The sequence below is a fragment of the Chlorocebus sabaeus genome, chromosome 15, assembly GCF_047675955.1.
Source record: "Chlorocebus sabaeus isolate Y175 chromosome 15, mChlSab1.0.hap1, whole genome shotgun sequence".
Lineage (NCBI taxonomy): Eukaryota > Metazoa > Chordata > Mammalia > Primates > Cercopithecidae > Chlorocebus > Chlorocebus sabaeus.
The window spans coordinates 221341-293429 of NC_132918.1; the positions used below are offsets into that span (position 1 = coordinate 221341).

General features: G+C 45.0%; 1 protein-coding gene and 1 pseudogene across 1 annotated transcript; both read left to right on the top strand.

Moving 5' to 3' along the window:
• Positions 1-24506: 24506 nt before the first annotated feature.
• CX3CR1 (C-X3-C motif chemokine receptor 1) lies at positions 24507-41487 on the top strand. The gene is made up of 2 exons (XM_007971712.3): positions 24507-25033; positions 38489-41487. The coding sequence occupies exon 2, from the start codon at positions 38498-38500 to the stop codon at positions 39563-39565; it is 1068 nt and encodes a 355-aa protein (XP_007969903.3). The 5' UTR covers positions 24507-25033; positions 38489-38497; the 3' UTR covers positions 39566-41487.
• Positions 41488-69979: 28492 nt separating this feature from the next.
• On the top strand, positions 69980-71282 carry LOC103221043 (heterogeneous nuclear ribonucleoprotein A3 pseudogene; annotated as a pseudogene).
• The last annotated feature ends 807 nt before the right edge of the window (positions 71283-72089 follow it).

Here is a 72089-nt window from a genome sequence, read left to right on the forward strand (position 1 = left end):
GGTTCTTTTTTATGACATCTATCTTTTTGTCAAATTTCTCATTCATATTCTGAATTGTTTTCCTGATTTCTTTGTATTATTTATCTGTGTTCTCTTGCATCTCCCTGAGTTTCTTTGATATTATCATTTTGAATTGTTTTCTGTGATTTCATAAATTTCTTTTTCATTGGAATGTGTTGCCAAAGTATTGTGTTCCTTTGGAGGTGTCTTCTTTCCTTGCTTTTTCATGTTCCTTGTGTCCTTACATTGTTATCGATGCATGTGATGTAGGAGTCACTTTCCCTAATTTTTTGAATTTCCTTTCATAGGGGAGAAATTTTTCCTGAAAATGTACCTATTGTGTTGGTTGGGTAAGGCACTTTGACTTTGATTCTGAGTATGTGCAGTAGTGTAGTCACCTATGATTTCTTCAGCTGTAAACATCATCCGTGATGTCTGTAATTTCCTCAGTGGCTTAGGGTGCAGTTATTAGTGGAGGCTGTGGTGAAGTTTTGTTGGAGTTGGGGACACCAGGTGGGCCCTCAGGCCCTGGTGGGGGCAGTAGCAGGCTGAGTGTGCCTATCCTTCGGCCCCAGGGTGACATACACCAGTACTGTTTTTAGTGGGTCCAGGCGGGCTGATTCTTGGACTCCAGGTGGCTTGCTTAGGAGCCAGTAGCTGCAGTGGCAGGCTGGGCAGGTTGGGAGGTCTTCAGGCTCCTTGACAGCAAGCATACTATAGGCCATTACAGTAGCAGTGGTAGGACAACCCTCAGGCTCCCAAGCAATTTGCACTGGTGTTGGTGGTGGCCGAGATGGGTTGTCAGGAAAGTGCTCAGGCCAACAGGTGGTACGTGGGGTCGTATCAGCTGTGGTGACGATAGCAAGTTGGGATGGCCTGCCTTCCGCCTCCCAGGAGGCATGCTCAGGTGCCAGTGATGGTGGATGGTGCTGGATGATACCCAGACCCCCAGACAGCATGTTTGGGCACTGCAGGCATATGGAGCTGGGCCAGGCCAGTGGGTTCTCAGGCCCCTGATGGTGTTTGCAGGCGCTGGCTGTGGTAGGCAGGGATGGGGTGATTCCAGATCCCTGGAGAAATGCTCAGATTGGGGCAGCAGTGGCTGAACTGTGACCCTGCTAGTAGGATGGACAGGGTTGCTTTCAGTGGCAGCAGCCATAGTTAGGTGGCTGGAGACTGCATGTTTCACCTCCAAGTGACAGCTGCAGTCAGGGTAGCCTGTCCTCCAGGTACCTGTAAACACATAGCAGCTCCACTGCTGGGGGCAGTAGGGTCACTGCCAGTGGCTTATACTTGGGTCCTGGCAGCAGCACCCAGCAGTGCCCTTTTGTCCTTTTAAGTCTAAAGGTGGCAACAGACTGTTCTGCTACTACCAGTGTCACAGTAGTAACACAGTTACTACTGTGAGGTTTAGGTTACTGCACTAGTCCTTGTGGTTCCTCGACTTGCCCATATCTTTATAAATAGCCCTTTATAAATAAACCATCCCTGAATTTTCCTAAGTGTGTTATCTATTTTTGCTGACATCCATACTAGACATAGCTATTGTGCTTCCCCAGGACTGCTCAACCCTGCTCGCCTTCAGAACCTTGTTTGCTTGTTTCCAGACACAGAATTCCCAGGTGGCTTCTGAAATCTCCAGGATTATCAAGTCTAGGGCTCCATCTTCTTTGACTCATTTCCCCAGGGATGATGGCTGGGCTTTTGCACAGCCTCCATCATGCCCACAGCACTGGGAGACACAACAGCTCTGGTTTGTAGGCCTGATCTGCCTGGACCCATGGAGGCTCTGATTTCCCCAGTGGCTAACTAGAGAGCCTAGGTGACACAACCTGAAAGTTCAAGGAAGTTAATGCTCCATACAGAAAATGTTGACCTGGCCTGGAGCAGTGGCTCACAACTGTAATCCCAGCACTTTGGGAGGCTGAGGCAGGTGGATCACCTGAGGTCAGGAGTTGGAGACCAGTCTGGCCAACATGGTGAAACCCCATCTCTACTAAAAACACAAAAATTAGCCTGGTGTGGTGGCAGATGCCTGTAATCCCAGACAGGAGAATCACTTGAACCTGGGAGGCAGAGGTTGCAGTGAGCCGAGATCGTGCCATTGCACTCCAGCCTGGGGGACAAGGGTGAGATTTTGTCTAAAAAAAAAAAAAAGAAGAAGAAGAAAATGTTGACCAAAGAGACTTAACAGAAGAGAAAGGGGTGAGGAATAAATTGTTGTCCTTTGTTTCCAGAGCCAACAGTTCCAAGAAGCAGTGGTTCCATGGGCTTTTTAAGCTTATTAGAAACAGGGTCTCACTCTGTCACCCAGGCTGGAGTACAGTGGCACAATAATTGCTAACTGCAGCCTCGAACTCTTGGGCTCAAGTGATCCTCCCACCTCAGCCTTCTGAGTAGCTGGGGCTCCAGGTATGTGCCACCACATCCGGCTAATTTTTAAAATTTTTTGTAGAGATAGGGTCTCACTATGTTGTCTAGGCTGGTCTCAAACTCTTGATGTCAATGGATCCTCCCACCTCAGCCTCCCAAAGCACTGGGATTACAAGTGTGAGTTACTGCACTGGGCCATTCCATTCCTTTTGCAGAGAGCCTGCATAACCAGCTACGTTTCCTGCCGTAGCTATGGCCAGCTCAGGAATGCACCACTCTGTGTTTGCTTTCCCTCTTTCCCTGCCTCACTTCACTTCTTCCTTCACTTTGTTCCCATTGAATTGCACATTCCAATATGGCATCACCATGCAGGCTTTGCCTGAGCCTCTGTTGCCTAGGGAAGGAGCCAAGCAATCCCTGATGGAAATGGTGCTACTCCTTGAGGCCCATTTCTCCAGAGGGGACTTGACTTTACTTCATCCAGTGTTCTGGGGTACTTCCAACCTGGGACCTCTGTGTTTGATTGGCTTTTTGGCCACGCAGGAAGTGTGAAATTCAGCCCCAATACGCATGAACACAGGTTTGTGGCTGAGAGTTCTGGAGATGACTTTTCTTTTTTTCTACTCACTGGAGCCAAAACCAATACAGGTATCGTCATATAATTTCCCCTCTGTGTGGGAGTGAGACTGGGGTGAGGCTCTTACTTCACTTACAAAGGGAGCTCCCCTTTGGGGATGCGGTTTTGTGTGGGCTTCAGATAGAATCTCACCCTTCCTAGCCCAGAACTTGTCTTTGTCTTCCACGTTGCAGGCACATGGCCCATGAAGACCAGGCTCCCGGCCTTAAGGGGCCACAGAGGGCCCAGGGCGAATGTGAGCTCCAGCCTTTCCTTCTCCCACCAGATTTGCATTCTGGCGTCTGAGGATTTTCTTTAGCTTTTTTCCAGATCAACCATTTATTTAAAAAGGTATTTTTGAGTAATTATCCAGCATCCTAGGTATTCTATACCAGGAGGGGGACCTCTAGACATTCTTGCACCTCTATTATCTGGAAATTACTTATTTTCTCCTTTTTATCCCCTCTCTCCCTCTTTCTTTTCCACAGGCCTCAGTCTTCCATCCCTCCCAGGATATGACATTGGTGTGTCTCAGAGGCTTCCAGACTGACTCTCTGAATTCAAAGTTCTGCATCCCACCCTCAGCCTAGCTCTATACTTCATGCAGTGTATCTATAAGAGAATGCCCTAAGTCTCCTAGAACTGGGTGATCTGGCAAACAGAGGGCATGCACACCAGCGGTGTTGAGCTGGAGAGGTTCTAAGGGAGAACATGGTCACTTCCTCTTATTGTACACAGCAGGAAACTGAGGCACGGCATGTTAGGGCTCAGCACTGCAGTCAGCCAGAACCTGCTTCTCACATACAGCTGTGAGAAGGGTTAAAACAATGATGAAAAAGCAGTTTTAAAAATAACCATCAATTTCTACTCCCAGTCAATCCATGCACAGCTCTTATTCACCATGAAGAGAAAACATATACAATGTACTATTCACTCAAAGTGAAACTCCAAATGAAGTCATCATACATTCAACCCCAGTATTGCCCATTGTTAGGAATCAATGACCCTGGGCAAATGGAGTTTCATGAAGCCTCTGTGTGCCAGCTGTCCATGGGAGGGGCTTTCTGAAGGCCTTTCTGGCCGGTCCTGAAGCCTAGGTGTCACCTGAGTGGGTATGCCTTTGTGGCCTGGTCACTCACAGTGCAGGATCTCCAAAGCCTACCAGCGGGACAGGAGTTTTATGTGCAAAGCTGAATTCAAGGAACCCTCAAGATGGTTCACGCAGTTTTTCCCTCTGGGCGTCCAGTGATAACTCCAGACAGCACAGGGTCAGGCGTTGCCCCCTGTGTCTGGCTGCCTTACCCCTTGCCCAGAACATGAGTAAGGCCCACAGACATTTCCCAGGACACTGGGGAGCCTGTCATGTGGACCTCCTGGCTTCATCCTTCCCCTGGCCAGGGCCTCTGACCTCTCCACTCCTGTGTCCTCCAGGAGAATCTCTGCCCCCCTCAGTATCCGGCAGATCCCTTGTTATTCTTGTGCTTTTAGAACTTGCACTGTTTTTGGACAACTTGAATCAACATTACTGTCTCCTCGAGCGTTTCTGTGCCAGGCAGGGGACTAGGAAAGCAGGACTGCAGGGCCTGCTCATTGGGTTCTAAGATGTGCGTGAATTCGGAGTGGGGCTGTGTAGGTCTCCCACTGAGAGGAGGGCAGGGGCCTCCTCTGAAGCCTAACCTCTGTGAAGTGGTTAGCTCTTCTTGTCAGTAGGTCCTCAGAGCATCCCTTTCAGTCTCTTCTCAAAGAAGCCTTTTCAAGCCAGGTCCTTGCTCTTCTGCGATTGAGGCGCTTGACTTTTTCTACTGTTGCTCACATCTGGCCTGTCAAGGTTGTTTTCTGCCAGCCTGGTCATCCAAGCCCCCCATACTCTTCTCATGGACTCATTCCCGTGAGGAATTGGAAGGTAAGGGCAAGCGCCTCAGCACACTGTGTGGGGCCCCTAGGGTTGCACCTGGGAGGAGCAAGGCCACACGGACCTGCTGTCAGCTCCTACACTCCCATCTGGCTGGAACCAACCGTTAACTTGGGGTTCAGTGCCCCGGCCCATGCACTCAGCGTCTACACCCATCACCCACCTGGCCTCCTGGCCTTCTGACCCTGGGATCTCCCAAAAAACAGAGCAGAGCCAAGGCTGGCCAGGATGAGCGCAGTCTCTCTGAGATGGGACCTGAAAATGGGGGCACCCTTGGCAAGGAGGGAGGCACACAGAGTGGGAAGCAGCCAGGCCTGGCTTCGAGTCCTGCCTGGGCACTCCCCCACAAGGAGACTGTGGGCAAGTGGCTTCCCTTCCAAAGCCGCTGGGATGCTCCACAGCAGGAATGTGGCAGTGGCGTGCCCCTGAAGGTTGCTGTGGGGAGTGAGGATAAGGCATGCAGAGTGCCCGGCTCAGACTGGACGACGATGACAGCCAGTGGCAACTTCTCTCCTAATTGTGCAAGCAAGCGGTCATGGACAAATCCTTGTGAGACTGACTGTGTGAACACCAGGACACAGCTGCACAGACACCATCCCTACCCTCATGATGCTCCAGTTTAGAGGGGGAGACAGACATTAAACACATCCACACTCAAGAGAGTGGTGATGAAGTGTCATCAGTTTCACAAAGAAGAAATAATAGACTGAGAGAACTGACAGAGTGGGTGACCTAATATGGCTTAGGGGGTCACAGGAGGTCTCTATAGAACAGACTTGCTGCCTAAGGAGCTACGTAAGTAGTGAGGATGGAGGGGAAGGGATCAAGGCTGGAGGAAGCTTAGGGCGTTTGAGAACTGAAATGAGTTCATAGTGGTTACACGTGCCCAGCCCATGTAGGTAATTTAAAATTTCCTAGTAGGGATTGAAAAAGCAAAGGGGGGGGGGGCGGAGCAAGATGGCCGAATAGGAACAGCTCCAGTCTCCAACTCCCAGCGCGAGCGACACAGAAGACCAGCGATTTCTGCATTTTCAACTGAGCCTCTGCTGCTGATACCCAGGCAAACAGTGTCTGGAGTGTACCTCAAGCAATCTCCTACAGCTACAACCTACAGCTGAGGATCCTGACTGTTAGAAGGAAAGCTATCAAACAGGAAGGACACCTACACCAAAACCCCATCAGTACATCACCATCATCAAAGACCAGAGGCAGATAAAACCACAAAGATGGGGAAAAAGCAGGGCAGAAAAGCTGGAAATTCAAAAAATAAGAGCGCATCTCCCCCGGCAAAGGAGCGCAGCTCATCGCCAGCAACGGATCAAAGCTGGACGGAGAATGACTTCGACGAGATGAGAGAAGAAGGCTTCAGTCCATCAAATTTCTCAGAGCTAAAGGAGGAATTACGTACCCAGCGCAAAGAAACTAAAAATCTTGAAAAAAAAGTGGAAGAATTGATGGCTAGAGTAATTAATGCAGAGAAGCTCACAAACGAAATGAAAGAGACGAAAACCATGGCACGAGAAATACGTGACAAATGCACAAGCTTCAGTAACCGTCTCGATCAACTGGAAGAAAGAATGTCAGCGATGGAGGATCAAATGAATGAAATGAAGCGAGAAGAGAAACCAAAAGAAAAAAGAAGAAAAAGAAATGAACAAAGCCTGCAAGAAGTATGGGATTATGTAAAAAGACCAAATCTACGTCTGATTGGGGTGCCTGAAAGTGAGGGGGAAAATGGAACCAAGTTGGAAAACACTCTTCAGGATATCATCCAGGAGAACTTCCCCAACCTAGTAGAGCAGGCCAACATTCAAATCCAGGAAATACAGAGAACGCCACAAAGATATTCCTCGAGAAGAGCAACTCCAAGACACATAATTGCCAGATTCACCAAAGTTGAAATGAAGGAAAAAATCTTAAGGGCAGCCAGAGAGAAAGGTCGGGTTACCCACAAAGGGAAGCCCATCAGACTAACAGCAGATCTCTCGGCAGAAACTCTTCAAGCCAGAAGAGAGTGGGGGCCAATATTCAACATTCTTAAAGAAAAGAATTTTAAACCCAGAATTTTATATCCAGCCAAACTAAGTTTCATAAGTGAAGGAGAAATAAAATCCTTTACAGATAAGCAAATGCTTAGAGATTTTGTCACCACTAGGCCTGCCTTACAAGAGACCCTGAAGGAAGCACTAAACATGGAAAGGAACAACCGGTACCAGCCATTGCAAAAACATGCCAAAATGTAAAGACCATCAAGGCTAGGAAGAAACTGCATCAACTAACGAGCAAAATAACCAGTTAATATCATAATGGCAGGATCAAGTTCACACATAACAATCTTAACCTTAAATGTAAATGGACTAAATGCTCCAATTAAAAGACACAGACTGGCAAACTGGATAAAGAGTCAAGATCCATCAGTCTGCTGTATTCAGGAGACCCATCTCACACGCAGAGACATACATAGGCTCAAAATAAAGGGATGGAGGAAGATTTACCAAGCAAATGGAGAACAAAAAAAAGCGGGGGTTGCAATACTAGTCTCTGATAAAACAGACTTTAAACCATCAAAGATCAAAAGAGACAAAGAAGGCCATTACATAATGGTAAAGGGATCAATTCAACAGGAAGAGCTAACTATCCTAAATATATATGCACCCAATACAGGAGCACCCAGATTCATAAAGCAAGTCCTTAGAGACTTACAAAGAGACTTAGACTCCCATACAATAATAATGGGAGACTTCAACACTCCACTGTCAACATTAGACAGATCAACGAGACAGAAAGTTAACAAGGATATCCAGGAATTGAACTCATCTCTGCAGCAAGCAGACCTAATAGACATCTATAGAACTCTCCACCCCAAATCAACAGAATATACATTCTTCTCAGCACCACATCGTACTTACTCCAAAATTGACCACGTAATTGGAAGTAAAGCACTCCTCAGCAAATGTACAAGAACAGAAATTATAACAAACTGTCTCTCAGACCACAGTGCAATCAAATTAGAACTCAGGACTAAGAAACCCAATCAAAACCGCTCAACTACATGGAAACTGAACAACCTGCTCCTGAATGACTACTGGGTACATAACGAAATGAAGGCAGAAATAAAGATGTTCTTTGAAACCAATGAGAACAAAGATACAACATACCAGAATCTCTGGGACACATTTAAAGCAGTGTGTAGAGGGAAATTTATAGCACTAAATGCCCACAAGAGAAAGCAGGAAAGATCTAAAATTGACACTCTAACATCGCAATTAAAAGAACTAGAGAAGCAAGAGCAAACACATTCGAAAGCTAGCAGAAGGCAAGAAATAACTAAGATCAGAGCAGAACTGAAGGAGATAGAGACACAAAAAACCCTCCAAAAAATCAATGAATCCAGGAGTTGGTTTTTTGAAAAGATCAACAAAATTGACAGACCACTAGCAAGACTAATAAAGAAGAAAAGAGACAAGAATCAAATCGACGCAATTAAAAATGATAAAGGGGATATCACCACCGACCCCACAGAAATACAAACTACCATCAGAGAATACTATAAACACCTCTACGCAAATAAACTGGAAAATCTAGAAGAAATGGATAATTTCCTGGACACTTACACTCTTCCAAGACTAAACCAGGAAGAAGTTGAATCCCTGAATAGACCAATAGTAGGCTCTGAAATTGAGGCAATAATTAATAGCCTACCAACCAAAAAAAGTCCAGGACCAGATGGATTCACAGCTGAATTCTACCAGAGGTACAAGGAGGAGCTGGTACCATTCCTTCTGAAACTATTCCAATCAATAGAAAAAGAGGGAATCCTCCCTAACTCATTTTATGAGGCCAACATCATCCTGATACCAAAGCCTGGCAGAGACACAACAAAAAAAGAGAATTTTAGACCAATATCCCTGATGAACATCGATGCAAAAATCCTCAATAAAATACTGGCAAACCGGATTCAGCAGCACATCAAAAAGCTTATCCACCATGATCAAGTGGGCTTCATCCCTGGGATGCAAGGCTGGTTCAACATTCGCAAATCAATAAACATAATCCAGCATATAAACAGAACCAAAGACAAGAACCACATCATTATCTCAATAGATGCAGAAAAGGCTTTTGACAAAATTCAACAGCCCTTCATGCTAAAAACGCTCAATAAATTCGGTATTGATGGAACGTACCTCAAAATAATAAGAGCTATTTATGACAAACCCACAGCCAATATCATACTGAATGGGCAAAAACTGGAAAAATTCCCTTTGAAAACTGGCACAAGACAGGGATGCCCTCTCTCACCACTCCTATTCAACATAGTGTTGGAAGTTCTGGCTAGGGCAATCAGGCAAGAGAAAGAAATCAAGGGGATTCAGTTAGGAAAAGAAGAAGTCAAATTGTCCCTGTTCGCAGACGACATGATTTTATATTTAGAAAACCCCATTGTCTCAGCCCAAAATCTCCTTAAGCTGATCAGCAACTTCAGCAAAGTCTCAGGATACAAAATTAATGTGCAAAAATCACAAGCATTCTTATACACCAGTGACAGTCAAACAGAGAGCCAAATCAGGAATGAACTTCCATTCACAATTGCTTCAAAGAGAATAAAATACCTAGGAATCCAACTTACAAGGGATGTAAAGGACCTCTTCAAGGAGAACTACAAACCACTGCTCAGTGAAATCAAAGAGGACACAAACAAATGGAAGAACATACCATGCTCATGGATAGGAAGAATCAATATCGTGAAAATGGCCATACTGCCCAAGGTAATTTATAGATTCAATGCCATCCCCATCAAGCTACCAATGAGCTTCTTCACAGAATTGGAAAAAACTGCTTTAAAGTTCATATGGAACCAAAAAAGAGCCCGCATCTCCAAGACAATCCTAAGTCAAAAGAACAAAGCTGGAGGCATCACGCTACCTGACTTCAAACTATACTACAAGGCTACAGTAACCAAAACAGCATGGTACTGGTACCAAAACAGAGATATAGACCAATGGAACAGAACAGAGTCCTCAGAAATAATACCACATATCTACAGCCATCTGATCTTTGACAAACCTGAGAGAAACAAGAAATGGGGAAAGGATTCCCTATTTAATAAATGGTGCTGGGAAAACTGGCTAGCCATAAGTAGAAAGCTGAAACTGGATCCTTTCCTTACTCCTTATACGAAAATTAATTCAAGATGGATTAGAGACTTAAATGTTAGACCTAATACCATAAAAATCCTAGAGGAAAACCTAGGTAGTACCATTCAGGACATAGGCATGGGCAAAGACTTCATGTCTAAAACACCAAAAGCAACGGCAACAAAAGCCAAAATTGACAAATGGGATCTCATCAAACTAAAGAGCTTCTGCACAGCAAAAGAAACTACCATCAGAGTGAGCAGGCAACCTACAGAATGGGAGAAAATTTTTGCAATCTACTCATCTGACAAAGGGCTAATATCCAGAACCTACAAAGAACTCAAACAAATTTACAAGAAAAAAACAAACAACCCCATCCAAAAGTGGGCAAAGGATATGAACAGACATTTCTCAAAAGAAGACATTCATACAGCCAACAGACACATGAAAAAATGCTCATCATCACTGGCCATCAGAGAAATGCAAATCAAAACCACAATGAGATACCATCTCACACCAGTTAGAATGGCGATCATTCAAAAGTCAGGAAACAACAGGTGCTGGAGAGGATGTGGAGAAATAGGAACACTTTTACACTGTTGGTGGGAGTGTAAACTAGTTCAACCATTATGGAAAACAGTATGGCGATTCCTCAAGGATCTAGAACTAGATGTACCATATGACCCAGCCATCCCATTACTGGGTATATACCCAAAGGATTATAAATTATGCTGCTATAAGGACACATGCACACGTATGTTTATTGCAGCACTATTCACAATAGCAAAGACTTGGAATCAACCCAAATGTCCATCAGTGACAGATTGGATTAAGAAAATGTGGCACATATACACCATGGAATACTATGCAGCCATAAAAAAGGATGAGTTTGTGTCCTTTGTAGGGACATGGATGCAGCTGGAAACCATCATTCTTAGCAAACTATCACAAGAACAGAAAACCAAACACCGCATGTTCTCACTCGTAGGTGGGAACTGAACAATAAGATCACTTGGACTCGGGAAGGGGAACATCACACACCGGGGCCTATCATGGGGAGGGGGGAGGGGGGAGGGATTGCTTTGGGAGTTATACCTGATGTAAATGACGAGTTGATGGGTGCAGCACACCAACATGGCACAAGTATACATATGTAGCAAACCTGCACATTGTGCACATGTACCCTACAACTTGAAGTTTAATAATAATAAATAAATTAAAAAAAAAAAAAAAAAAAAAGAAAAAGCAAAGGGAAATAGGTAAAGTTAATTTTAATAAGGTATTTTATTAAATGTAAGGCATATTATATAGTTTCATCATGTCATTAACATAAAAATTATTAATGAGATATTTTACATTTATTTTTAAATACTGAGTCTTTAAGAATCTGGCAAATATTTTACATTTATATCACATTTCAACTGAGACTAGCCATATCTCAAGGGCTTAATAGCCACATGTGGCCAGTGACTATCATATTGGACAGCACAGCTCCGGACATCATAATATTGCAACCACTACTCCCAGGAAAGATTGGTTCACTGGCACAGGCTTCAGACACCTGCCAGAGGTGCTTAGAACAATATTCCAAGAAGCACTGGCATACACAGCAGCTTCATGTGAATTACAGCCAGGTTAGGTCATAGGCTTGGCCTAGAGCTTGACCTAGACCTTACTTCACTCTCATAGTACAGCAAGTGCACACCCCCTCTTGGGGGCCCTGAGTCTGCCCTCATTAGTCTTTCCAACATTTTTACCCCAAAGAGCTGACTGTAACTGGTCTTTTGTTTTGTTTTGTTTCTAGCTATATCATTACCTCCAGATATTGAAGGAGGACACCTGAATCTGTGTGATGTGGTAGGAAGAAGATTGTCTAGGGTGTCAAAGCAGACAGATGCCAGTTTGTGCCCATCCTTTACCAGCCTGATGCCTAGAGTGAGTCACACTTGTAAGTACGGTGTGGTAAGAGTTCAGATTCCAGAGTCAGACTGCAGCGCCAGTTCCTGAACTGTGTAATCTGGGAAAGACACTCAGCTTTTCTGAGCCTCCAGTACTAGCATTGTTGGAGGATTAAACAAGATAATAAATAGAAGGCACTTAGCACAGAGCCTGGCACATGGTAAACATTTAATAAACAGTGTCTATTACTATGTTTCACCTGTTATGATCGCTGTGCCTCTGTTTTCTTGGTTTTCAAGTGGAAATAATCATCCTTAAAAAAACCCTGCTTTACAGGATTCTGTGTGGCTTATGAGAGATGAGGAGTATGAAAACACCTTGTAGAACCGGGAGGCCCTTTTACAAAGTCAGAAGCAGCTCCTCATGCTACAGTCTAGTTGCGGGTCTGACTTTAGGAAGTCACAAGGAACTTAGAAATGGGAAGGGGCTTCCGCCTGACAACAGCAGCTCTGCCACTGGACCGGGTCTTCTAGCCTAGCTCCACCACTCTTTTCATGGGTAAACTCTGCCTTCATCTCTATTTTCTCATCTCTCACACAGGCTGAGAACACCCAGCTCTCAGGCTGGCAGGCTGAGGGTCAAATGAGTCCCTGACCATCACGTGCACAGGGCCTGACCCAAGGCAGGTGCTCAATCCCTGGCACTGGCTCTTGTTGCCTTAGAGGGAACCTTGCTGCCCACACCTGTCTCAGCCCCGACCTGGAGCAGCAGTTCATGTGATTACCACAAGGGAACGCCCCCAGGCTTTCCATTCATTGGAACCATTTCACTGGACCAGTCATTCAGTCCTCCCTTCCACACCCCTGTTGCTATCCTAGGGCCAGGAGAAAGCCCTTTGGAAAGGAGCTCTGCAGACCCTGAAGGCATCTGCTCTAGGTTCAGTGACTCTTAGAGAAACATCCCTGGTTTGAACACTGCACGTAGGTAAATTTGTGACCTGCGGTGGCCCTCCCACCAAGCTATCAGCTGAGTGTCTTCAAGTTACTTCTCTAACTTTCTTGGGCCTCAGTTTCCTCACCTGAAAGGAAGAGTTGGAAATAATCACTCCTGGTGCCTGTGGGAGTGCTTTGTAAACCACGGCGTGAGCTGCACATGTGTTTCATACCTGTCCTTTTCATTGTTCCTGTAAACCAAAGAGTATCTGAGACAGGTCTCAATAAATTTAGAGATTTATTTTGCCAAGGTTAAGGACGTGTCTCCCATAAAAGGAACACAAAATCCCAAGAACAACCTGTGATCTGTGCTTTTTTTCCAAAGAGGATTTTGAGGGCTTCAATATTTGAAGAGAACAAGTAGGTGGGAGGGGAAAGAGGAAGCGTATGGTCACATGTATGGTCGCACAACCGAATCCACATGTTGCATGTGAAAAAGGGGGAAATATCAAAATTGTCAATTATGGGCTGAGCACAGTGGCTTACAGCTGTAATCCCAGCACTTTGGGAGGCGGAGGCTGGTGGATCACTTGAGGTCAGGAGTTTGAGACCAGCCCAGCCAACATGATGAAACCCTATCTCTACTAAAAATACAAAAACTAGCCGGACGTGGTGGTGGGCCCCTGTAATCCCAGCTACTTGGGAGGCTGAGGCAGGGGAATCACTTGAACCTGGGAGGCGGAGGTTCCAGTGAGCTGAAATTGCCCCATTGCACTCCAGCCTGGGCAACAACAGTGAAACTCTGTCTCAAAAAAAAGAAAAGTCAATTATTTATTTGTCTGGCACTCAGCAAATGTTTACATAAGATAAAGTAAGCATGGGGCAGCTACCTGTGGAGACACCTGGCCTTCTATCTGACCGTTTATTTGTTTGTTTATTCGTTTGTTTGAGTCAGAGTCTCGCAGTGTCCTCCCAGGCTGGAGTGCAATGGTGCGATCTCAGCTCACTGCAACCTCCGCCTCCCAGGTTCAAGCAATTCTCCTGCCTCAGCCTCCTGAGTAGCTGGGATTACAGGTGCCCGCCACCACGCCTGGCTAATTTTTTGTATTTTTACTAGAGACGAGGTTTCACTATGTTGACCAGGCTGGCCTCAAACTCCTGACCTCGTGATCTGCCCACCTCAGCCTCCCAAAGTGCTGGGATTACAGGCATGAGCCATGGCGCCCGGCCCTATCTGACCTTTTATCTGTAGCTATCTGCTTAGGAACAAAAGAAAGGCAGTTTCTTGTGTGACTCAGCTTCCAGCTTAATCTCTCCCTTTAGCATAGTGAATGAAGGTCCCGAAATTTTATTTTCCTTTTACATTCACATTTAGCAGATTGTACCACGTGGGATTCCCTAATATGATAAAAGAAAGTGAAAACTTGCCAGACGTGATATTCCCACACATTGTGACCATGTTTGGAAAAGGCTCAAACAAGACCACTCCACAACCACAAAACTAAACATCCCCCTCTGATCGGCATGAGGGATTGCTGCTGCTGCTTCTTTTTTTTTTTTTTTGTTTGAGACGGAGTCTCGCTCTGTTGCCCAGGCTGGAGTGCAGTGGCGCAATCTCAGCTCACTGCAAGCTCCGCCTCCCGGGTTTACGCCATTCTCCTGCCTCAGCCTCCTGAGTAGCTGGGACTACAGGCGCCCGCCACCTCGCCCAGCTAGTTTTTTGTATTTTTTAGTAGAGACGAGGTTTCACCATGTTAGCCAGGATGGTCTCGATCTCCTGACCTCGTGATCCGCCTGTCTCGGCCTCCCGAAGTGCTGGGATTACAGGCTTGAGCCACCGCGCCCGGCCGAATTGCTGCTGCTTTAGCAATGGTGACTCTAGCCCACTTCAATCCCCCCAGATAAAATCCACTAAGACACCCAGTCACTGAACTGCCCCTGCTTTTTGACAGTGCCTGGTCCAGAACCGCCCCTGCTTCCTGAACCCTCCCTTAGGTGTGTCCAGCACAAGCCCCAGCTCCCCATTAAGGACATGCTCCCTGGTTCCTTTGACGTGTGTCTTCCCTTGCCGCAGTAAGCTAAACAAATCTAACTTTGAAGCTCTAGATGTTCCTCATGGTCTTCAGCCCACAAACTATGAGAAATAATTTCACCCTGATTAATTGACATTAAAGTTGGGGGTCAGCCTGGTTGGATTTTCATAACAAAATACCACAGACTGGGTGGCTTAAACAGTAGAAATCTATTTCTCAGCTGGAAGTCTAAGATCAAGGTGTCAGCAGGCTTGATTTCTCCTGAGGCCTCGCTCCTTAGCTTGCAGATGCCGCCTCTCACTGCGTCCTTTCTCTGTGCATGCACATCCCTGGTGTCTCTCTCTTCTGGTAAGGACACCAGTCCTGTTGGATTAGGGTCCCACTCTTACAACCTCACTTAACCTTAATGACCTCCTTAGAGGCCTTATCCCCAAATATAGTCATATTGTGGGTTAGGGCTTCAAAATATCAATGGGACATAATTCAGTCCATATACTTGGATTTTAATCTTTTTCTAAGGATAGTAAAAAGGCATTCAGGAGAGGAGAGGGACAAGATTGCCCACCAGGTTCAAGTAGAAAAGGGAGCTGTCACTCAGAAATTCTTGCCAAGCAAGTGGAGTAAGAGGGAACCAGGACCAGAGACAGTGCAATGAGTTCTGAGGGGACAGCTGCACTTCAGCCAAGCCGCAGAGAGCCCAGAAGGAGGCTACTCTGAGCGGCTCCGCTAATGAGTGAGGCTCTTTCACCCTCTTGACCCTTTGTACAACTTGGTCCCTCTCCTGGTACGCCCTGCCCAGGATAATGCATCCACCAAGATTCTGAGGAAGAGATTGCTCCTCCTTCTGTGTATCCCCGCAACACAGATTTCTATTACCCTCATTACCCTACTTGGAGCACCATATGAAGTGCTTTACACGTGTCATCATTAACCCTCATGCCAACTTTGCCATATAAGTTTACCTGATTATTATTATTTTTTTAGACCAAGTCTCACTCTTGTTGCCCAGGTTGGAGTGCAGTGGTGCGATCTCGGCTCACTGCAACCTCCGTCTCTCGGATTCAAGCGATTCTCCTGCCTCAGCCTTCTGAGTAGCTGGGATTACAGGCGCACGCCACCATGCCCAGCTAATTTTTGTACTTTTAGTAGAGATGTGTTGACCAGGCTGGTCTCGAACTCCTGACCTCAGGTGATCCGCCTGCCTCGTCCTCCCAAAGTGCTGGGATTACAGGCATGAGCCACCGTGCCCGGCCTACTCTGACTTTAACAGTAAGGAAATTCAGGCTTAGAGAAATAGCTTGCCCTAAGCCACACAGCTTTAGAGTAGCAGGATCAGGATTTGAACTAGAAGAGTGGGACTCCAGGTAATTGTGGGCCGGCTGGCTCATCACAAAACTGTAACCCAAAGGCTTGCCAGATTTGCCTGCACACACCACTTCCTCTGGGGAAATGCAGCTACCACAGATGTCTGTCAGCAAAGCCAAGTGCTTTGAGTAAAACCAATGAACCAGAGGGGAGCTCTGAAGCGAAAGGGCTGCCCACCAGGTGCGGCCATCTCTGCTGATTGGCTGCTCCGCCTGCTGCTCCTGGACCTCGGGGTTGCTGCTGAGAGCCAGAGATACCAGGAGGGGGAGACAGAGCTCAGGGGATAGAGGCAAGGCCGCTCACTCCTGTAGCTTTCTGATTGTAGATTACCTTACCTTAAGTTTCCTGAGCTACCTAGAAGAGTGGAAGACGAAGAAAGATCATTAAGGAAAGACCCTGCCCTGTTCATCTTTGTATCCTCAACAAACAGCCCTGAGCAGAAGGTAGGCAGGCAACATGTGCTTTCTAAATACCTGGCAAGTGAGTGAGCAAGAGTCAGGCTGGTGATGCATGGCTTGTGTACAAAAGTGTGACACATAATAGTGGCAATTACCAATAACTGTTAAACAGTTAATGGGGCACGTGATGGCTTGCTTGGGAATAAAGAGGCACTTTTGTTTTAGTCTGCAATGAGCCTTTTAGGACTTCTGCCTCAACATACTGAGGTTTAACAATAATTCAACCCAAGCTAGGTTCCCAGAGAATGACAGACACATTTTCACATATGAATCACAGATGGATTTCACTTACTTTAAAACACACACACACACACACAAAATCATCTCTCTCACACACACACATACGTGAGCTTTTGAATATGACAGGTGTTGCTTAATTCACGTCCTAAGTGGCTTCCTTTGGTGAAATGTCACCACCCAGGAATTATAGCCATGTTGCTGAATGTGTGATTTCAGCAAACATCAGCTTCTTCCTGGAACCCAGACATACACTTAAGCTATAGAATATGTACTGGCTTCAAGGAAATATACCTCTCAGCCTCTTTTGCATGCGAAATTGCATTAACTCGAAATTGTAGATTTACAAAATCTTGATCGTTGATCTAAAACACTTTTGAAAGGAGAATACGTGAACTGTCCATTTAACCCCTTCAAATTACTGAAATATACGCCTCTTCGTGCCCAATTCAGTTTCAAGGATATTCCAATTTTGTCCAAAATAAATGTGCTGAAGGCATTAAAATAATCTGAAGTCTGTTTACCAAGCAGAGTGTCAGAAACTTTGGAGTGAGCATGACATCTCCATGTGGCTCTTTCTAAACTGAAACGTTACTGCAGGTTTCATCACCAAGTGTATTGACCGAGTGAAATGACTCAGCACTGCTTGCTGGACACCAAGCACTCCCTCCTGGCCAAACAGTCACTTGAGGACCTATCACCTGCTCTACCAACTACATCTGCGCGACAGTAAACAGCCAAATAAATACCTTCTACAGCCACATACAGACTTAGGTCTGCATTACCTTAAATATGGATAAAATGTGAGTGTGATTTACATAGAAAAGAGTCTTTTGGCAGCTAGATCAAGCAGAAATAAATTTTGATATTTTGTTCTAGAGTCGAGTAGATTAGAAACTGGCTCTGAATAAAATACAGATTGTTTTACTTAGCACAGCCATTTGTTGTTGTTGTGGTGGTGGTGGTGGTGGTTGTTATAAAAGAATAGAGATCTATAAAAGTACCTAAGAAAGGGCTTCTTGCTATAACCACAGGCTGACTGCTGTCTAACACTCTCCAGTCCGGCTTCCCTGTATTCACTTGTAGCCACAGTTACAATTTCATACTGTTCAAGTTTTCATTGACAACAGCAGCCAAGTATCTGCTTATTTCAAATATTCTGAACGCTAAGAAAGTAGATGGTCAAGTGTGTCTTTCACAGCCTTTGCTATGTTTGCATCTTGTAATGTACTTTTGAAACAAGTTTCAGTTCAGGTAAAGGATTACTTAATTCTCTAAATGATGAAAAAGTGTAGCTGAGGTGTCTAAAATTCTTGGTTCAAGTTTGTCCAACGGGAGAGTTTATCAGGAGCTAATTTGGCTCACACTGGACCCAGAATGCCACCCCCCAACTTCATTTGTGGTCCAATTATAGTCTTACATTAAACAGTATCCACTGTAGCTCCCAAATCCCCATAAGATCACCTGTTATTAGTCTCTTTGTGTCAGTGAACCTGCTGCATTTGTGTCAGCAAGTGCAAGGCTGCCTCTGGACACGTTCCTCACCTCTGCACTATACTATAAGCCCCTTGGCTTTTGTTGTTGGAATGACCCTTTGAAATAAGTAAAATCCTGAAAGCAACAGTTTAGGAAATCTACCTGTCACTTCTGTAGTCACACGATGCCACATGTAAGGTTATCTTGTAGGTGCACTTATGCCCTGGCCAGCTGGCTAATCTGACAGCTTATTTTTCAATATCTGGCCAATGATTCAGACTCATGAGTTCTGATACTTTATTGCACTAGTTATTTAACATGATATTATCTGTACAGTGAGGACAGAAAAGGCTGTTTTAAAGATGTTTGTGAGAGACAACTATTATTTTCCTTATTTTTTAAAGCAGACCCTCCAGAATATCAGCAAACAATATAAAGACATTTTAGCAATTAACTTGAATTACCTGTGTATTTCAAAGGGCTAAGATGGGCATATTTTAAAATTCAAGATTATACTTCATTTATTCATTTTTCATTATTCTTCCATTGGTAAGTTCCACTCTAATGGAAACACATGCCATATTTGGTGAGAGAGCAGATTTTTTTAATTTTTAAATTTAAAAAAATGACATATACTGTCTGCAGACAGATATTTTTAAGTATTGCAAAGCAAAAGTTGAAAGATGCCTAAAACAAATTTATCCTAATTACTCCTGGAGATCCTTGCCAGATCCTGTTTGCTATGGTTCCAAAGGGGAAGTGCTTTTAATCACCATTGAGCAGAATCTATGAAACAAACCTGAAAATTGCGACAGATGATGTTAAATGTAAACATTAGGACAGAGGAGGTAGTAAATAGCACTTACTTTGTCTAGATGTACTCCTCTCCAACTTTCCATTTTTCTTTTCTTTTCTTTTAAGAGTCATTCTTTCACCCAGGCTGGAGTACAGTGGCAGGATCACTGCTCACTGCACCCTTGAATCCTGGGCTCAAGCAATCCTCCCATCTCAGCCTCCCATAGCTGGGACTACAGGTCGGCACCACTATGCCCAGCTATTTTTTTTTTTTTTTTAAATTTTCTGTACCAGTGAGGTCTCCCTATGTTGCCCAGGCTGGTCTCGAACTCCTGGACTCATGTGATCTTCTTACTTTGGCCTCCCATGGTGCTAGAATTACAGGCATGAGCCACCTCCAAGTTTCTATTGGCCTCCAATTTTCTGAGTCTCATCTTTTCTCCTCTTAGAGGGAGAAGATCTTTTGTCCTCTTAGGGGAGAAGAGGAAAGAGAGATTTTTGGGTTTTTGTTTTGTTTTGTTTTTTGTTTGTTTGTTTTGAGACAGAGTCTCACTCTGTTGCCCAGGCTGGAGTGCAGTGGCACGATCTCAGCTCACTGAAAGCTCTACCGGCCGGGTTCATACCATTCTCCTGCCTCAGCCTCCTGAGTAGCTGGGACTACAGGTGCCCGCGACCTCGCCTGGCTAATTTTTTGTATTTTTAGTAGAGACAGGGCTTCATCGTGTTCGCCAGGATAGTCTCGATCTCCTGACCTCGTGATCCGCCCACCTCGGCCTTCCAAAGTGCTGGGATTACAGGCATGAGCCACCGTGCCTGGCCCAGAAAGGGACTTTTTTTCTGCTTCTGAAATCTCCCAGCATACGGCTTTTGACTTGCCAATGGCAACACAGCCTTTGGATTCTCACTTGACCCTCAACATGTCTGGTCCTTTACAATTCTATGCATTTTCCTTTAGTGAGATCCCTTCTCTGTCTTCCACCACCCACTGCTTTGGCTCCCCTCTTGCTGTTCCCTGCCTGAATTTGGGCAGGAAGTTCAAATCCTGACTTGACCCTTTTTCAGCTATGTGGCCTAGGACTCATTGCTCTTTTCTCCCCATTTCATCATCTGAAAATGGAAAAAATAATACCTGACTAGAAGGTGAAAGTCAAAAAGAGATATAATAGACAATGTGCCTCGCACAGGGCCTGGCACGGAGAAATCCTTCATATACGTCTTTTCCCTCCCTTTTGTCCAGCAGTTTCCCTCACACCCACCCATTGATTGATTTTTCTGAAGGGACTACTTTTGTCATGTTACCCTCTAATCCCCAGACTTTAAACTGGGAGGTAGCAGAGTGGTTTGATTCAGACCTTAGACAAGGGTTTCTTGTCCGGGTGCCGTGGCTGACGCCTGTAATCCCAGCACTTTGGGAGGCCAAGGCAGGCGGATCACTTGAGGTCAGGAGTTGGTGACCAGCCTGGCCAACATGGTGAAACCCCATCTCCACTAAAAATACAAAAATTAGCCAGGTGTGGTGGCAGGCACCTGTAATCCCAGCTACTCGGGAGGCTGAGGTGGAAGAATCGCTTGAACCCAGGAGGCGGACCTCTGCACTTCTGCCTGGGTGATGGGAGTGACATCCTGTCTCAAAAAAAAAAAAAATGTAGACAATGGTTTCTCAGCTTTTTTTCTTTATCACTCCCCAACAAGTCCTTTTAGATATTATATTCTTTTGTGTGTGACAGGGTACATAGCATGTGTATATGTTTGTGGGTTACATGAAATGTTTTGATACAGGCGTGCAACTCGCAATAATCACATAAGGGGAAATGGGATATGTATCACCTCAGGCATTTATCCTTTGTGTTACAAACAATCCAATTATTGTCTTTTTGTTATTTTTAAATGTAAATTAAAATTTTTTTTTACTATAGTACCCCTGTTGTGCTTACAAATACTAGGTCTTATTTATTCTAAGTATTTTTTGTACCCATTAACCACATTATATTCCTCTTTTTTTTTTTTTTTTTTGATGGAGTTTCTCTCTTTCACCCAGACTGGAGTGCAGTGACGCTATCTCGGCTCACTGCAACCTGCGCCTTCTGGTTTCAAGAGATTCTCCTGCCTCAGCCTCCCAAGCAGTTGGGATTACAGGCACCCGCCACCACGCCTGGCTAATTTTTGTATTTTTAGTAGAGACAGGGTTTCACCATTTTTGCGAGGCTGGTCTCAAACCCCTGGCCTCATGATCCGCCTGCCTTGGCCTCCCAAAGTGCTGGAATTACAGGTGTGAGCCACCGTGCCTGGCCCACATTACATTCTTACTCACCTCTTCCTACCATGGAATTTTATCCACAGATATGCTATTGGTTTAGCTACTATATGTATATCTGTATTTGATACATAAAGCACAAGAACCTTCCAGAACCAATTTTCGCTGCCTTGGAAGTAATACCACCTCCACTGAGAATGTACAGCATAGACCTTACAACCTCAATGCTAAGTTCAAATCTTGGCCCTACCGCACATGAGCTGTGTGGTCTTGTGCAAGTTACGTAACTTCTCCTCCTTGTCTCAGACTCCTCACACATAAGATGAGGATAATAATAGTACCTGTGGCCAGACACAGTGGCTCACGCCTGTAATCCCAGCACTTTGGGAGGCTGCGGCAGAAGGATAGTTCAAACTCAGGAGTTCAAGAGCAGCCTGGGTACATGGCGAAACTCTGTCTCTACAAAAATTACAAAAACTAGCTGGGTGTGGTGACGTGTGCCTGTAGTTGCAGCTAGTTAGGAGGCTGAGGTGAGAGGATCGTTCGAGCCCAGGAGGTCAAGGCTGCAGTGAGGTATGATCATGTGTCTGCACTCCAGCCTGAAAAACAGAGCCAGACCCTGTCTGAAAGAAAAAAGAAAAAAATCATTAGCACCTGCATCATGGGGTCGCTGGGGACACTACATGAGTTCATGTACATGAAGGACTTAGGACATTGCCTCAGGCAGACCCAGTGCTGCACAATTGCTTATGCGATTATTCCCAAAGTTCTCCAGGGCACGCGGAAGAACATGGCAGTATCTTGGCTTGGCAATGAAGGCGAATCACACTCTCACGCTCCTTTTCTGCGTCTTGTACCCCACATTCCCACAAAGCTTTATTCACACCAAGTCTCCGGTCCTTGCCTGCGTTGTGTGAGCCCATCACTGTCCAGGGTGTCCCTGCCATCCTCACAGCCTCTCTGTCTGGCCTCCTGTCTTTGAGCCAGCCCACCATACTGTCATTTCTCTGCCCAGCAGAAACCAAACTGTCCTCTGCATTTACTGTCTCAACTGGAAGAGAAATGGAGAATGACAAAGAACTCGTGAACAAGGGTCAGCTCCACCAGAGAGTTAAGCCAAAGGGGCTGGGCAGAGAGAGGAAGGCGGGGGTCTAAGGAATAAGGCTGCACCAGGGTGGGAGCATGGGGGAGGGAGTGAACGAGAGTTCAGGAAGGAGAGAGTTCCCAGCGCAGAGCCAGAGACTGCTTTACAGAAGCCCAAGGAGTCATGGAGAGAGGGGGAAGGCTGCCCCGGCTCTTTCCATATCCATGAGTGTGTCAAGAATGCAAAGCTCTAATGCTCTTCACTTGGTCCATTTTGCGGGGTTGAGTTTGCAGTGAGCAACCTTGAGGGATGAGCTGACATCTCACTCAGGGCCAAATAACTGACTTGCTTACTGCTTGCTATAAAATGGCATGTTCCCCAAGCTCAGAGTTCCCTTCCTATAACCTCCCCATCCCTCACACATGCACAGGTATCTATCTAAGCCATAGCATCGCTCTGTGGGGCTTGGGGGCAAGGCAGCTGACACTGGACGCTGGTGCCCATGCTTGCCAAGCATGAAGCCCTGTGCTGCTAGCAGCTGTGGAACATATCTGTTAGCTTTAAAAGTGGGTAAAGTCGCGTCCTGGACAGGATAGCCAGGTGAGTTGGGAAGGGAAGAGAGCCCGCCACAGGCACAAGCGTGTTGGGGGAAGTGGAAGTGGTGAGAACACAGTAGGAAGTGAGAAGGGGCAGGCAGTGCTTACCAGGCTGTGGACTTAAACTAGGAATGAGAGAACCCCTGGAGGCGTTTAAGTTGGCAGACTTGGATTTCAGGAAGAGCTCTCTGGCTTCCGGGTGGAGAATGGCCAGTGGGTAAATGGTGAGAGGAAAGACAGAGAACGGAGAAGGTTGGGTGGGCTGAGAAATTATCCAGGCCCTGGATGGAGGTAGAGATGTGGGCTCATGAACCCAGAGGGGATTACTGATGTGGGGTGGATGAGACTGTCCTCAAGAGTGTGGGACGGGAAGAGAGGGAGAGTCTTGGCCAGGTCCAAGAAAGGAGCCCTCGGAAGAGGAGGGGAGTCAGAGGCAGGGAGGGGCTGAGGCAGCCGGCCCTGCTGAGTGGACCCCGGGAGACGTATCCTGCGGTGGGGTGGGGTGGGGAGAGGTCACTGTCAGAGAGTGGGTGGGCAGTGGCCTGACTCTGCTTTTGTCCTTTGGCCTCGTGGCCAAAGGTAGGGAAAGGTGGCCAAACACTGAGATCAGGAACAAAGAAAGAAAACTGCTGGTGAACTTCCTCCACCATGAGAGGGCCACCAAGCCCGCAGCACTGCACTGCAGCCGCCAGTTCTGCCCTGGGGTTGGGGGAGGTGAGGAGGGACAAGGTGGGGAGTGCACAGAGCACTCCCTGTCCTCAGAATACCACAGTGACTAGAGCTAAGGGAGCACCAGGTGTGACTGGGATGTGGGCAGCAAGGGGCCAGAGGGGCCTCGAAGGAGTCAAGGACCATTTAATGAAGGTGTATTGAAGGCCTACCGCGGGGCCAGACCCTGGCTAGGGATGGATTGGAATTATATAGCATGTGCCAGGAGTCAGGCAGGTAATGAAGTGATGGGAAGGTGGTGAGGCAGTAGCGGTTGAGATTCACGTTGCAGTCGCCCCACGCTGGCCAGGCCAGGGAGCAGAAGCACGGCTGGATGCTGGAGCCCACCAGGTTCCCCACTGCAGGGCGGGAGTGGCAGCGGGAGAGACTGTGAAAGGAGCCGAGGCCAGGTCCCGGGTGAAGACTGTGTCCTGAGGCTTGACTGATGGCTATAGGGAGCCACTAAATGCCTTGAGGCAGAGAGGTGAGGACAAAATATTTATTGAACATCTACCAGTGCAAGATACTCACTAGATGCCTCCAACCCCAGAGCTTCTCAGACTCAGCGTGCGTGTCAATCTTCTAAGAATTTCACTAAAATGCAAATTCTGATTCAGCAGATATAGGGCAGGGCTTGAGGTGCTGTCTAATAAGCTCCCAGCACCTGGGACCACACTTTGAGGAGAAGAGCTGTGTGTGCCCCAATGTGGGCCAGTGGGTACTCTGGGGTCCCTCTCATGGGCAGGGAAGCTGAGGGCCCCATGAGCATTCCCAGCTTCCTGAAGGCACCCCATTGATGAGAGCTGACTGTGCTGTGCTTTGCTGACCGCAGGGCCTGCTCCCTGCCCCCTACCTCCAGGTTGGGGTAAGTGGCACCTCTCTCCCGCCAGCTCCGCAGTCTTCCCCGAGGTTTAGGTCTTCCAGGTTTATAAAGTCAGGCCCTCCTGTCGGCAGCTGGCCTCCACCCTGGAGTATCTGAGCTTGCCTGTTGCAGCATCTAAAGATAGTCTCCCTCACAGGAAACAAGATACTATTGGCTAACTCTGCAAATAAAATGCTCTTAGAGGGAAGGAAAGGGAAATACTCGTCTCTGGTAGAGTCTGCACAGGACAGGGTGGCTGATTGGCAGATCCAGAGGTTCCCTTGGCAGTCCACGCCAGGTAGGTGCACAGGACTGGTTGGGTACCTGTGGGTGGGGTGGAGCAGTGGATAGCTAACAGGTTAATAATGTTCGTTTGCCTTACGTGCAGACAATGGAAACCATTTTCCTGGGGATGTTGTAGCCTAAATATGTCCAAGGGGATGGAAGAGTGGGGGAGGCAAGGAGTGATCAGATCATTTATAATCACACTCAACCTGGTGGAACAGGATCAGAAACATTAGTAATTACGTTTTAGAGACGTGGAGAAAAGCCCATGATTTTATACTAACTGAAAAAAGCATGAAAAATTGCATCTGGGTGCTGTTGAGGAATTATTGCTAATTTTTTGAGATGAGAAATTGCATTAAAGTCTCCTTTAAGAAAGAGTGCTTATCTTTTAGAGATGCACACAAGTGTTTACGGGTGAAATTAAGTAATTCGGGAGAGACATTAAGTGGGGAATAGAGGAATATTGACCATGGGTTGCTAATCGTTGAAGCCAGGTGATGGGTACAAGGAGGTTCTCGCTGCTTTTTTTTAAGTTACTTTTTATTTGAAAATTTCATAATAAAGAGTTTTTAAAATGTTATCTGCATTTTAATATAAATATAAATGCACTTAATATAAATATAAAATATGTATAAAATGTAGATAGAGAAAAGCTAAAAGATTGCTGTGGTTGATTCTAGGAAACTACATTGCAGATAGATTCATGGGTTTTTTTTTTCCTTTTTCTTCCACTTTTTGTGCACATACAGGTTTTTGGTTTTTTGGTTTTTTGGGTTTTGTTTGTTTGTTTGTTTTTTGAGACGGAGTTTCGCTCTTGTTGCCTAAGCTGGAGTGCAATGGCACAATCTCGGCTCACTGCAACCTCTGCCTCCTGGGTTCCAGTGATTCTCCTGCCTCAGCCTCCCAAGTAGCTGGGATCACAGGCATGCACCACCGCCCGGCTAACTTTGTATTTTTATTAGAGATGGGGTTTCTCCATGTTGGTCAGGCTGGTCTCGAACTCCCGACCTTAGACGATCCGCTGGCCTCAGCCTCCCAAAGTGCTGGGATTACATGTGTGAGCCACCGCGCCTGGCCCATCTACAGTTTTTTAGAAAAGCTATTTTAATTAATACATTCCTGGCACAAATTTAGTGTTCAATTTTGATATATGCTGTTACAACCATTGTGAGGACACTCAGTTCAGGTTTGTGTGGTGGAAAACATGGTCTTCAGAAAGAAATTATGAGTGCAAAACAGGAGGAAATCCATCAGAGACCCCAGCTGAGGAATGGCCACGGCTTGTTATTTCTCTTGCCTTGCCTCTGGCAATCACAGCCTCAAGGAGCCTGCAATCCTTGCTTTGTGAGTTTATTGCTCAGTCCAGAGAACAGCTAAGCAATTTTAGGATTCTTTCAACACCCCCTCCACACACACACACACACAAATAACAATTTTTGAAATACTTGAGGTAGAAAACTTGAGCCAGAAAAAAACTGAGCCAAAAAAAAAGGAAAATTGAACCATGTGAAAGCAGGCAAGAAAGCTTGCATTGCTCGGGGCACAGTTCATCCCAGGCCCCGAGGGCGCTTTGGAGGGACCTGGGTTTCCTGAGAGGAGGCAGGGTGGGCGACAGACCTGTGCTGCTGCGGGGACCACTGTGGGTTGAGAATGGGGGCAGTGGATTGGGGTTCAAAACCCCTGGGAATGAGAAATGGGCTCAGGAAGGTTAGGGTGGATTCTTTCATCTTCCTCTTCGCTTGGCTTTATTTTCACAAAGGAAAGCAGGGCAGGAAATAGTCTCAGCCCAAATTCAGTGTGGCTCTTCTTAGTGCTCAGGCTGACCTGGCACTTGCCACACCTCTGGGAAGGGAGCACCTACTATCCATCAGCCACGTGCCAGTCTCCACAAAGTCTGCCCCTGAGCCCCGCTCCTCAGCTGACCCCGCTTCACAGATGGGGACATAGGCAGCTTGGCTTTGGAATGAAGTCCTGGCTCTGCACTTGGCGACTGTGCACAGCGCTTGCTAAGTCTGTTGCCTACTTTTAAAATGGAGATTGTCCATCAGCCTTTGAAGCCACATAATGGGTATGTGTCGACTTTCTGCAAGGATTAAAGGCATGATATAGAAAGTCCCAAACACACTGCCTGACCCGTCTTTGGTGCTCAAGAAACAATATATATTGTTGTCATGAGAAAACCGAGTCTCAGAAAGTTTGGATACCTGAAAAACACTGACTACTATTGAATGAGGTTGTGAAGAATCCAGAGCTGTAGGGGCAGGAGAGCAAATAATGTGTTAGAGCTGACCCAGTGCACCCCAGCCCAGGAGGAACCCTGCCCGGCCCTGGGCAGCTATGGCACAGTGGCAATGTCAGGTATGGTTCTCCCTAGCCAGAGACCCTAGCCTCAAAAAACCTCCTGCTTGGGATCCAGGCATCCGACTGCTCCTCCCCAGCCCCAGCCTCTGACCCCGTGTCCTGAGTTCACAGATGTTTGGAACCAGCACCTGTAATGGAGGAGCTGAACAAGGAGGGGAACTTCTGCTGCTCCATAGCAGGTCGTGGTCGTAGGAGGGAGTGGAACCTGAATGGCAGATTCCAGATCTTGGCTGTCTTTCCCAAGGACATGTTCTGATTCCTAGCAGCACAACCCAGGCATTCCGAGAAGTCGGGCTCTCTGGCATCACTCACTCTGCCCAGAAGAGCCAGGGGAATGTTGGGGCTTCTAGCTGAACCTTGATCCCACCTGCCCTCTTGAGGAGCTTGGAATCTGCTGGCTGCTACACAGATGGGATTCTCACGGCACACTGGCCACAGCTGATGCTTCAGCCCCCTCATCTTGTTTGGCCAAAATGCAGCATTTTAGCTTGTGAGTAGGGAAGAAAAGCTGTATTATATGTCTTTAAACATCTTCCTAGGCCACCTTTGTTTTCCCCTTAAAGTGTGCTTAAGGAGAAAACAAAGTCTCCTTTCAGTGTATTGTATTTTGTTTATTGCAAAATACAACACACTGAAAGAACACTCTCTGAGTTAGTAAAGTATTAGATTTAATTTCCCACATTACCACCATCCGGGCTGAGAAAGAGAACCCCAGAAGCCTCTCTCATGTCCCTTCCTGACCACAGCCTCTTCCTCTCCCACAAAGAACCATAAGTCTGACTTTTATGGTGATTACTTCCTTACTTTTCCCTATAGTTTGACCGAATCTAAATATCATCCCTCAACAATGTAGTTTAGCTTTGCCTATTTCTGATCTTCATATTTGGATTCGTATTTTTTGGTTTGGCTCAAGACTAAACTTTTAAAATGCATCCATGTTGTAGGAGATGTACATGCACAAAAATTTTCACGGCGACATTGTCCAAACTAGCAACAAACTGAAAGCCACCTACATGTGCATTAGCAGCAGAAATGGCAATAAATCACGGACTATTCATACAGTGGAATCCTATGCAGCAATGAGAACTAGCAGTCTACAGCCACACCGACAGCACGGGTGAGATGCTTTCAGAAATACTGAGAAGAATTTAGAGATAAAGGCACAATTGGTCCATATCCACAGGGCACTTAATCTAGTGCATCTCCACCAGACACAGTTTGTATTTTCATGAGCAAGAGTCATTTGCACTGCTATCTGCTATAACCTACGGCGCTGTAAAATTAGCTCAGGCAATAAAAGGGGGAGGTAGCCCCAAAGAGTATGCTAGAAAGGACTCCCAGTCCTTTCATCACTCAGTGTGTGTCTATTTTCAAAGTCTTTCATCATTTTTCCTTGTAGTTACTTAGTGTGGAATTTGAGACCCCTCTCTTTGTCCCTCTTCTCCCTTTTTGGCCTTGGCTTTTTCTGCATCCTTCCCCGAAGCCCTGCACTCAGCCTAAACTGACTTTCCTGAACACTTCAGGAGCATATGGGTCCCTCCCAGCTCCACCATCTTCACTGCCTTCTGTTTCTATTTCCCTCTGCCTGGCCTTGGCCCTGGGAAACCGTCCTATGCTCAGACCCTCTGTGACTTTGTCTTCAAAGCCCACCTGCTCTTCACTGCCACCTCCATCTTGGTCAACCCGGAAGACTTTCCCCATCCTTAAAACATCAACTCAAATGGCAGCCTTTTTTTTTTTTTTTTTTTGGTAATATCCTCTTGATCACCCTCCCCCAGTTTTTAAGGAGACAGATATAGAGGTTCAATCCTTGGGCTTCCCATAACTTTTCTTACATTCTGTTACTAAACAATAATAAACACTTCTAGGAACTGTATCTTAAACACTTTTGCCTCTACAGAATTCAGTACAGTGCTTAGTATTGGTGAAATAGAATTAACAAAGTCTTCTTTCAACACAGAGATTCTCTCCACAAAAGGAGTAGAGAAAGAACAGTTTTATTATGGAATAAGCAGTAAACCAAAACGTGCAGAGCATTATGGGCCTTCTACTAAGAGGTTGCAAGAACAGAAAGAAATCTCCCCCTTTTGTATAGCCAAGTGGATACAATCTGTTACACACATGTTATCAAGACAAACAATAACCTTCCTCAAGTAAAAGGTCGTGCCAGCACTGTTTGCCACACATGGTTCACTCTAAATTTACCTGGTAATTACGGTAACCACTTGTGTTAGCTAACTGGCTGTACCCAGAGGAAAATCAAATTTATCTTTAAGACAAGGGATAATTTTGCAGCACAGAGCAAGATTCTTCAGTTAGGCTCCCACCTTCCCACAGAAACTAGGAGATAGAAGCACTATCTCCCTTAGGCTTGTTTACATTTCAAAGAGATGACGCCCAGGTCCTTGGGAAAGACTAGCCTAGCTCATAAAGCTGACAAAAAGCCTATCTAGTTTCAGAAGGGTTTACATTCATTCAAAGAGAGGAGAAAATACATACAATTTTCTAGGCGGGCACGGTGGCTCATGCCTGTATTCCTAGCAATTTGAGAGGCTGTGGCGGGTGGATCACCTGAGTTCAGGAATTCGAGATCAGCCTGGCCAATATGGCTCCACTAAAAATATAAAAATTAGCTGGGCATTGTGGTGGGTGCCTGTAATCCCAGCTACTCGGGAGCCTGAGGCAGGAGAATCACCTGAATCCAGGAGGTGGAGGTTACAGTGAGCCGAGATCGCACCATTGCACTCCAGCCTGGGCAACAAGAGTGAAACTCCGTGTCAAAAAAAAAGAAAAAAAAAAGTTTTCTAAAGTAAATGCTCTGAGAAAAAAAGGAGGTGAGGAGATCTCTGTCCTCATTTTTAACAAGAAGAATTAAAGGTTTTTATTTTTAATTTTTACTTATCCTTAGACTAGAATATGGTACAGATGCTCAAAAACATTGACTTGATTAATAATTAAACAATTAACAAGTCCATCTTTCTCAATTATTAAAAAAATTATGAAGTATTTGCCTTCAAAATTTCAGTTTATTTTGACATAAATAAATAAATAATTACTGTAAAGTATTTTGAAGAGGAAAGGGAAGGGTGGGGCTTCAAACACAAAATAATGGCAGGTTTTGTAAAGGGGCAATTCACTAAACCCAATAGGATTCTGTTGCCGTTTTTTTTTTTTTTTGGTGGTGGCTGGAGGGGGTGGTTGGGTGTGCATTTGGCCTGTGTGAAACCCTGGCGGGTAGACAATGCCATGCTGTTCTAGGTGGGCTCATTGCTATGGGAATAGATAGTCACTGAATTTACTTGCATAGCGGATGGGGTATAAAATGTTTCCTCATGGTTCCTTAACATGGAACTCAGCACTCCTCTCCCCATCAGCCTTTGCTCTCTCTGCATCCCAAGGGATGTGTGTTATAAAAATAGCTGCCATCATACATGAGAAAACCATCAGGACCTGGTAAAACTTGGCTTCTCAAACAGTCAGGGGTCTGGACATGGCAGCCAACTGAGAACCTTTGTGTCTAGTGCAAGGTAAACAAGATTTGCCAAGACTTGATCAACTGATCCAGCTCCCTGTCTCCAAACGGAACCTCGTCTGAATGCTCAGAGGCTTTGCCCCAGAAGTGTCATGCTCCCTGCGCAGGCTGCTGGGCAGCCTCTCTGTTGACAATAGACCACATTTTGCTGACCTAGGACTCATGTTGCTCTTTAAGACTGCTTCCTTGGCCAGGCATAATGGCTCACACCTGTAATCCTGGCACTTTGAGAGGCCCAGGCAGGAGGATCTCGAGGCCAGATGTTCAAAACCAGCCTGGTCAACATAGTAAGACCCCATATCTACCAAAAATAGCTGAGCATGGTGGTGCACACCTATACTCCCAGCTACTTGGGAGGCTGAGGTGGGAGGATTGCTAGATCCCAGGAGTTCAAGGCTATAGTGAGCTATGATCGCACCACTGCTCTCCAGCCTGGGGAACAGAGAGAGATCCTATCTCAAACAAACAAACAAACAAGCAGTTTCCTTCTGTTTGATTCTTGCTGAAAAATTGAGCATGCCAGAGCTAGCAAGGCTCTTAGAGGTGGTCTGGTCCAATGCTTTAATTTCATACATCAGCAAACTGAAGCAGAGCGTAGTGACCTGCCCAGGGTCTCTCAGCCATTCATCTTCGGAGATGTGTGGGCTCCTGTGAAACATGTGGCTCTTAAAAGCACTATCATATATTTGAAGGCAGAAAATAGGCTAACCCTTCAGCCTTCAGACTTTTCCTCTCCAGAGAAAATGACCCCAGTTTCCTCACCATCGTTGATGGGAGCCAGATTCCTGGGGCTCTGGCAGTGTGGACAACCTAGTGGTGGCTGGAGGAGCAAATAATACCCCACCTTCCATTTTCCACTCACCAATCCCTGAGGGTCAGCCTGCTGGGTTATGAGCCTAGAGGGGAAAACCCCAGCCGATTCAGAGATGCATCATGGACCAGTTTCTCTTAAGGGGCCTGGGGTCTGCTATTTTCAGTTCTACTTTGAGAGAAGTGGCCTGCAATATCCTGCAGATTTCCCCTCCAGGGAGAAAAGCATTGTGTAGTGCAAGGAGCACAGGCTTTGTGGAAAGAGGCGTCTGGGGTTGAGATCCTGGCTCTTTTGCTTTCTTGAAAACAAGTTAACCAAATCTCTGGGCCTCAGCTGGTTAATTTATACCACGGGGATCATCATTTCTCAAGTGGGATTGTGAAGAGAATATGGTGGGATCTTGTACGTGGAGCATGACATTTAGCAGGCACTCAGGAATGGCAGCCTCCTCTCCTTCTAAACTGGGACATTCTGAGGGTAACTTGAGACTCTGCAACGCCAACAGCACAATGATATCCTCATAAGGAAAGTTTGGGTTGGGGCTCCTCGAGCAATTCTCTACTCTCATTTGGTACAAAGAAAAAAATTAAGCCTCACAATTTTCTTGGCACCAGACTGAACCTCAAATCTAGTCTTCACTTTTACTAAAAAGCCATAAACAGAGACCAGGAGAGTAAAAACTACCAGAAGATACACTGGATCTAGAAAACAGTAAGCTGATGTGAAGCCAAAAGAGAAGGGGAAAGCAACATAAAAGGATGTCAGATAGAAGAAGAAATGGATAGAAGAGAGGTATAGAAAAGGGAAGCTGATTGGAAACAATGGGTAATGATGAGCGTCCCTCCCCTAAAAAGTTAAAAAAAAAATAAGCAGGCATGAGAAAAGGAAGTAGGCCAGAGGAAGTAGACCAGGATCAGCCGCGGATGTGAGTGGGGAATTTTACAAATTTCTACTTGGGTGTGAAACGTGTACACTCAAAGCTCTGTCTAGGTTCACCGAAACTCTCAGCTCAAGGCCATTTAGTAAAACCTTGGCTTAACTGAATAGTGGGTAAGGAGGCCTGAGGATGGCCCAGAGAAGGTTTAAATTCTTACTGGCTACTGCACTAAGTTGTGAAGTGCAGCCTTAGTTGATGGTTCTTTTATTAGTGCAACATCCCAGAATGCATGTGTCTTACAACCCTTGTGGATATGAAACCCAGCTGGGTAGACACTGCAAAGTCTTACCTCATTTGATTCTTCCATTTGGTTTCTATTGTCCCTCAGGGACAAAGGAAAGCCATGGTCCAGCCTAAGATGAAAGCTATTTAGACCTCTGGCAGGCCTTTAACCACCCTGCAGGCCACCCCCAAGCCATGGCCACACTCCCATCTGCTGCCAGGAGGCCCTATCTTTAGGCTCAGCTCCCAAACCTTGAACATCTTGGAGGATCCACAAATAGGAGGTGCACTCAGCTCAGGCTCAGTATTCCTTAAAAAGCACCTTGCTAAAGCTACCAAGTTCACTGGAATAATTCTGTGAAGGACACATCTTCACTGATGTCAGATTTCTGATGTAAATGGTGCCTTCACATGCTCTAGGGCATTTGGCTACCACGGGTGGGTTTGAACTAGCTCCAGCACACAGAGGACAAGTCCCTTCAGAACCAGGCAAAACCCTGTGTTGCCCCATGACTCATGCTGTTTCTTGAGATTTGCATAGAAAACAGAGCTGCTGTTACCCACGCTGATATCTATTTCTGACCACATATGTTCAAAAGCCACATGTGAGAGGCATGGTTGAAATGAGAGGTTGTGTTTTCCAAGTTGTTTTCTGACTGTGGAGAGCTGGTGAGCCTCTGCTCATCTCCTGGGGCTCCACATTATAGAGCTGACGAATCTCTTTTCTTGCTCCTTGAAGTCTTTCATTCACTTATTTATTCATTCATTCGACGCATCAGGCACCTACTAACTTCTCAGAGTTCAAGGCTTCCTAGCCTATGATCAGAAAGGACACCTGTGCGCTCATGAGCACCCCTGAGATCAGGGTGACTGATAGGGTGCTTTCATCACTACTGGATGAAACTCTTCGGAACAAAGATCTAGGGAATAGTATTTACCCTTCTGCAAATATTCATATGGCATTCACTGTGAACCAGGCCTTCTGTTGAACATTGGCCTACAGAGCTGAAGAGGACATAGGTCTTCTCTTAGGGACTCCTAGTTTTGGGAAAGAGGAACGGGGAAGGGGTGTAATGTGAAGTTAAAAAAAAGTGCTGAGGCCGAACACATCTGGGCCCTCTGCAGCCCTATTGCACACACTGCATCACCTTGAACAAGTTATTCACCCTCTCTGAGTTCATCTACTCGCCCATAAAATAGAGATGATTCTTTTATATGTTGGCACCACTTATTAAGTATGTGCAGCATGCTTGTTATTGTACTAAGTTACTTATTTTTTGTTTTTCATATAACTCGTATTTTTGTTTATTTTTATTTTAAAATTCCAAATGAATTAATTAAACTATTTTCCAAAATAGGTAATATGTGTCCATGGTAAAAAACATTTCCAAAAGTTTACCATAAAAACTGTCTCCTTTCCCACATCCTCAGGCCTTCAGAATCCCTCTCCAGGGATAATTACTATTACCACCACCAGTGTATTCCTTAAGAGATATTTAAACCTCGTACAAAATATGCACACATCATTATTTTCCACAAATGACAGCATACTATGTACATGGTACCTCACCTAGCTTTTTTCATTTACCAGTGTATCTTAGAGATTGTTCCATAACAGAACATATAGATTTGCCTGTTTTTGTTGTTTTTCCCAAATTTCCAAGGGCTGGAAACTGTGTTTTTAAGCAGCTGCTTGGTATTTCATTAATTGGACTTATCGTACTTTGATCTGTCCCTAGTGATGGACATTGGGGTTGTTTCCCTTCATTTATATTTGAAGCTTGCTGCAGTGACAGTGTACACACTTGCTTTAGCATCTGTGTGTCTGTGATAAATCCCAATAAGCAATTTAAACTAATTTAATTCTTATGCTCTCAAAAAACCTAAGAGGTTATTTTTTAGAGGAGAAAGCTAAGGCTGTTGTTTTGATGCCTTTTTACCACTGGATTTGGGACTCAACTGTTTGGTAGTCATTGTGTCCTTCTCCCTGCCAGGATTTGAACCCTAAGCCCAGGGCCCGAGTCGCCTCCATCTTCAAGGGAGAGTGGGAAGAGCACAGGCCTTGGCCTCAGTCCCGCTCCCCGTGCTTCCAGCTGTGGGACGGGCCAGGTGCTTCACCTAGCTGTGCCTCCTGTGAGGCATGATGTGTGCAAAATGGAAATGTGATATGAAGGTCAACAATGTCCCTCAATGACCAGTGCTGATCCTCAGAATCACGTGGGAACTCGTAGAAAGCGGTATCTGTACCACTCTTTCCTCTGTAGTATGGTCCAGATGACTGGTAGCAGGGACCACAGTATGCTGGGTGAGTACCCACTGCATGCACGCACTGTGCCAGCACCGAGAGACTCCTGTGGGAGGCATGGCAATTCTAGGGTCTTCACGGGGGACTCTGAGACAGCAGGGAGCTAGGATGAGGGCTGCAGAGTGTTCTTCTGCCCACACCGAGCAGACCCCTTGGATGTCAGGGAGCAGTCCCAAGCCAGATGGGTGCCCATAACCAGCCATTTGGCTCTCATACATAATACCACCACATGTCAGGCAACACCATCCCGCCCAGAGCATGACCTGAATTTGCATCCCATCTTCAGAGGATACATTGACCCACTTCTTCCATTCTGCCTTAACCAAAGTTTTTATGTGAACTTCCCCATTGAGAAGACAAGCTCCTTCCTGGCTTAGACTGTGCTTGACTGATCTTTTCATGAGCTCCCCGCCAAGCCAGGGCCACCCGAGGCTTATATGGAGACTTGGTGCACATTAGAGATGTTCCTGTGCACCTGGCAGCCCTGAGCCCAGGCACCCAGTAAGGTAAACGGCCTGACTTGGGACCCCTCTGCCACTCAACCAGAAAGTCAGTTGCTTATTTCTAACTTCCCTGCCTTCTCCACATTTGTCCCATTCCTTCCTCTCATCATGAATATCCCCAGAGCCATTCAGCAGGGCAGTGAATTAAATATAGAACCTTTTTTTTTTTTTTCAGAATTGCAGAAAGGATTAGATCAATAATGATCCAAGTAGAGCAGTAAGTCTGACAGTTTAGTAAAAGCTCAATAAAGGGCGGCTTAGTTCCCCTCCCCCAAAATAATCTAAAAAGAAAGTATGTCTTATTTCAGCGGGGAGGGGAAATAAAGTGACCTTTAAAGATCAAATTCCCAGGATACCCAGGGTACAGGTGGAACATGGGAGTCCACAGGCAGCCTTGATGATTCCAAAGATCCAAAGGGCTTCTGCTTCCTCACATAATGCAGGAAACAAATTGAACATGTATTAAGTGCTTGCTGTATGCGACACACTGTGCCAGGTGCTCCCCCTAAAACAGTTCTGTGTGCAGGCATGAGAATGAATCCCAATCTTACAGACAAAGAATGTTAGGCTCAGAAGTTTCAAGTTCACCCATCACTCAGCCAGAGAGGACAGATACAGGATTCAATCTCGCAAGTGCCCGAGTCCACAGAAGTTCCTGGGCTGAAGGACTGACCACAGGCACGTGAAGAGATGCAGGACAATTTTTATTGGATTTGAGGTCAGCTTTGCCAGCTCTTCTCACTGGGGGAAGGGGAGGGAGAAAGTAGCTAGCTCCAGGGTCCCTAACATAGAACCACCAAGGACTTGACTATTTTTACTCATACAGCAGCGTGTCTGGGAAGATCATGCTCTGTGACAAGCAACAGGCACTAAGTAGCAATTTCTGTTTCCCCACATATAGCTTGAGTCATATGAAACTGACATGGATGTGGCTCAAAAATAGCTGCATGTCAGCCATTTTATATCATTCGACTTAAATATTATTAATTAATGTCACAACCAGAGATTATTATCTGAGAAAAGGGCATTGCAGCCTAAAGCAGAGAAAGCATACACGTTCCCTGGGGTTGAGAACTCATCACAGCCTGAGACAGCTTGGGTCGTAAAGCCCCAGCCCACTTATCCCAGGAGATTCTGGGTGAGAAGAGGCTGGGAAGGGAGAAGTGACACCCTGGCTGGGTGGGCCTCATCTTGGTGAGACGCCGCCTGGGTAAAACCATCATGGAAAGGGTATAGTGGGGCGTGGAAACTCCCTCGGTTAAAGCGTGAGGCTTTGCTATAAGTTGTGGTAAAGAGGGAGGCGGTGACAACCAGGAGGCCTGTTTTGAGGGTTTCTGAGGGACCCATCTGCATCTGTGGTATCATGAGGAAGGGAGGAGGAGACACCCAGAGGAGCAGTGTGAAGGGGCTGCCTCCCAGCCAGCTCTGGAGTGAATGACCAAGTCCTGGCTATGAAAAGAAGGGGAGTGCAGCCTGCAGAAGTGTCTTCTTTTTTCAGTTCTTGCTCAGAAGGTAACAGGAGATGAGAGTAGTGGGGAAGACCAGACCAAAGTGAAATATAGGGCTGGTAATGGTAAGGTTAGTCACTCGGAGCCTAGACCAGTAGACATCGGAGCCCCATCCTCCATCTTGGATCAGCCAGCCCCTCTGTGACTGCAGAGCCCTGAATGATGGCAACACCTCCTCTTCACTTAGGGTTGTAGGATGACCAACAGTCCTGATTTGCCTAGGAGTGGGGGGTTCCCAATAGGTGGGACTTTCAGGGCTAAAACCAGGAAAGTCCTGGGCAACCCAAAATAAGGTAGTCACTCTGGAGTGTATGACTGTCTGATACCTGCTAAGAAAGAGAAGGACTTGTTGGTTATAAGGAGAAGAGAAAGTGAAATGGTTCTCAAAAAACAAAGATGAGGGCTTCCCGGTGCTGTTCTCCCCAAGGCTCTGGGTCTGAAGCTTCTCTCTCCAGGCCTACCTTCGTGGAAAAGCAAGGGGCCAGAGACTGGAAAAGGTGGAAATAAAGGAAGAGGATGGAGAATTGCTTTGGGGAAGTTTGGACTGGAAGTGTGAATTACAGCTGCACCCCCAAGTCACCCCATCTCACCCCTGCCTCCTGCTCATGGCTCTCCCTTTCTCATCCACACATTGGTCAAACTAGCTAGCTTTTGGAGAGACTTTGGACAGTCAAAGAAAAACAGATCTGTCTTAAGCTTCAAAAAGCCTAGAGCTGGCCGGGCGCTGTGGCTCACGCCTGTAATCCTAGCATGTTGGGAGGCTGAGGCAGGTGAATCATCTGAGGTCAGGAGTTCAAGACCAGCCTGGCTAACATGATGAAACCCCATCTCTACTAAAAGTACAAAAATTAACCAGGCATGGTAGTGCACACCTGTAATCCCAGCTATTTGGGAGACTGAGGCAGAGGAATTGTTTGAACCCCAGGGGGCAGAGGTTTCTGTGAGCTGAGATCGCACCCCTGCACTCCAGCCTGGGTGACACAGTGAGACTCCATCTTTAAAAAAAAAAAAAAAAAAGCCTAGAGCCAAATGCTCACGGAGTCATTTACTGCATGGCTTTGGGCAAGTCAAAGGAGTCTGCCTATCCTGTCAAAAGAGTCTGTTGCAGTCTTCATCACAAGACTGTTGTGGGGATTAAACAACATGGCAAATGGGAAGCTGGGAAATGTAGTGTGCACCCAACCAATATTTGTTTCTTCCTGCCTGCCTACATATGAGGCCACACAGAATTCCAACTTTGTTTCTCTGAGAACTAACACAGTTACTTGTTTTTCTTTCTGATCCAGGCTGTCACCATGGATCCGTTCCCTGAATCAGTTACAGAAAACTTTGAGTACGATGATTCGGCTGAAGCCTGTTATATTGGGGACATCGTGGCCTTTGGGACAGTGTTCCTGTCCATATTCTACTCCGTTGTCTTTGCCATTGGCTTGGTGGGAAATTTGTTGGTAGTGTTTGCCCTCACCAACAGCAAGAAGCCCAAGAGTGTTACCGACATTTACCTCCTGAACCTGGCCTTGTCTGATCTGCTGTTTGTAGCCACCTTGCCCTTCTGGACTCACTATGTGATAAATGAAGAGGGCCTCCAAAACGCCATGTGCAAATTCACTACTGCCTTCTTCTTCATCGGCTTTTTTGGAAGCATATTCTTCATCACCATCATCAGCATTGATAGGTACCTGGCCATCGTCCTGGCCGCCAACTCCATGAACAACCGGACCGTGCAGCATGGCGTCACCATCAGCCTAGGCGTCTGGGCAGCAGCCATTTTGGTGGCAGCACCCCAGTTCATGTTCACAAAGCAGAAAGAAAACGAATGCCTTGGTGACTACCCTGAGGTCCTCCAGGAAATCTGGCCCGTGCTCCGCAATGTGGAAGCAAATTTTCTTGGCTTCCTACTTCCCCTGCTCATTATGAGTTACTGCTACTTCAGAATCATCCAGACGCTGTTTTCCTGCAAGAACCACAAAAAAGCCAAAGCCATCAAACTGATCCTTCTGGTGGTCGTCGTGTTTTTCCTCTTCTGGACACCCTACAACGTTATGATTTTCCTGGAGACGCTTAAGCTCTACGACTTCTTTCCCAGTTGTGACATGAGGAGGGATCTGAGGCTGGCCCTCAGTGTGACCGAGACAGTTGCATTTAGCCATTGTTGCCTGAATCCTCTCATCTATGCATTTGCTGGGGAGAAGTTCAGAAGATACCTTTACCACCTGTATGGGAAATGCCTGGCTGTCCTGTGTGGGCGCTCAGTCCATGTTGATTTCTCCCCATCTGAATCACAAAGGAGCAGGCAGGGAAGTGTTCTGAGTAGCAATTTTACTTACCACACGAGTGACGGAGATGCGTCCCTCCTTCTCTGAAGGAACTCCCAAAGCCTTGTGTCTACAGAGAACCTGGAGTTCCTGAACCTGATGCCGAATAGTCAGGAAAGATTTTTGTTGTTGTTTCTTACAGGCACAAAGTGGTGGACCCAATGCACACAAAACCACCCTCGAGTGTTGTTGAGAATTGTGCTCAAAATTTGAACAATGAACAAATTGAACTCCCTTACTGCAAATGTCATCAGAACTTTTTGGTTTGCAGATGACAAAAATTCAATTCAGCCTAGTTTAGTTAAAAGGCCGGGGGGTGAATATTGTTCATATTGTGGCATAACAAAAGTGTGTCTGAGCCCTCAAAGTGAGGGGAAACCAGGGCCTGCGCCTAGCTAGAATTCCCTCTCTCTGACACTCAAATCTTTTAGTTATTATAGATCCCCCAGACTTACATGACACAGTTTTACCACCAGAGAGGGGCTGACACCCATGCTTCTCTGGTCCCAAGGGCAAAATTCCCAGGGAAGTGCTCTGATAGGCCAAGTTTGTATCAGGTGTCCATCCCTGGACGGTGCTGTTATCCATGGGGAAGGGATATGTAAGACGGAAGCTTCCAGTCCAATCTCACTGATAGATAAGCAGAAGTACATATTTCCAAGAAGTTGAATTTGCACTGTTTTGATGACACAGAACAAATGCCACACACCACCCTTACCATGTGCCTGACCCAGCCTCTCCCCTGATTACACCAGCGTCATTTTCATTAAGCCCTCCTCCATCACATCCCCAAACCTATAAGGGCTCCCCACTGCCTACTGCATTGAGTCAAAATTCAAATGCTTGGCTTCTCATACCTCCATCATGGGATCCTACCAACAGATTCCCCATTGCCGCCTCCTTCCCAAAGGGCTCCACCCATCCTATCAGCCTGTCTCTTCCATACGACCTAATGCATCTCCACCTGCTCCCAGGCCAGTAGGGGAAACAGAAAAACCCTGCCCCCAAATAAGAAGGGATGGATTCCAACCCCAATTCTGGTAGCTTGGGACTAATTGAGCTTCAGTTTCCTTGTCTATAGAAGAGGGATAAGCCTTTCACATAGAGATCATCCTTTCCAGCAGAAGGAACTAGCCACCAACTCTTGCAGGTCTCAACCCTTTTGTCTGCTTCTTAGACTTCTGCTTCCCCCACACCTGGCATTGCCGTGCTATGCCCAAGTTGTGGTGCTGACAAAACTTAGAGAAGCCTGCAGGTGCTGCTGCGTGGCATAGCACAGACACAGAAGAGGCTGTTTCTTACAATGGCACCCAGTGAGCACTCCCAAGTCTACAGAGTGATAGCCTTCCCTAACCCGACTCTCCTGGACTGTCTTGAATATCCCCTCCCAATCACCTTGTGGCAAGCCCCTGCCCATCTGGAAACATACCCCGTCATTCATGCCACTCCCAACCTGGGGAGCCAGGGTCATGGGAGTAGCTTTTTTTCCCCCCTAGAAACGTTTGAAACAATCTAAAGCTTTAAAGCTTGAAAACCAATTGTAATAATGCTAAAGAAAATGTCATCCAATCTAACCACATCAATATTGTCATTCCTGTATTCACCCATCCAGACTTTGTTCACACTCTCACATGTTTAGAGTTGCAGTCGTCATGTACAGATGGTTTTATAATCTGATTTGTTTTCTTCTTCACATTAGACCACAAATAGTGCTCGCTTTCTATGTAGTTTGGTAATTATCATTTTAGAAGACTCTACCAGACTGTGTATTCATTGAAGGCAGATGTGGTATCTGATAAATTGCTGTGTATCTGATAGCTCTTTGGCAGTCTTCATGTTTGTATGATGAATGAGAGAATAAGTCATGCTCCTTCAAGATCATGTACCCCAATTTACTTGCCATTACTCTATTGGTAAACATTTAACTTGTTTCCAATGTTTAGCAAATACATATTTTATAGAACTTCCATCTGTATAACTTTCTTTCTCCCATTCAATTATTTCCTGTGGTTAAATTCATTGCCATGGGGAAAACTGAGTCAAAGGGCATGGGAACATGTTAGCTTTGGATACACACATATGAAAGTCAATATTACACAACCTTTACTGAGTTGTATTATATACAAAATGGGAATGCACATCCAGAGCTATTCCAAAAACGATGAGACCAGGCCTCTTCCCTCAATAATTTAACATTTAAATGCAGAAGAGAAGTAGAGGAATAATCACACTTTGCATTAGGTGGTAGCACAGGAGTACTGTGTGACTTCTGACCTGAGTCTTTAAGGGAAAGGTGTTCTCCAGGTAAAGAAAGGTGGCATTCAAGGCTGAGGAAACGGCATGTATAAAGGAAGTGTGTGAGAGCATGAGGATCTCACAATGTGAGAAAACTCTGTGTGAATATTAAAAGGCGTTGGAAGTGGAGTGGGTGGTAGGAACCTTCTGAGCTGATATGTTAGCTGTGGGCTGAGCTAAAATAACCAATGGAGGGGGTGCTGGTTCTCCTCGGGGTGTTCACGGAGTTTCTTCATTATTACCTGATCCTCATTCCAACTGTTGAAACATAAGACTTTTAATTAAAGTTTAAACTATTTCTGGACTTCCAAGAAGGAGGAAATAATTACTTTGGCTTGAGAAATAAAAGAAGAGAAACAAACACTTTCATTTCTAGAAGAAAATTAAATTTGTATCATTAGTAATCTATATTTATTCATTCATTCATTTTTCTGAATAGAACAGAATAGGAAGAAAATAAGGAAGCTCATTGAAAAATCCAAAATAGCAAGGATGTTGGTGTCTAAATAAAGGAAGGCATTTTTGGAAAGGGCAGTTGGCCCTCAGAGCACACCTGAATCAGACCCACTCCTGCTTCTGAGCTCTGGGCTTCCCAAGAGCAGAAGGATCTGTCTGTGATGAATCCCAGCACGTTAACTCTCTGCTTTGGCAGGTTATTTAACATCTCTGAGGCTCAGTCTCCTCATCAGAAAAATAAAGGTAAAAGTAGTTCCCACCTGGTAGGGTTGGAGCAGAGGATTCAGTAAGATTACCCCTGCAAAGATCACAGTGCAGACCTGGCAAAGCAAGCTCGAATGAATGGTGGCAATTATTTTTATACTTATTATTTTTATTATTAGACTGAGCTTTTCCCAGCAACTAAACACATGCTGTCTTGTCCTTTCCTTTTGCTTTTCTTAGTAGCAGAATCGCAGACTCTTGGGTGGTTGGAGATAACTGGGTCCAAATCCACATTTTGTGGGTAAGAAAACGGAGGCTCAGAGAAGGCCAGCAGGTGGCCCAAGGTACCACAGTGAATTACTGGGAGAGGTAGATTCAGTCTACCATCTCCTTCCTCATCTTGATAAAAATACAGATCAATCTGGCCTCTAAAAGCAGAGAACACAGAAGGAAGGTCTGCAGGCAGACAATGAGACAGGGAAGAGCAGCCCGCAAGGTAGCTGCAGAGTTTAACAGCATCAGTCTGCACATGGACAGGTGTGTGCTGTGTGGCACAGCCTTTGGCAATTGCCGTTTGGAGACATCTGTATCTGCAATGACAGATGGTGTCAACTGAGACTCATCAGCAAAGGCTGCAGAATTCCCAGAGGCAAATGCTATCGGTGGCTTCCAAGAGGATCTGGGTGGGTGGGCCAAGCCTTAGACAGACTGGCCATGGTGGAGGGACAGCCATACCCAGGGGCTGCCCAGTGCTTGGGCAGAATGCTGAAGCCCTTCCACATAATTCCACTCACTTCATGCTTATCTACGGTCATTTAATGACATTCTAAGAGAGCGTCTCCTTCCCAGGGACCTTGCCATCAAGAAAGATGGAGCATATTTGCTTTCATTACTAAGAAGAGCTATCAACCCTTGTAACCCATTGTACCTAGAGTGTGTACAGGGTCTCATGGTTTTTCCATTCATCTCTCTCTGAGATGCTGTCCCTGAGCATCCAGGGAGAGAGTTCACCTCTGGCCTCAAAGGTCAACAACAACACCTGGGAGCATAAGAGCCTGACTGAGAGGTCCACCTTGGGTAGTACTTGGGCCCAAGATGATGCCCATTTGTGCCTTCAAAATTGGAGCAGTTCTCTTAACTCAGCAGCTATTTTTTTCTCCACTTGCACGGTACTCACTGGCCCACGGGGACCACTTCAGTTTCAACATGACTTGTAATATTGTTTGCTTAACTTGCTGAGTTGGCAACAAAATTTTGGGCTACTCAAGAGTAGTGTGATCTGAGAGCAAGTGAGAAAAGCGAGTTTTAGCAAATTTAGAAATATCCGGTTTCTCTTCAATATACTCTCCATCCACAGGAGGGCCAAGGGCCAAGTCGTTTTCTGAGGGATATGAGGCATCATGTTTCTATTTCTGTTACATTACAGCAGTTATTAGGCAACAGGGAGAGTTCCTCCAGACACACCCGGGGCAGCGGCAGCAGGGCAATGCTAGCAACCGCAAAACATGCTCAGCAGGAAGATTACTCTTTTACTCCATATTTCCTTATTTACTGAGATAGAAACAAAAATAACATTTTAATTTGCATTTCTTTGAATACTAGGTAAGATTGTTCATTTTTCAAGGCATTTGTTTTAAATTATTTGTATATTTTTCTGATTCTAGAAGAAAGATACTCATTATAGAAAACATGAAAAATACACCTTTTAAAATTAAAGATGTTTTAATTACACAATATTCAACCTCCCAGAGACAACTGTGGTTTAACACTGAAGTTATTTTCTGCCATGAGCATACTTTTTTAAAAAAAAATACATAAGAGTAGACATTTCTCAAAAGAAGACATACGAATGGCCAACAGGTAAGTGGAAAAATGTTCAACATTTCTAATTATTAGGAAAATGCAAGTTAAAATCACAATGAGATACATCTCGGATTTGCCAGAATGGCTTTTATCAAAAAGACAAAGATAATAAATGTCAGCAAGAATGTGGCAGAAAGCGAACCATTGTGCACTGTTGGTAGAAATATGAATTAGTACAACCATTATGGACAACATTTTAGAGGTGTCTCCAAAACTAAAAATAGAATTACTGTATGATCCAGCAATACCACTTCTGAGTATTTACCCAAAAGATGTGAAATCAGTTTGTTAAAGAGATGCCTGCACCCCCATATTCATTGCAGCACTATTCATAATAGCCAAGTTATAGAATCAACCTAAGTGTCCATCAACAGAGGAGTGAATAAGGGAAATGTGGCATATATACACAACAGAATACCATTCAGTATTTAAGAAGAAGAAAACTCTGTTATCTGCAACAACATTGATGGAATTGGAGAACATGATGCTAAGTGAAATAAGACAGGCACAGAAAGACAAATACTGCATATTCTCACATATATGTGGAATCTAAAACAATCAAACTTGTAGAAGCAGAGAGTAGAATGGTGGTTACAGATGCTAGGGGGTGGGGAGAAAGGAGAGAGCGATGGTTAGAGGGAGTAAAATTTCAGTTAGATAGGATGAATATGTAGCTTTTTTCTTTTTCGGAGTTTTATTACACAGTATGGTGAATCTAGTTAATAATAGAGTAATTCACATTTCAAAATTGCTAAGAGAGTAAATTTCAAATGGTCTCACCACAAAATATGTTAATTATTTGAGATGATGAGTATGTTAACTAGCTTGATTTAATTATTTCACATTGTATTCATAAATCATAACAGTGCTTTTTACCCCATAGCTCTATATAATTATAAATTGTCCATTTACAATTTTAAAAAGTGAACAAAACCTAAAAGCACTTGAATTTCATCAATAAGAAAATGGTTCAATAAATTTCAATTCAGCCATACAATAAAATATTATATAATTTAAAAGAATGACATAAAAAAGGATGAGTTTGTGTCCTTTGTAGGGACATGGATGCAGCTGGAAACCATCATTCTCAGCAAACTATCGCAAGAACAGAAAACCAAACACCGCATGTTCTCACTCATAGGTGGGAACTGAACAATGAGATCACTCGGACACAGGAAGGGGAACATCACACACTGGGTCCTATTGTCGGGAGCGGGGAGGGGGTAGGGATAGCATTAGGAGATATACCTAATGTAAATGACGAGTTAATGGGTGTGGCACACCAACGTGGCACATGTATACATATGTAACAAACCTGCACGTTGTGCACATGTACCCTAGAACTTAAAGTATAATAAAAAAAAATTTTAAAGAATGAGTGAATTCTATAAATATGATCCTAAAAGGATGTCCATAATATAGCCTTAAGTCAAAAAGACAAATTTCAGAGTTAAACAGATTTTTATTTTTAAATATAAACATATATATATGTTTATATATATAAAAATTTTTTATTTTTAAAAAATTTGAGATCAGAACATATATACAGTTTTATATCTTCTTTTTTCAATTAGCATTATAGTATGATCATTTTCTCATCTATTATAATCAAACATGATTTTGAATGATTGCATAGGACTCAACAATAGACTTTGTCCATCCAAGCCCTACTGACAGGCATGGGTGCTACTCCCATGTTTTTCACTACAAGGAATGACACTATGATGAACATAAATCTTTGCACAGATCTTTGATTGTATGAAAGGAATTAGTAGACTAATAGATTTCAGCATTTATAAATCTTTTGCTAGCTACTGGAAATTTACTTTTCAGAGAGATGACAATGTGCTGCTTGCTCTCTAAGACTCCCAATCCCTGACCTTAGTACCACCTCCCTTCCTAGTCTTTGAGGTCAGGATATTGTGGGCTTTTGTTATTGGGTAACAAACCAGCTACTGACTTTAAGAGGCAGAAAGAAAAGACTTCTGTTCTTAAAAGGAGATGGTAAGGCTGCGCTTTAGCAGAGAGAAAAGAAGAGGGATGAGGGGATTTTAAAAAAGCGACCAATGACATCACAAAACAGTTATTTTAAGGGAACAGAGACCACTTAGCACCTGGGATAAGGGGACACAGGAGAGGCCATCAGAGCCATACAGCGTCAGGCAAGAGCAGGAGGTGGAGAGACTTGTTCTGGGAATAGAGGGGTTTCCTAGCGGGAGAAGAAGAAATAGAGGTGAGCAGAGCAACCCTAAAGCTGTTGTGCAGTTGGAATGTTTAAAACATCCACTTCTATACAAAACATAAACAGCCTGCAAAAGGCAACAGAGAATTGATTCAAGATTTAGCACAGTTGATTGGACTTTCAATGTATCTACAGTCATTTTGGATACACTTGTACATAGCCATCTCAGCATAATGTAGAGCTCACACCTGTAAAATAAAAGAAAGAACGAAATCAAACATTAGCAACTTTATTTAAATATTGTGTAAATTATCTCTGGGTTGCATTTCACAAATTATCTACACTTTATATGGAAGTAAAATTTATTAAAAGTTAAAACCGTAGTGACTTTGTGGATACTCTGTACCTTGGGCTTTACTGGCAGCAGTGACGCTCCAATCAGCCAGGGAAGTCCATGAGTTCCAGCTGTAAGAACCCCTTGGCATATCCAGGTACTCTTGCTTTGGGGAGGAGGATGCCCAGCTGCCAGACTGGGAAGCCTAATAGCAAAAGGCTCATTTACACTTCCAGAACTACTATATGCGTTTCCCTTTGAAAGCACATTATTTCACTGAGGAAATAGAACCAGAAAAGAACTTCCACAGCCTTCCCCAACCACATCTTCCCCTGTCCCTGCAGCTGTGCCAGTGCACTCTGCTGCCCCTCCTCGTATCGTGGAAGAATCGTCCCTGTGCTTATCTAAAGCCAAACCTGCCACCTAAACGATACATCCCAGCCCCTTCTACCTTCCGCTCCTGCATTTATCCCCTCTCTCCTGCATTATCTGTCTCTCCCCTCTGCTGGATAATTCTCACTTGGTATGCAAGCAGGCCAGAATACTTCTCATTTTTAGGAGCCTCCTCTTGATGCCACATCTCCCCAGCTCCTGTTCAGGCAGAGGCACTCAAAAGAGTTCTCTCCAGACAGCTCCCTGTCTCCCATTCTCGAATTTTCTTCTCACCCCTCCCCCAGACACACTTTTGTTAGAGTCACCAGTGTTCTCTACGTTGCTAAATCCGATGGTCCACAATCAGGCCTCCCCTTACTTGACCCATTAGCAGAATTAGGCAAAGGTGATTGCTCCTTCTTTCTTGAAGCACCTTTTCCTTTCAGCTTTGGAGATGTCACTCTGTGTTCTCCAACCACCTCACTGAGTGCTCCTCTGCAGTCTCCTTCCCTAGTTCCTTCTTGTCTCCCTAACCTCTATGCATCAAGGGCTTCAGGCTCAGTCTCCAGACTTATCCGCTCCTCTTCCCTTCCAGCCTCCCTCTTCTTCTCCCCTCCCTTCTCTTCTGTCCTCTCTCAGCCAGTCTCTCCACACTGACAAGGTCCAAGCCTTTTCTCCAGTCCAGACTTCTCTGAGGTCCAGATGTGTATATTCAGTTCCCTAACAACTTCCCTTGGATATAGAATCAGCGTCTCCTGGCACTCAAGGCAAAACCCGCTCCCCTGCAGTCTGTGCTGTCTCAGTAAATGACAACTTTATTCTTCCAGTTGCTCTGGTCAAAAACCTCGGAGTCATCCTAGACGCTCCACTCTCCCTGGCACTCCATGTAGGGCAAAACCCACAGTGGTTTCTTTTTTAAAATAGCTCTACCATGTAGAATGCAGATTCCTCCCCGATTCTCACCAGGTTGTTTCAGTCTTAGTCTGCGGTATTATTGAGCATTTTCATCTTTTCCTGTGTCTGAATTAGCATTTCGATAAAATATTGGAAAGGGCTGCCCCGAAGCTGTTACCAGATGCCATTTAAACCTGAAAGTCAAGAAAATGACTTTTATCTACAACATATTTATCATGGTCGTTCATGTAAACTGATCAGAGGCAGCAGAGACGACACTGCATTAATTCATCAGTACTCCAAATGCAGGCAGATAGATATAGGCTGGAGAAAATAATAAGCAATTGATGCCCATGCCAACTCCTTGCAGTACTGACCACACTCCATTTGGCTACTTCATAAAGGCATCCAGGTATTTTTACCTGTGGTGGCATGAACCGCTAAGACAGTACCAAAACCTTATACCAGGAAGCGTTTTTTTTTTAACGCTCAGTCTAGGGATGGTGTAATTGCAGCAATTAAGAGTTGAGAGTATCTCTGCAATCTCCTGTACATTTACTGGCAAAAAAGAATTGAAACACCATGTGTAAATCCTAACTACACTGTCAGAGCAACCTTGAGAGAAGTAAGGAGCCCAAATTATCAACCTTTAGCCTGGTCACTTTTGGCCGCTCCCAGGCTAAGGGAACACCTGCCCCAGACTACTTTCTTCCTCCTACTATTACAGGTGCCATCCGTGGAGTCCAGACTCCCCGACTGCACTGCCTTCAGTGAGACCAACAGGGCCCCGAGGCCATTTTGCTACTTCCTTGCCTACCAGGATCTGCCCTGGCCCCTGCTCAGACCCTGTCTCTGAAACTGATGAGCCTGAACTTGAAGATTAGACATCCACGCTCCGAGAGTGTTGCTCTTTGGATTACTTAAGTGCCTTGTTACTCAGAAAAACGGGGTGGCAAGGCCTATATTCAGGCTTGAGGAGAAAATGAGAGATTGCAGTGAAAGCATCTAGCGCAGTGTATCACCCACAGCAGAGGCGTTGAATAGGCTCACTTCCCTTTTCTTCTGTTTTTTGCCCCAAAGGACACAGCCAGCTTCCCCAAAGTTAGGGGCCCTCCCCGAGGCCCTACTGCTCCCTCTACCAGAGTCGACTGGACCAGCTTGTTTACATTCTTTCCTGATACACCACAATGTCAGCTTTGCTCTTGGTGATTTTACAGGAAGCTTTCCTTGCCCCATTTTTAACCCTTCTATAGCCTCGCAACCCAACATCCCTCGCCTGTCTTTTACCTTGAGGTGAGCTCTTGCTCCTCCAGCCTTTGTCTCCCATCTTTTGTGCATGAAACAGCATGGTGGCCTTAACTCTAGTGTCTAGAAGCCTTCCCATGGACTCTTCACTTGTCTTCCCTCTTCAGGAGTAGAATGAGATGAAGATTTGTAGCCTGAGACCTCATGTACACAGGTATCCCCAGGTATGCAGCCTAAGCTGCATATGCAGATTTAAACCTGTCTTGGGGCTGAAGTAGGACCTAAAGTTATATGTACTTTTTCATAAACACAGTTTTGCACAGGAGCAGAATATGAAGGATGCAGAGTTGAGGAGGCAAGAGGTGTCATTCTGCTCTGTGATGAACCTGAGTGGTCCCTTCGAAATACATGACTCTGGCTTTAGTGGCATGTGCTGGGTAAATTCAGCTGCTGCTATTCAGATGGCACAAAATATTACTAAAGTACTAAAGGCTTGCTGGGGTGAAATTAATGCAGCAAGAAAAATAGTGATTAACATGCTGCTATAAAGACACATGCACACGTATGTTTATTGTGGCACTATTCACAATAGCAAAGACTTGGAATCAACCCAAATGTCCATCAGTGACAGACTGGATTAAGAAAATGTGGCACATATACACCATAGAATACTATGTAGCCATAAAAAAGGATGAGTTTGTGTCCTTTGTAGGGACATGGATGCAGCTGGAAACCATCATTCTTAGCAAACTATCACAAGAACAGAAAACCAAACACCGCATGTTCTCACTCATAGGTGGGAATTGAACAATGAGATCACTTGGACTCGGGAAGGGGAACATTGCACACCAGGGCCTATCATGGGGAGGGGGAAGGGGGGAGGGATTACACTGGGAGTTATACCTGATGTAAATGACGAGTTGATGGGTGCTGACGAGTTGATGGGTGCAGCACGCCAACATGGCACGAGTATACATATGTAACAAACCTGCACGTTATGCACATGTACCCTAGAACTTAAAGTATAATAATAAAAAAGAAATCTTACGATAATAAATTTAAAAAAAAGAAAGAAAAATAGTGATTAAGTTTTCACTAGTAAAATCTTGACATTTGGCTCCATAGGAGATAACCTGAAGTTGTAGGAGTAGCTATAGTTAGCAGTGCACTGATATTTGTGGACTATATTTAAACATGTATAAAAAAGGATGCACTTCTTTGGTATTTATGACTCATCTTCATAGGATGAATCATTTGCATGAATTAAATTTATCTCTTAAATCTAAAACCACAATTTGCTATTTTTTTCCTAATAAAAGAATAGTTTCTTAGACCGCTTGTGCTGCTATAACAGAATACCATAGACTGAAATATTTAAAAAGAGCAAAAATTTATTTCTCACAATTCTGGAGGCTGAGAGGTCCAAGATCAAGGCACAAACGTTTGGTCTGATGAGGGCCTTCTTACCATATCCTCACATGGCAGACGACAGAAAGACAAGCCACCAAGCTAGCCAAACGCTGCGCATGAAGCCTCATAAGAGACTTAATCCCATTTACAAGGGAGAAGCCCTCATGGGGTAATTACCTCTTAAAGACCCCCCACATCTTAATACCATCACATTGACAAGACCTGGATTTTAGAGTGGACACATTCACACCATAGCAAATGGTAAAGAAAACAGGCCTAAGGTGCCTGGGTGCCAGGTGACAGTGTTACGGTGCTACAACCACTTTGGGCTGCCCACTCAGGACTTCCCAGCACAAGAGTCCCAAAGCCTCCCACTTGTTCATACCACCTTCTGTTGAGTTTTCTGCTCCTTGCAACCCCCTGCAATAAGCTGGTAACTACCCTTCCCTGAATCCCCTGCTTGCCACGCAGGTGTTCACCAGACATCCACCTTCCCAGCTATACCGCAGCCATTGAGCCACATAGGTGGTCCCCTGTTCCTGTCTGCCTTGGCCCTCAGGTCCAGCTACTGTGCCCACTTTCCCACGCCACACTGCAGGCCAGAGTCACTCTGCTGCACCCATGCCACACCACATTGTGGGCCTCTCGAAAACATTGGTTATGGCCATCTGCCTAGACCTATTCTCTCTCTAGGGTCTGCTCCTTCCCAGGACTCTGCCTAGGGATCAGGGCACAGGTCCTGTTGCCACTGGATCTTACACATGATCATGGATGCTGCAGCGACTGCAGGGCTTTGCCCAAGAGGCAGAGAAGGGCTTGTTCTCTGTGACTCACCTGAGTCTATACATTCGTAGCTGCCCCGTCCATCCCCTGCCTCTTCCTGCCCAGGAAATCTGTTTACAGTCTAGAAAGAGAGGAAAGGGGAAAGCCTCCTCTTTACCATTGCCTAAGGAATTTAGATCTTTAAAAGGTAGAAGCAGAAAAAAATAGGTTAAAATTATCCGTGAATTGTCCTGCTCTACAGGGCATGGTAAAGACTAGGTGTCAGATAAATGTGAACCAATTTGGAAAGAAGGGATAAAAGAGAGGGCCAGTGTGCCACAGGGCGTGACAGAGAATCTGAACATTGGAAGTCAAAGAGGAAGGTTTCAGGTGGAAGAATTAGATGATGCAGGTGCTGTGGTTGGAGCCTTAGAGACCAGGCAAGACTGGAAGAATCCCACAGATACGTTGTGCTAACTGGGGACAGGGCATGAAAGAAGAAATCACAGAGGCACAGGAAGCAGCAGGCAAAAGTAGCCCCCAAGTCCTCTTCATCCTCCACTTCACACAGTCAAACCCTCACAGTCAACCCCTCCCTGTTGTCCTTCAGCCAGACCCTCTGTCAATAGCCTCTCCCTGCCCTCACTCTGCACACTACTACCACCACTAACTCCACCGCCAGCACCAAGGCCGGTCTCCCCAACACTGCCGGCACACCTGAGTCTCCTGCCCCAGCTTCTCACCATGCATTCTCCCAGCCATTCCTCCCCAGGCCTTCCAGGTCTAAGGCCACAGCATGAGAGGAATGGGATCACCTTTGCTGGAGCTCCTTTCTATCTTGTCACCTCCTTAAAAGACTGTCAGCACTGGCTGGGGGTCTTCACCCCTCCATCGCCATTGTGGCTCCTCAGTCCTCCTGTGCTGGGGGCTGGCCAGCAGTCCATGGGCCTGGCTAGAAGAGTCCCTAGGTCTGTGTGCGTGCACACACACACACACACACATACATGCACACGCATATGTGCACACCTTCCTAGAAGCAAGAGAAGAGCCAGGTTTCATGGAAGGTGTGGCAGTTGGGCTTAACGATGTGGAAATGTTGAGAATAAGAAGGAAGCCCTGTGAGAACCCAGGAAGCTTTTGGGAGAAGCCACAAGTCACTAGGTGGGTGAGACCAGGCTAAGAAGGTTGGTGACTCCTTGAAAGAGCAGTGATCCCGGAGACTTGGAAAGGTCCTACTGACATGTGGGCAAAGCCCCCAGCTCTCAGACAGACCCTTCCCCAAACAGCCCTCACACAGCCAGACAAGTCGAATGCCCTCCTGGCCCATGGCCACCCACAGGACCATTTGTGAGGGGAGCCTGATGTCCACAGAGATGTCCCCTCTCTCCAGTCTCCTTATCTCTCCTCGTCAAAGAGCATCACTGTCCCCACCTCCATTCATCACTTTGTGTCCCAACTCTGTGACTTCCCTCTCTTTTGGGTTTTTCCTCCTCTGTTATAAGGAATAGCAGGGCTGTTACACAAGGAGGCAGACCCAGGCTTCCACCTCTTTCCAACACTTCCCAGCTGTGCAGTGTTTCATCTGAGCCCTCCTGAATCCAGGCAGCTGTCCCCTGGTTAGCAGAATGTAGTCTTCTTGGGGGTAACTGGCATGTAGCTAAGGAAGCCACTTCTGTGCGAAGGTATCTGGGATCAGCGATGTGAAAAGTGTGGAGAAAAAGAAGCAGCAGGTATCTGGCCCCAAACCTGCCCCAGAACTTTTCAGACCCTCTGAGAACTCCCTGGAACTGAGTGAAAGCCAACAAGGCTATGGCAGTTTTGGAGTCTCAGGAACTCTGCAGTCACTGGAGTGTACCACAGACAGTTCTGCTGGGAGCCAGGAGGAGATGTGATAGCAGACGGGAGATGCCTGATGCCTGGCAGATGTGTAGGATGCCACTGGAGGGCCTGGACTTGTCCCTGAACACCTGTGAGCTGCCCTCTCACTCCAGAAAGGTGTGAGGAGATGCTGTCCTTACTCGGGAGACTGGAGACTCAAGATGATGGAGGCTTGATGCTCATTGGGTCCCATCAGTATCCTGGGGCATTTGAACCACAATAGCCTAGGGACAGTGCGTTTATTTCTGAGCTTGTCTCGGCTTCTCCATGTGAAAAATGGTAGTAAGAGCAGCATGAGGCTTAAGCAGGTGGGTTCAACTCACAGCTCCACTATATATGTACTGACTACAAAACTTGAGGCAATTCATTTAATGTCTCTGTGCCTTGATTTTCCCTTCTGTAAAATAAACATAACAATGGTGCCCAGTGTTGAGTTGTCTGCTGTTTTGGCTTCTCCAAGAAGCAGATGCTAAGATGGGAAGGAATTGGACGTATGAGAGGTGTTAGGGAGAACACCTGTAAGAAAAAAAGGGAGGCTGTGAGAGGCCGAGAAGCCTTCAGACCACGACACAGGTCTGCTCCCTGTGTTGAAGAGATGGAAGGAAAGTTTGGCAAGGCCACTGGGATGTCATGGAGCCCAGGTGATGTCTCCCGGGATTGGACCTGCCATACTGAGTTCCTCGATGGGGAGCAACTGCAGAGCACAGTGGTCAAGTTCTCTTCCAACAGTCAAAGCTCTGAGGGCACCTTCTTATGTCTGCCCCTGGGCTGTCACAAAATTTAAGGATTTACCTAATTCTGATAGAAGTGCTGAGAATAGAGCTAATCTTATCTGTGTTGAGCCCCCATCATGTTCCTCCCAACATCCAGCCTGCTGGAACCATCTGTCTGCCCTCCACTCTCCCCTGCTCCTCCCTCCTTCAATAAGCCTCCTGGTTTTATTCTTTTACCCTCGTCTTCTTCCTGTTTTCTTTCTTTTTAGGTCTCCTCTCAGATCTGCCCTCCAGCCACAGTCCCCTTCCAGGAAGGGGAAAGGCCACAGAGGGGTAGGTAGGGGGAGAAATGGCACTGGGCAGGGGGTGTGGGAGATGGGTGGTGTGGGGCACGGTGTGCAGCCCTAAACGTGAGTGAGGGAAGGCCCAAGACCGATGCCTTCTTATGCCTGTGCCTCCCCACACTGAACCTTCAGGAAGTGTGGGCCAAGCAGGAGTCTTCCTCAGAATCACAGCCACGCCCCCTACTTAGAGGACCTGTGTCTGAGCCTCCACCCTGGCCTACTTCCCACAGGAGGCTAGGAAGCCCTTGCTAATCAGCACCCAGCTTTCACCTGTCTGCTCCTAAAGAGAGAAGAGAGCTGAGAAGAGAGCTAAGAAGAGAGCAGCACTGGGAGCTTCCAACATTCATTCCTCCTGCCTGGCACAACAAAGATCTATTTTAATTCCCTCTGCCGGCTAGTCGCTAGCAGAGTGGAATGACATTAATCTCCCTTGTCAGGGGGAAGCTGAGGAAGCCAATACTTCTCCTTTGAGGTTTGAGTTGCAAAACTCTTCCTCAATCTCCAGCATTATAAATCCTGTTTTTACTTTCACAGCTATGTGCAAAATCCAAATAGCACCTTTCTAAAAATGAATAAAATAAGCTATGACTTGTCCTGAAATTAAGTTTCCAAGGCTCTGAGAGGAGAGAACTAGGAGGGATGATTCCAGTAGGGACACTGCGATCCTTGATGGGACACAAGAGGAGCCATGTACCCTGAAGGATGACCTGACTCCCTCCCTTCAATTTCTAATTCAAGGGACATGGCCCAGGGTGAGACAGTCTAGGAAATTATGCATACCCAAAAGGGTGGCATCGTCTGGGGAAATGTCAGCATCCCAGCACAAACTGACTCAAAGAGAGGAACTACCATCTGCGTGTGTCTGCTGAATACAGGCATTGTGCTGAAGCAACCTTAGCAAGGTGGTCTGCAGCCCTTTATGGCTTTTGGTGATAGGTACTCAACCACAGGGCAGTCCTGAAAGTCTGAGAAATTAGTCACAGCATCATTCGAGTCACACCATTGTGGTGGCTGTTACCTGAAGGAGGGAAACAAAGGTTACTGGGTATACTTGCAGGGTATGACTTCAGATTGACCAAGTCAAGTGCGTGATCTTTCCTGAGTTCATTCCTGGAGAGTGTCTACGTGACTGGTTCCTGCCTCAGCCCTCCTGGCAGAGAGCCTGTCTGGCTGAGCTATCATGGTATCCACTCCGGGTGCTCTCTTCCTAATCTCAGTGGAGGAGGGTGGCAGTTCATAACTGAGGTGTGAGTGAGCCTCAGATGTTTACTGGGAGGAGTTTCAGGCACATATACTCAAAGAAAAGGGCTGGTCTTTTGGAACTTGCTAGCTGACCCACTTGCCACCCAGAACTAAATTCGATGAAACTTTATTTCATCCCTTATAAAGGATCTCTCATTTTGTGGATTGGGATTGATTCCTTCAAAAGTTGCCCTTACAGATACCATATCTGGAATGGTCCAATCATAAGGGTGACCACTCTTGGTAAACTATGTACATGCTCTGCTTGGGGGCATTAAAGATCAACATGTCCATGGACCGGCCTCTCCTCAAAACCCAACCACCAGCCAGTTGCCTTTACCATAACTCTTATCCTTAAAAGCCACATCTGACGGCACGACCATGATGGCTAAGTTGGGTGTGTGATGAATCCAGACAGAAATTTAATAGTAGACCAAAGTTACGAGATTCCAGTTCTGGAAGGTCAGCCTACGTCCATCTGAAAGAGTCTGTGGTGTCGTGGGGACAAGTGGGAGCTCCCAAGGACGCTTCCTGGTGCAAATCCCAGTCATTCCACCTGCCAGCTGTGAGACATTGGGCAAGCTCTTCACACTTTTTGGTCTCAGTTTCTTCCTCTGTAGAATGAGAGTGATGATAATGGCTAACTTCACAGTGTAAGAATTCAATGAATTAGTATTTGAGAAATTCTTAGACCTGGACCTGGCACATGCGCCAAATTCCATGAACACTGCGGTAGTAGCGACGGTGATCATTACTCCATATGTCCTAGCAGTAGAAAGTGGTCCAGCTGGGATTTGAACATAGTACCACATTACTACCCAGCCACACTCTTTCCATGAAGATGTTTTTAATTTGGAAATGTCCATTCCTTAAGATTCAAAACTAAAAATTAGGAACTGAAAGGTAGAGAATTAATCTTCACTGGCTATTACTGGGTGTTTTTACATCACGGCAGGCTTTCCTTTCAGCCTATTGGGTTTTGCCAATGCCTCACATAGGCTGAAAGCACCCAGCTCTCTTCCTCTTGAACCAGAACTATTGTTCTATCCATGGGAATAGAAGGATTGACTTTCAGATTTGGAAAAAATTAAACAAACCACTTTAAATAGCCTGAAAACTGACTGCTGGAATATTTAACTAGATTAAGAATTAAATTAAGAAAGTTTCTTTTACCGTTTTCCCCAACTTTTTATTTAAAAAATGGTAAAGCTAAGAAGTTAAATGAGCACTACAACAACCATATAACCTTTATCTGGATTCTGCAACTTTAACATTCTACCACCTGTGTGTGATCTCTCTGTGTGAGAAAAGGAGGAGAAAGAAAGAGTAAGAAAAAGAGACAGAAAGAGATTTTTCTTTGACTAAACTGTCAGAGAGTAAGTGACAGATATGCTATTACTCCTAATTACATTAGCATATGTGTCCTAAGAACAATGACTCCTGCCACATAACCACAATATTATTATCACACCCAAGAAATGTAACATTGATTCAGTAATATCACTTAATGTACAATCCAATTATACCCAAATTTTCCCCTATTGCTTTTTAAAAAAAACCTAGGATGCAATCAAGATTCAGCATTGCATTGACAATTGATCGTCATGTCTCTTTAGTCATCTTCAAGGCAGAAGTCAGGCAAACTTTTTCTATGAAGAGTTAGATAGGTCTGTCTCTACTACCCAACTCTGCCATTGCAGTGTGAAAGCAGCCAGAGACAATAAGTAAATGAAAGGATCTAGCTGTGTTCCAATAAAATTTTATTTACAAAAGTAGGTGGAGGGCCAGATTTGGCCCATGGACTATAGTTTGTCAACCCATGAATATTCATGGATTGACAATAAACGTAAGTCATTCCCCCAAGTCTTTTTTTGTCTTTAAGTCATTTACATTTTTGATAAATCCAGGCCACACTATCTTGTAGAATATCCCATATATGTATTAGGTTTGTCTGATTGTTTTCTCCTTAGTAGATCAGGTTAAAATATTAGGCAAAAAGGCAAGATGGAGCATATATCAGGAGGTATATGAAGTTAGTTTGTCACATTACTGATAAGGTGAAGTTTCATCTCTTGGTTAAGATGGTATCTGTCAGATCTCTCCATTGTAAAGGCACTTTTCCACTTTGTAATTAAAAAGTAACTAAAGTAATTAAACAGTGAGGAGATTGTAGAGCTTAGTGACTATACTTAGTAATAATGTGTTATACACTTGAAAATTACTAAAAGAGTAGATCTTTAATGTTCTCACAGCCAGATAATAAGTATGTGAAATGATGAATATGTTAATTCACTTGCTTTAACTATTTCACAATGTATACATCATATTGCAAACCATAAATATATACAATTATTTGTCAACTGCACCTTATTAAAATAAATAATAAATAAAATTGAGTACTAATTTTAAGACCATATGAATACTTTGTTTCCATGAAACCTTTCACCTAATGATTTTAGCATCATCGGTGGTCCTTGCTTGAATCCATTATTAGGCTGGAATTGGAAAAACTGTGTTTTTCTAATTCTATCATTCCTTCTACATGTATTATCTGGCATTGTAGTGGACGCTGTGGTTGCTTTCCCTATTCTTCTTCAGACCAGGGCACTCACTCCCCAGCTGCTCGGAGTGTTGTCTGCTGAGGGCTCTCAGCCAAGGCTGTCCCCAGGAATTATCCTCCGTGGGAAGGAGCTGCCTTCTCCAAGGATTACAGGCATCATGCTAAACAATATGGGGGAGTGGGCAGGAAATAAAAAGACGTGGGTCCCTCACCCCAACTTGGAACAACTTTAATGGGCCATCCCAACTGATAATGACTGGAGGCCATTATCCCTAGCAAACTAACGCAAGAACAGAAAAACTAAATACTGCATGTTCTCACTTATAAGTGGGAGCTAAACATTGAGCACACATGGACACAAAAAGAGGAACAACAGACACTGGGGCTTACTTGAGGGTGGAGGGTGGGAGGAGGGTGAAGATAGAAAAGTTACCTATTAGGTACTATGCTCACTACCTGGGTGATGAAATCATTTGTACACCAAACCCCAGTGACATACAATTTACCCATGTAACAAACCAGCACATGTATCCTCTGAACCTAAAATAAAGTTGGAAGCAAAAAAGAACACTAACATCTGTAATAAGTGTCCTACATGTTACTGGATGTCATTATTTCTTATCTCTTTCTATGGATAGAGTTAGGATACACACACACAGTTACACACTTATCTTTTTTTTTTTAATTATGAGTCCATATTGATACTGATTTTAATCCAACAATACAATGGAAATACCCCATTCTGTGTTTGTAGCTCTCTTCTCTCATAGTAAAAATAATTTAAAATACTGAATAAAGTATCAAACTCTCGGCCAGGCATGGTGGCTCACACCTGTAATCTCAGGATTTTGGGAGGCTAAGGTGGGTGGATCACTTCAGGTCAGAAGTTCGAGACCAGCTCGGCCAACACGGTGAAGCCCCGTCTGTACCAAAAATACAAAAAATTAGCTGGATGTGGGGGCGTGCAATTGTAATCCCAGCTACTCAGGAGGCTGAGGCAGGAGAATCACTTGAGCCCAGGAAGTGGAGGTTGCAGTGAGCAGAGATCATGCCACTGCACTGCATCCTGGGCGACAGAGCGAGACTCTGTCTCAAATAAATAAATATATAAATAAAAATACAAAACCCACCTTCTTGAAAGCACATTTAATATGGGAAAAGAGGAATGTTCCAGCAGGGACTAATTTAGTGTGTATAAGTAGAGCTCTGAAGCCAGCTTTAACCTTAACAGCATTTATAAAACTTTGTGAAATTGAGTATGACTTTTTCTACTTCAAGGAGCCAAAGAGACAGAAAAAACTCGTGGCTTGCTCAAGGCAGAGAGTCTAAGAGGATAATGCTCCAAAACTGGAACCCCAAAGGACTGCATCCATACTGTAACAATGAACTAAACAATGAACTCACCCTTCTCCCACCCACCACCCTCAAGTAGGCCCCAGTGCCTGTTGTTCCCTTCTTTGTGTCCATGTGTGCTCAATGTTTAGCTCCCACTTATAAGTGAGAACATGTGGTATTCGGTTTTCTGTTCCTGCCTTAGTTTGCTAAGGATAACAATGAACTGCCTACATCCTAACCCAGGGAAGTAAAGGTCTTGATCCTTTGTGCTGAACAGAAGCAGGAAATATCTCCCCTGGCAATTGTAACCATGAGCCATTCCCTCACATGTATTTGAAGCCTCAATTCACTCTTTCCCAGTGGTCAGAAAAGCTCACCTAATAAGTTAAGGTGGTCCTGGAACAGATAGCAACCCTAGTACCAGATAAAGGTGAATTCACATCTCTGGAAGAAACTCCCCTATCCCAATTCTGAAAGAATATCCACAAATTTCAAAGGTATTGAAAGTTAAAAATAAATAAATAAAACATACAAGGAGAAAAAGCACCATGAGTAAAGGCTAGCAGGGAAAAAAGCTGACAGAATTAGTCCTAAATAAATTCAGATATTGGAAATTAAAGAAATAGAAGATAATACAATGTTTAATTTGTTCCAACAAGTAACAGAGAAGCTTGAAAATATTAGTTAAAAGGAAACAGCTTCAGGAAAAACAAATATAACTCCTAGAAATAAAAATTATGGTAGAACTAAAAGCTCAAAAGACAGACTTAGTAGTAGAATAAAGACAGCTAAATAGAGAATTAGAAAACGGGGAAGACAGAATTTAAGACAGGCCAAAAGGCACAAATGCCCAGGGTTGGAGCCAGGATCAGTGGGGGAGGTTACTGGGAATCAGTTCTCCAATTGACATTAGGGAGAACCTGCCTTCTTCTGCACAGGGTTTGTCATAGAAATAACAAAGGCTTGTTGAAGAAAACTTGGAACATTACGGAAAACTATTTGAAAATTAGCTTTATCTCACTTCCCAGAGATAAATATTCTACATAGATTTCTCAATTATTATATTTCCTTTGTTATTTCACTGATTTATTCAACAAATATTTATTGGACACACTCTGTGTGTGATGGAGTAGGGGAAGACACCAGAGAGACAGCATTGAACAAAGTAAACTCATTTCTGTCATCACAGAGCTGACAAGGGAGAGGGGCAGAAAGAGGACACATGAGAATACAGAGACCCTTCACCTAGCCTTGGAGTAGAGAGAGGTCAGGACAGTCTTTCCAGGGGAAGACACACTTAACCCAGGAATTAAGAGTTAAGGAGAAACTAGTTTAGGGGAAGATGTAGCAGAAGAGGGTTACTGGCAAAAGAAACAGTATATATAAAGTTCTGGAAGAAAGACAAAAGAAAGAAGAAAAGAAGACGAGTGTGCCTGGATGGTAGGAGGTGGGAAAGGTCAGGGCAAAAGGGATGAACCTAGAGAGACTGGAAAGAAAAGTCTTGGATCTTAACAGCCAGTTCTTGGAGGACTTTGTAATTACAGTCACAGTGAAGGATTTGGACTTCGTCGTGCATGTAGAGTGGGACCATTAAAAGATATAAAGCATGTTCTCACTTAAGAATGAGAGCTAAATGATGAGAACACATGAATACATAGAGGATAGCAGTACATGCTGGGGCCTGTCAGAGGATGGAGGGTGGGAAGAGGAAGAGGATCAGGAAAAATGACTAATGGGTACTAGGCTTAATACCTGGGTGATGAAATAACCTGTACAGCAAAGCCCCGTGACACAAGCTTACCTGTGTAACAAACTGCACATGTACCCCTGAACTCAAAGGTTAAATTAAAAAAGATATTAAGCAAGAGTTATGCAAGATTTAGAAAACTCTCTGACTGCAATGCAGAAGGATGGGGAACATGCAAGAAGAGGCATTTTTGGAAACAACAGTGATATCATGGACTCTGTTACTATTTCCCCCACAATGGTTCTTCCCCCATCTCATCTTACAGTAGCCATGAAGTTTGGAAGGTTTGACCCCTCCAAGCTCATAGGGTAGATTCTGACAGACTCAGAGGAAACAGAATAACTTCTCTTTACAAAGAGACTAGTTAAAGAACGAAGTCTAAGCCAATCAGCAGCTTATGGCATTTTTCTGTCTATGTGTGGCTTCAAGGATAACCCAAGCCAGGTAAAGTGTATTCATTGGAATTTGGGGACACACATTCTGGACGGTGTGGTGTTGAGTCCATGAAATCTGAAGTTGCTGTAGCCTCTTCATCTCCACGAGAGCAGTCAGCCTCAGGAGGAGGTTGAATGTGGGGGGAAAGGAAGAAAGAAAATTTCAGAGAAATTGAACTAGAATTCTGATCAAACTGTATCTGAGGCCAATATACCTCTGGTTTTTATGATTAGAGCTGGTATGAGTCAGATTTTCTGTTACTTACTTCTGACAGAATTCTACCTGATATAAATAAGGGGGTCCACCTTGCAAGCTGATTTTGAAGTACCTACGGGATATAGAAGTGGTGCTGCCAATTGTTCATTTTCTTTTCTTTTTAAACTTTTATTTTAGGTTATGGGGTACATTGCAGGCTTGTCACATAGGTAAAAGCGTGTCACGGGGATTTGTTGTACAAATTTTATCACCTAGGTATTAAGCCTAGTATCCATTCATTATTTTTCCTGATCCTTTTCCTCCTCCCACCCTCCATCCTCCAACAGGCCCCAGGGTGTGCTGTTCCCCTCTATGTATCCATGTGTTCTCATCATTTAGCTCCCACTTATAAGTGAGAACACGTAATATTTGGTTTTCTGTTCCTGCGTTAGTTTGCTGAGGATAATGGCCTCCAGCTCCATCCATGTCCCTGCATAGGACATGATCTCACTCATTTTTATGACTGCATAGTATTTCATGTTGTCTGGGTACCACATTTTCTTTTTCCAGTCTATCATTGGTGGGCATTTAGGTTGACTTCATGACTTTGCTATTGTGAATAGTGCTGCAATAAACATACACATGCATGAGCATTTTTCTAAGTCATAGATGGAGTCAGTATTTTTTAAATGAAGGTGTGTGCCATTTTTATATAAAGACTATTATAAAACTACTGTCCAATTTTCTGTTTTCTCTTTCGTATTGTTTATGATGGATGTTGACATTTAAATGCTCTTAATTTTCAGTTAGACAAATCTACTAACTGCTTCCTTTATGAATTCTTTTATGTTAAAATCAGGGACTTTGCTATGCTCTAAGCTGTCCAGAGCTTGAATGGATCCCCGTGGGGAGCCTATCATATTCCACACTTCTGACCACAGAGATTGGTCATGGGTAAGCACATGTACTGAAATGACCCAAAGAGAATCAATTTCAACTTCAGGACATTTGTGGGAACTGTTGGGAAGCAGTCTCGCTCGCTCGCTCTCTTTCTCTCTCTCTGTCTGTCTACTGGAGTTCCTCAACTGGTGAGATAAAAATAAAATCTCATAAATATCTTGCTACCATTAGAGACAAAAGCAGAACAAAAAGATGGTGAAAGAGAAGCAATCCCAATGACCTAGCTCAAGGACCTGGATCCCAACACACCCAGGCTGTGGCCTGTTCATTATGTAAGCCAGTAAAGTCCCTTTTTTACTTACTTCAATTTAATCTGAGTTTTTATCACTTGCAACCTAAAGTGTTGGGCAATGAAGAACATGGAAGAGAATCTCACCCTGAAATAGTTATTTTAGAGACTAGGACTTCCCCAAACATCTCTTACTGGAAGTAACTTTGTCTAAATTGCACACACCCCCACCCACTAGAGAGGCTTTGCCTTTTCCTGCCTGAGGCACTCTCATACCTACTTCAGTTTGGCTCCCTGAAGGTCTCTGGTGACTGTCACTTGAAGGGGGATCAAGAAAAATAGCCAGACAGAGGAGAATAGAAAGACCCGAAAGAGTTGAAGAAGCCCGTTTTTCCTATTCACACCTTGGTCTTATTTCATCTTCTGACTCAATGTGCTGACTCTCCATCCAGATACACCTGCCTTTAGGTATCTGTTTTTCCCACCTGAGAAATCTCTGAATATCTCTCTCAGTCCGTTTAGCACTCTCAAAAGCAAATGCACAGAGAGCCAACAATACTACTTCTGAAAGAATGTTGTGAGCATTAAATAAGGTAAATTATGTTATGTAAAAACATACTGTAGCTTAGAACCTACATTAGTCAGAGTTCTCCAAGATCCAATAGGACATATACTCTACTGGTGATGGTAGTGGTGGTGGTGATGGTGGTGGTGGTGGTGGTGGTGGTCGTGGTGGTGGTGATGGTGGTGGTGGTGGTGGTGGTGATGGTGGAGGTGGTGGTGGTGGTGATGGTGGTGGTGGTGGTGGTGATGGTGGTGGTGGTGGTGGTGGTGGTGGTGGTGGTGATGGTCGTGGTCGTGGTGGTGGTGGTGATGGTGGTGGTGGTGGTGGTGATGGTGGTGGTCGTGGTGGTGGTGATGGTGGAGGTGGTGGTGGTCGTGGTGATGGTGGTGGTGGTGATGGTGGTGGTGGTGGTGGTGGTGGTCGTGGTCGTGGTGGTGGTGGTGGTGGTGGTCGTGGTCGTGGTCGTGGTGGTGGTGGTGGTGGTGGTGGTGATGGTGGAGGTGGTGGTGGTGGTGGTGGTGGTGGTCGTGGTGGTGATGGTGGTGGTGACGGTCGTGGTGGTGGTGGTGATGGTGGCGGTCGTGGTGGTGGTGGTGATGGTGGTGGTGGTGGTGGTGGTGATGGCGGTGGCGGTGGTCGTGGTGGTGGCGGTGGCGGTGATGGTGGTGGTGGTGATGGTGATGGTGGTGGTGGTGGTGGTGGTGGTGGTGATGGTGGCGGTGGTGGTGATGGTGGTGGTGTTGGTGGCGGTGGTGGTGGTGGTGGTGGTGGTGGTGGTGGTGGTCGTGGTGGTGGTGGTCGTGGTGGTGGTGGTGATGGTGGTGGTGGTGGTGGTGGCGGTGATGGTGGTGGTGGCGGTGGTGGTGGTGGTGGTGGTGATGGTGGCGGTGGTGGTGATGGTGGTGGTGTTGGTGGCGGTGGTGGTGGTGGTGGTGTTGGTGGTGGTGGTGGTGGTGGTCGTGGTGGTGGTGGTCGTGGTGGTGGTGGTGGTGGTGGTGGTGATGGTGGTGGTGGTGTGTCTGTGTATAAGAGAGAGACAGAGAGACTTTAAGGAGTTGGCTCATGAGATTATGGGAAATGGCAAGTTCAAAATCTGCAGAGACGCTGGCAGGCTGACGATCCAAGGAAGAGTTGACATTGCAGTCTTGAATTATAAGACGGCGGCAGCAGCACATCTCTGGGACACTGGCTTTGGGAGGCTCAGGACCTGTGTTTTAGAATCTGTTAACTTCTGAAAATAGGAATGTTAAAAGTGAAATCTCCTGATATTAATTGGCAACCAGTTCAAGCTGTTACTTAAAATACTCTGAGGGCTAGTCTAATACCCAGCATCTATAAGTAAAAAACAAATTTAAAAGAATAAAACAAACAACCCCATTAAAAAGTGGGCAAAGGACATGAATGGACACTTTTCAAAAGAAGATATACATGTGGCCCACAAATGTATGAAAGAAAACCTCAATATCACTGATCATTAGAGAAATGCAAATCAAAACCACAATGAGATACCATCTCACACCAGTCAGAATGGCTATTATATAAAGTCAAAAAATAATGGATGCTGGCAAGGTTGTACAGAAAAAGGAAGGCTTATATACTGTTGGTGGGAATATAAGTTAGTTCAACCATTGTGGAAAGCAATGTGGTGATTCCTCAGAGCTAAAAATAGAAATGCCATTTGACCCAGCAATCCCATTACTGGGTATATACCCAAAGGAATATAAATCATTCTACCATGAAGACACATGCATGCGTATGTTCATTGTAGCACTATTCACAATAGCAAAGACATGGAATCAACCTAAATGTCCACTGAAGGTAGACTGGATAAAGAAAATGTGGCGCGTATATGCGGTGGAATACTATGCAACTGTAAAGAGACCATGTCCTTTGCAGGAACATGAATGGAGCTGGAGACCATTATCCCTAGCAAACCAATGCAGGAACAGAAAACCAAATACCACACATTCTCACTTATAAGTGGCAGCGAAATGATGAGAACACACGGATACACAGAGGGGAACCACACGCACTGGGGCCACCTGAGGGTGAAGGGTGGGAGGAAGGAGAGGATCAGGAAAAATAGCTGATGGATACTGGGTTTAATACCTGGGTGATGAAATAATCTGTACAACAAACCCCCATGACACGTGTACCCCTGAACTTATACGACAAACCTGCACATATACCTCTGAACTTAAAATAAAAGTTAAATAAAAATAAATAAGTAAAGAAATAAAACATTATGAGGGCTAAAGAAAACCCACACATTTTCACATAATCCTGCCCAGTGTTTGAGAGAAAATAAAACCTGCTTTCCATGATTAGCTTGACACATAGATGATCAATCCAGCCAAAAATCAGGGAAACAAGAATTTGCCTATTCCTTGAGTACAAGATATGAGGATGATCGTCTCTGGAAAACTCAGAGGCAGAAAAAATAGGGACCTGCTCACCGTCCCCATTAGATCTCCTGCTCTTCTACCCCAAACCACTCTGGGAACCCCTCGCACCCCACCTGCCCTCATCCCTTGACTCATAAAAACTCCTAGCAGCTGGGCAGTTAAGAGAGAGCTGAGAACTGGAGGACATACCTGAAACTCCCCTAAAGTACCCACAGGACTCCAGCTATCTCTGCTCTCCATTTAAAACTTCAGCAGCTTATGTGAGCAGTTCCTTTGTTGAGATATCTATTCCTAGCAAACCAAGAAAAATAAATAAATAAACTCTCAAAGTAATATCATTGTCCCACACACTGGGGCCTCTAGGAGGGAGAAAGGTAGGAAGAGGGAGAGAATCAAGAAAAATAACTAATGGGTACTAGGCTTCATACCCGGGTGATGAAATAATCTGTATAACAAACCCCCGTGACACACATCCTTTGCCAGAATAAGGCCCAGAGAGGTTAAGGGACTCACCCAAAGTCACACACAAGGTCTTCCTATAACCTTCCCCAACCCCTAAAGATAGTGATGGAATGTTCCAGAAATAGTCCCTTAACTCTCCCCTTTCTAATGGGATATATGAGCTGACACCTAATGATATGATTTAACAAGCAAAATATAGGTTAATATTTTGAGATATTAATGTATGCTTCTTTCTTTCTGTATTTTCTCCTTCTTCTCTCCCCATATGAGCAGGTAGCATGGACAGGAGAGAAAAGAAATATCCTAGAAGGCTGGTTGCTATAATAATATTCACAAATACTACTATTATTAGACTATAGTTTAAATCCTTAGGAGAAATGACTTGCAGCATCTTGACAAAGGCAAGCAAAGAAAATGCTTTCGTTGCCTCTAAGGAGACTTCCCAGGGTTGGACCTGATCTGACACATCTGCATGTGTTTCCGTCTCCCCATCTGACTCTGAGCTCCATGGGACGAGAGACTTGGTCTTTTTTATCCACTGCTCTGTCCCCAGCACCCAGAATAGTGCCTGATGCAAAGCTGATAATAAATATTTGTTGAATGAATTAATATATGAGGGGAGGCAAGAGAGAGGAAGAAGGAGATTGAGAAAGGAGAGACTTCAGAGCCTTGGAGAAGGAGCCAAGAAGCTGTCATCCAGGATGAGCTGGTGGGTGAGTCTGACAAATGGCCACAGGAATGCTATTGGGGTGCTCAGTTACTTTCTGTGACTCTCAGGGTTCCACTGGGGGAAAGTCCTACTATCACCAACACCAGGGACTGCCAGCTGTTTCCTCCAACAGCCTTCAAAGGACTTCATTAGTGTCTGCCCCTTACAGATCACCCAACGCATTGATGCCCAGCAAAGCCCCAGGGCTTCACTCAGTCCTGGTCTAAATTCACCACATGGACATTCCACACCACAGCACCTCAGGACAGCCCTAAACCCAAGAACAGAGGAGTGGGGCCCTGGAAAAGGTCTTATCAGGCTCCTTAGAAGCAGAAGCTGAGACAGGGTTCAGGTGCAGGTGATTTGGGATCAGGGATGCTCTCAGGAGAAACTCTGGAGGGAGGGAGGGAAGCAGGATGGGGCAGGGGAAGAAGTTAAGCAAGGATGTGGGGCCAGCTGATACCAAGGCTCAGCCGGATGCCTTGGAGAGCTCTGGGCTATAAAGAGCACTCAGTCTGTCTTCCTCCAGGCCAGAGGGCCAGAATGTCATTGGTTATGGGCACAGGGGGCACACCTCCCAGGCACCGGTGGGGCAGTGCTCTATCCTCCAGAAAGCAAGCCTCCAGAGAAGTCCCTGGTAGGAGACTTTGGCAGCAGCTCTAGCTGCTAAGACGGAGATCGGGGTCGGGGCAGGGTAGCCCCTGCTGCAGGAAGGAAGCCTCCTTCAGGTACTGAGAGATGAGCACGGGAGTGGCTTTTGAGACCACCTGTATTGGTTTCCTACAGCTGCCGTGACACAGTACCACAAACTGTAGGCTTAACACAACAGAACTTTACTCTCTCACAGTCCCGGAGGCTGGAAATCTGAAATCAAGATAACTGCAGGATTGGTTCCTTCTTGGAGCTCTGAGGGAGAGAGGATCTGTTCCACAGCTCTCTCCTAGCATCTGGCGGGTGCTGGCAACCCTTGGCGTTTCTTTGCTGGCAGACACGTCACTCCAGTCTCTGCCTGCATTGTCACATGGTGTCATCGCTCTGTGCCTGTGTTTCTGTGTCTTCACATGTGTCTTTATAAGGACATCAGTCATCAGATGTAGTGCCATGCTAATCCAGTGTGACCTCCTTTAACTTAATTGTATCTGGAAAGACTCTATTTCTAAAGTCACATTCACAGGTACCAGGAGCTAGGACTTGAATATATTTTTGAGGGGGAGTACAATTTAACCCTCAACACTCCTGAGCTGCGAGAGCCCTGAACAGAGCCAGTGGGTAGTGATGTGAAGTATGGCAGAGGCGGCCTATGGCCTCACACTTCTGGGTGTCACTCAGCAGGATCTCTCTGGGCTTCCCAACATTTCCACCAGCCTCTCCAACACAGAAACCACCACAATGGTGCCTGCAGAAGGAAGGTGTTCTGTTTACTGCAGGACTTAATCTCAGGCTGTGCCCAGCCACCTCAGAGAGTCATGGTGGAGTCATAAAAGGTTCTTTTTCTGGATGAAGAAGACAAAAAATAAAAAAGTGACAGACCTACTGAGCACCAACTATCTGCTCAAATGTTCACACATAGAATCTATGGCCAGACGACCAAGAAACTGGTTTCAGAGGGTACCTCTGGCAAGAGCACAGGGTGGCTAGGGACAGGGAGGGGAGGAGGATTAATTTTCAGCCTGGATTCTTTTTGTAGTTTTGGAATTTCTAATTATGAATATGTATTTTCTTTTCAATAAAGAAACAAATTAAGAACACCATCTATTTATTTGAAATGGAGTTTTAAAAATTTTCTATAACAGTAAGACTCTAAGTGTTAAAGTTTCTTCTAGATTGAATATTATTATAATTATTTATTGGTGACCGTTGAATCAAAATAACATATTTTGATAAATAGCAAACAGAAAAAATAAAATTCCAATGAATGTGCACCTCATTGAGATGAAACTTGTGGTTTTTCCTAATTAGTTCGTGTTTCCATAGGTGAATGTAACTTATTGACAGCACAAGACAGAATTTGGCATCAATTCTATTTCTGTCTTTTTAACTATACAAATAAATAGATGGGAACAGAAGGATTTTTTTTTTTTTTTTTTTTTTTTTTTGTGACGGGATCTCACTCTGTTGCCCAGGCTGGAGTGCAAATGGCACCATCACAGCTCACTGCAGCCTCAACCTCCCAGGCTCAAACAATTCTCCCGCTTCAGCTTCCCCAGTAGCTGGGACTATAGGTGTGTGCCACGACACTCAGTTGATTTTTTAAAATTTCTCTTTTTTTAAGAGACACGGTCTCCCTATGTTGCCCAGGTTGGTCTCGAACTCCTAGGTGGGGGAAATTCTCCTGCCTTGGCCTACCAAAGTGCTGGGATTATGGGTGTGAGCAACTGTGTCCAGCTGGGTTCTTTTTTAATAGCAATGACACTCAATTTTTTGAACCCTTTCCAAGTGAAATGCCAAAAATCATTTGGAAAATTTGCCATCATCACAGTGTATTTTAATTAATTATGTGTCAATTGTAACTCTATTATCTTCCTTCATGTTTGCCAAAAACACAAACACACAAAAACACACTTTTGTTGAAAACACACAAAAGTTGGTTCCCCTCTAAAGAGGGGAACAATTATATAAAATCTCTTTATACTCTTTCCTTTTTAAAAATGTGTTTTCTGATTGAACTCGAGTTGGAAGAGGCGAGTCCGGTCTCAAAATGGAGGGCCGTGATCCAAAGGAACCAGAGCAGTTGAGAAAACTGTTTATTGGTGGTCTGAGCTTTGAAACTACAGATGATAGTTTAAGAGAACATTTTGAGAAATGGGGCACACTCACAGATTGTGTGGTAATGAGAGACCCCCAAACAAAACGTTCCAGGGGCTTTGGTTTTGTGACTTATTCTTGTGTTGAAGAGGTGGATGCAGCAATGTGTGCTCGACCACACAAGGTTGATGGGTGTGTAGTGGAACCAAAGAGAGCTGTTTCTAGAGAGGATTCTGTAAAGCCTGGTGCCCATCTAACAGTGAAGAAAATTTTTGTTGGTGGTATTAAAGAAGATACAGAATAATATAATTTGAGAGACTACTTTGAAAAGTATGGCAAAATTGAAACCATAGAAGTTATGGAAGACAGGCAGAGTGGAAAAAAGAGAGGATTTGCTTTTGTAACTTTTGATGATCATGATACAGTTGATAAAATTGTTGTTCAGAAATACCACACTATTAATGGGCATAATTGTGAAGTGAAAAAGGCCCTTTCTAAACAAGAGATGCAGTCTGCTGGATCACAGAGAGGTCGTGGAGGTGGATCTGGCAATTTTATGGGTCGTGGAGGAGACTTTGGAGGTGGTGGAGGTAATTTTGGCCGTGGTAGAAACTTTGGTGGAAGAGGAGGCTATGGTGGTGGAGGTGGTGGTAGCAGAGGTAGTTATGGAGGAGGTGATGGTGGATATAATGGATTTGGAGGTGATGGTGGCAACTATGGCGGTGGTCCTGGTTATAGTAGTAGAGGGGGCTATGGTGGTGGTGGACCAGGATATGGAAACCAAGGTGGTGGATGTGGTGGCGGTGGTGGAGGATATGATGGTTACAATGAAGGAGGAAATTTTGGCGGTAACTATGGTGGTGGTGGGAACTATAATGATTTTGGAAATTATAGTGGACAATAGCAGTCAAATTATGGACCCATGAAAGGGGGCAGTTTTGTGGAAGAAGCTCGGGCAGTCCCTATGGTGGTGGTTATGGATCTGGTGGTGAAAGTGGTGGATATGGTAGCAGAAGGTTCTAAAAACAGCAGAAAAGGGCTACAGTTCTTAGCAGGAGAGAGAGCGAGGAGTTGTCAGGAAAGGAGCTGCAGGTTATTTTGAGACAGTCGTCCCAAATGCATTAGAGGAACTGTAAAAATCTGCCACAGAAGGAACGATGATCCATAGTCAGAAAAGTTACTGCAGCTTAAACAGGAAACCCTTCTTGTTCAGGACTGTCATAGCCACAGTTTGCAAAAAGTGCAGCTATTGATTAATGCAATGTAGTGTCAATGAGATGTACATTCCTGAGGTCTTTTATCTGTTGTAGCTTTGTCTTTTTCTTTTTCTTTTCATTACATCAGGTATATTGCCCTGTAAATTGTGGTAGTGGTACCAGGAATAAAAAATTAAGGAATTTTTAACTTTTCAAAAATAAAAAATCAATCAATCAATCAATCAAATAAAAATGTGTTTTCTTTTTTAAAAAAATTATTAATAGAGATGAGGTCTCACTATGTTGCCCAGGCTGGTCTCGAACTCCTGGACTCAAGCGATCTGTCCCCTTGGCCTCCCAAAGTGCTGGGATCACAGGCATTAGCCACCGCTCCTGGCCTCATACTCTTGCTTAACCCTTGAAGATGATTATGGATTTTCTGTAAACATTTCCTTATCTTTCCTCCCAGGATCTGTGACCATTTCAGCCACTTCCTCACCATTCCAAAGTCTGCCCCACTTTCCCTATTGACAGCCACATTGCTAATAGCAAACTCATTAATTACATCACCATTTGGTGTTCACTATGACCCCGGCTCTCTCTTCTTGCCAGTTCTTAATTTCTTCCCTGGGGTAAGTGATGTTTTTAATGCTCCAAATTTAATGCCCTGAAGTCATCTATGGAGCTATTCCTTAAATGTCAACTTTCTCTAATTTATCAGTTACAATTAAAGCCTTTTTTCCTAGGTCATTTTTCCTAGACTTCCAGGTAGGAGTCTTTGCATCCAGAAGCAAGGATGCCTCACCCAGGTCGCCACACTAATGTACGAGGGGAG

What these genes read in the sequence shown, in the direction of transcription:
- CX3CR1 (XM_007971712.3), top strand. Translation starts at nt 38,498, where the DNA reads ATGGATCCGTTCCCTGAATCAGTTACAGAAAACTTTGAGTACGATGAT.